Source organism: Ixodes scapularis, unplaced genomic scaffold (genome assembly GCF_016920785.2).
Source record: "Ixodes scapularis isolate PalLabHiFi unplaced genomic scaffold, ASM1692078v2 PGA_scaffold4__175_contigs__length_147842914, whole genome shotgun sequence".
NCBI lineage: Eukaryota > Metazoa > Arthropoda > Arachnida > Ixodida > Ixodidae > Ixodes > Ixodes scapularis.
This window is the reverse complement of record NW_024609879.1, coordinates 69,441,310-69,513,398: the sequence shown is the minus strand read 5'-3', so window position 1 is coordinate 69,513,398 and position 72,089 is coordinate 69,441,310. Positions and strand designations below refer to the sequence as shown.

Sequence of the window (72,089 nt, the reverse complement as noted above, 5' to 3'; positions counted from 1 at the left end):
TAAGACCGCGGTTCGGGCTTGCGCACGCGCAGTGCGGAACAGGCAATGCTAACACGAACGCACAGTGATTGCGGTCGTTCGTATACGCAATACTAAAACCCAGTATTGTGAAGGTTGCGTCACGTCTCGCTTCCCGCTCATGCGCGCGATAAGGAGAGGCAAAGGACTCATGTACCTCCACACGGCGGCCCACGCATGTGCGCGTAAAGGAGAGGAGGTGGATGGCGCGTATGCCTTACTCTCCGGCGCATGTGCACGCCTTTCGATGCAACGACTGCAATTCTTGGGGGTGGAGACCGAATGACAAAACGAAAAACGCTTCCGCGTTTAATAATGTAAAGCAAACAGCTTCCTTGATATTTTTGGGTTCTTGGTTCAAGGTCCATAGCATTACGGGAGGATATCTAGTGTCATTGGTGGTAGCTGCCGATGGCCGCTCGTTACTTGTCTAGGTCTGAATACACTTTTGAATGAGTGGTTTCATTTGATAGTAATAAAATGATATTTTATCTGGCGTAACTTACGTGTTATGTTGTTTGAAGATAACTCTAGTGTCACAAATTATACAGTGCGAACCCCTTTCCGGCTCCGCTACTTCCCATTTTGTTAAAAGTCCATTATCGATAACATTTCTTGATATTTTTATTTTGTTCGGAAAGTATGAGAAAAGCTGTAGGCGAGGGCTTTCTTATTAACTAGTATTTGTACAACACCCCCAAATATGTTCCTAAATCTACATTTTTATCACGAATATATCATTGATTACATCTACTTGGGTTTTAAAATTTACACCACTGCAGCTCTTGGCAATGTCTCTATCTGCGAAAATTTTCGTACGCAGGTAGTTATTGATTAAATATTTTATTTCAAACTTAGTAGTCTTTTCCTAGGTAGCACGCTATATAAACTTTTAACTTGGCGATACAGTGGCGAACCTAGCGGCCTAACTTGGGTTTAGGTTTTGCTCCATGGCGCTTGTTAGTACCGAAGTACGAGTTTGCCTAACTATAGCCCTAGTTGGGTGATCCTAGGCTTGCCAACGTTCGGTTTTTCTCAGTTTCGCCCCAGGAGTTCTAAAGTAAGTGCCATAGTTCAGCCATAACTGCCAAAGCCAAATCTAAATTGGGGATTTGGGGGCATGTCGAAATTTGGCTTTTCTATGGTTAGCCACTGGAGTGCCAAATTTGTTCCAAAATTGACAAAACAAAACAAGTGGCAATCCCTAATTTTGCGTTTCTCTGGTTTGCGGCATGATTGCTCTTCAATGCGCTCCACAACAAAAAAAAACTATATATATGAATTAAAGGTTCAAAACACGACTGTCAGATGGCGTCATCCTTTTGATTTCGCCAGATGCATAAAACATTACACGCAAATAACTCTCCGCCGCCACGATTTGATTTCAGGTCCCCCTATTGTAAAGCGGGCACTGTACCACGGGAGCCACGGCCGCTTTTGCTTTGTTTGTCGCCAAGTTTTTAGAGCGATCCAACACAATGCAAGACATGCACAAAGCTACGCTGGCTTCTGCAACACGTCACCTATTAATGGCATGTGTTGAGAAGAACTGCACACATCAGTCTCCCGCATCGCTCGCTAGATGGCAGTGGTTGCAGTGCCGTCGAATCAGTCTCACAGCGCGTCCTTCAAAGAGCGCGTAACACTCCAACAGGACATTGGTGTGCCGCGTGCGTACCTGCGCGCGATCTCATCAATCCGGCGCATTCTACATTTCCAGTCACCGCTGTCTGGTCCACCGCGGCAAACCATTCCGCTCACCTTTTGCGGAAAAAAGGAGAAGACACCCAAAATAATATTTTTAACCAGTTGCGGCTGGAAGTGAAATGTTTCTTCGTATTTAATTAAAGGGTCAGTCCGTTCAAAAGTGAAAGTACTTAGGTTTTTAGCACTCGTTACGTCGAGGGAGCCTTAATATAAGCAAACATTATTTTTATTTTGATACATGATGTCCCCAAATTAATTAAACCTTTAATGAGCGAGCGTATGAAACTGAACCCCGAACTTCGCCGGAGTCAATGGCTGACATCCGTAGCAACTGCGTGGCGTCACATAACACAAATGATCGTCAGATGGCCGGGATAATAAGTGTTTGTCCATAAAAGTCCTGTACTTTGTTTCGAATTACACAGTCTTCTGGGCTGTACCGTACTGAAATACTTTTCTTGTAGTGCAGTTCTCAAGGATGTGCAAAAGACGTTTTAGCAGAATATTACTTGAAAACAGCCATTAGCTTCGCGAAAACGTAGGCTGTTTCTTGCAAATACAACTACGACAGCCACCGATGGGACACGGAGCGCTTGTAAAGAGAAGGGTGCAGATTTTGCTTCTGCAGCGGCATATTGGTCCACGAAGCGGCATCTGGGTACACATATTGGCGGATTTACTGGGTCGGTGATGCGGCTGGTTGTCGTTCGCTTGGAGGCGATGCCCGGGGGTCGAAGGCAAACGGCGTATCGTTCAAAATGTCATCACTAGATCATCACTTGACTCGGACGAGCCTCGTGAATCGAGGCCACGCTCCATTTTCATAATCGGGGAAAGCCAAGTCTGGCTTCACTCGTGCTAAATATAACATTTCGCATCGTTTCAAGATGGCCTAACTGTTTGTTGGTTTTGGCTTGGCTGCGTAATCAAACCGATTGATCTTAATTGGGCGAAAGAGTGGGTGGACGTGGTAGAATATCGTGAGTACAGCATCACACCTCAAGTTACGAGCCTTCTGTCTTCTTAGAGCTCAGCTCGTAGCTCTCTTCTGAAAAGGGCTGCCGCATAATCAGGATCTCGATCTTTACGGGAACCCTGCGCTCTCTACGCACGGCGAGGACCATTTTGCTCGTCGCTACACTTCTCGCGGAAAAGTGTGAACGTCTCGTCTTGGCTCGCAGGTGCTGCTTAGTTGTTGTGGCAAGTAACCGCGAAAAAAAGAAATTCCCACCCATCCATGAAACAACTCGAGTGCAGGCAAACGACGAGACGGAAATGCACGCTTTGTGTTATGTAAGGTCAGAACTTCAATGTTGCCAACGAAAGCACCGTTTATTCTAGGAGGCGATATGAGCAGTTTAATATCTAATTTTCGATGTAGAGGGGCACATAACATTCAGATGCGAGTCGAGGTACAATGATATCCAATTTTTTTTATTGAACACAATATTTGACCGGACAATGTCTTTAGCTAGTAGACCACCCGTGCCCTACCAATACTTCATCGGTCCTCCTTCCCCAAACAAAAATTAGGCAATGCCAACGTGACACACCCTTATAGTCTAAGTCTGGAATTTGTTTAAGAATTGAGGTCCAAAGATGCTTGATGCTAAACAGACTAAAATACAACACTCTCAGAAAAAAAGAGGGTGTATTCTAACACCCCTTGTCTCATATACGACACCCCAAAACATCAGTTCGAGTGAAAAAAAGTCTAATTCTGACACTTGTTTGGCGATTTGGGATCAAATACATCAGATGACCACTGAACTTTATGGCAGAAAGCCTAACTCTGGCACTTCTTAGGCGATTTAGACCCAGAGTTGCCAAATTACAGCCGAACCTTCAGGAGGTGAAGCTTAACTTTGACACTTCTGGCGAGTTTGGCTGAAAGATGCCAGATGAGAGTCAAACTATCGGTAAGTGAAAGCTAAATCTGGAACATGTCTGGTGATTTTTGCCCAAAGATGCAAGATGAGAGCCGAATTATCCAGCAGTAATCCGAACTCTGCTACTTGTATGGCGATTTAGGCCTAAAAGCGACAGATGACAGCCTATATATTAGGAAGTGAAGCCTGACTCTCGCACATGTCGCACACGTGTGGATGTTTAGGCCCAAAACGCCAGGGGATAGCCACACGACTAGACAGCGAGCCTAACACTGGTACTTATTGGCGATTTGGGCCCAAAGATGCCAGATGACAGCCGAACTACCAGGCAGTAACAGTGATCTCTACTATAGGGGGCTGGATGGCATTTAGCTGCTCTCCAAGCCTGGCTCAAGTGAAGCCACCGGAAGTTCGGTGCTTGTCCCGGAAGTCAGGCGTGCGCTGGGCTTCCTATAGCATTCAGTCTATATTTTGGTCCATGCTTTTTTGTGTCTTTGATTGGGTATTAATACTCCCGTTCTGGATTAAATCTTGAGAATAAGGCATTGGAACGTGGGACATACGCAAACTTGATAAACTAGAATCCCAAAATCTTCACATCCAATGGCTTCCCAGGAGACTTCTCGGGTCCGCATGTACTGTTACTATGGTACCTGGAACCCGTCTCCGACTGGTGCGTTTACCGCGTCCAAAAAACGGTCCCTCGATTTCCTCCTAACTATGCCATGGAAGTGTCATGCTGTCGCCGGTCGCGACCCTGGTGGTGTCCCAGCGGCTGCGGTGGATATGGCAGACCCCTGTTCTAGTCCAGGTCGTTCTCCATTCTGACTGTTGTAGATTATGCCGCCTGGTAGCAGGTAACGAGAGGAAAAGGAGGTAGAGGAGCGCAGAACTACGGGATTATGAACGGCACGAGGGAGAAACCATAAACCGACACCATCAAAACGGACGTGCCCGGGATCTCTTCCTTAACAGTGGTGCCGAAACCCGGGAAATGAGATGGACCGCAACCGAAGAACCCGCGGCATCGTCCGCTCAGCCGTCACCCGAACACTAACACAAAGAGACAATCTTCTGCAAGACGAGAACACGACAGAGCTTGACCTCCGAATACAACTGGACTACCTGCTTCAGAAAGAAAGCAACCTAATCCGCCTTCACCGTGACATCCAGACGTCCACCTCAGATGACGATCTTGAGGGCGAGCTTGAGGGAGCAGAGGAGTACCATCTTCGCATCAGTCATATCCTCACGCGCGTCCGATGCGTGCTCGACTCTCAAGTCTCTACGCCACAACTCACGAATATCACGCCCAACGTCCCTCTCGACAGAACCCAGTCCGGCGGTCTTCCTCCAACTCTGACCTCAAGGAGCCACAAGACGGTCGCCCTACCAAAACTGCAGGTACCGACTTTTGCCGGGAGTCGTCGCGACTGGCAAGGGTTCTGGGATCGTTTCAATTGTACGATACACACCAATTCCGAACTCGCGCCAATCGAGAAGTTTAAATACCTTCTCACGTATCTCACAGATGACGCGAAGCGAGCCGTGGAAGGAATCCGACTCTCAGAACAAAATTATGACCTTGCGGTACAGACGCTACAAGACCGAGTTGGACGACGGGACATTCTAATTGATGATCACATTGATCGGCTTCTGAGCTTGCCTGCGGTCAACAGTTCAACCAACGCAGTACAGCTTCGTAAACTCTGTGATGCGATACGCTTCCGAACAACATCTCTTCAAGGGCTGGATGTCGCGCCTAGCAACTACGCTGTCGTCCTACATCGTGTTCTCGTGCGGTGCCTTCCTGCTGACCTGGCTATACTATAACAACAGAAGTTAAGGGAAGCAGCACTGACACTATCAGCCGACACACCTGACATGCGCCCGGAAGAGCAGGCCCGCGTCATCATGTTATTTCTACAGACTCAAGTGGAGATTCGAGAAGATCTCTAAATGGAACACCCAAGTCACTCTCCCCGGTATGGGTCATCGCCGATACCACGTCAAGAATCCGTACAGGCGAGCCGCCCTTCCGCACTCGCGCTCTCGACTGAGGCTATTGGCTACCGAGCGGCCACGTGCCCTTTGTGTGGTACCACCCAGCACACGTTGCAAAACTGCCAGGCTAGACTTTCAACACAAGAAAAAAGAACCAAGCTTGCGCGAGCACGCTGCTGCTTCAAATGCAGCAAGCGAAATCACATCACTCGTGTTTGCCGTTCGTGCAGGAACTTGACATGCGCAACTTGTAGAGGTCACCAGGTGACTATACTCTGCGATTTATCACGTCCCACATCAGCTGCATCAGAAAACCCAGACCCAGGAGGACTTCATGATGGTAGCGCAACAGTCGTGAGCCAATTTCCGCTCTTCTGCTGTATTGCTGCAAACTACTAGAACGTGGGCCCTAGGGACACCGAGACACCTCCTACTCAGGCTGTTACTGGACAGTGGGAGACAGGGCACGTTTATCCGGCAGGAAATTTCTGAAAAACTGGGCTGTGAAGTCGTTGGCCAGGAGGAGCTTACTATATACACATTTGGAAACACAGCCACCAAACGGTCGTGTCGACGAGTGGTTGTCACCCTCCATAGCCATCAAAGCAACCAGGGCCCGTTTGCTCGAAGCACTAACCGCGGCTAAAGTTAGCCGCAGTACCTAGGAGAGGGATTTTGAGATCACGTGACTGGCTCGGTAGGGATGCGGGGAAACATGGCGGTGCCTTAGTGAGTGAGCGCCGCTCGCTTTGGAACTAATATGTCGTTGTGGTTTGCAATATCGGGCGCGTTAGTCAGCAACGAATGGTGCAGGAAGCTTTCGCTTTGCCTTACCTCACTTAAACTGCAAAGCATGGGCAATGACATCGCCGAATTTTTAGATAGTGTTTCGATTCTGGGCACTCCTAAACCTAAATGAACGCGAATTGTTGATAGCACACAAAAGCAGACGGCTTCCCAACATACCTTTTTTTCTAAATTATCCAAGCACCGAGGTGCATGCTACAACTGTAGTTGCACGCGTCGCACGTGCGGGCGTCTGCAGTAGTAACCGTTCAAAAGCAAAAAGTATGAAACAAATTTTGCCTAGCACGCGCGTTCGTTAAAGCCCTATTATGATTTTTTACTTCAAATATTTTATAAGAGGAAGGCCGCGCGCGTGAACCGTAGAATTACACTTCCAGCGTTCTCCTAGCGATGCTTGGATAATTTAGAAAAAAGTCTGTCGGGACGCTGTCTGCTTTTGTGTGCTATCATCAATCCGCTTTCCAAAGACGTTCCCATGCCGACAATTATCGCGTTCATTTAGTTTTAGGAATGACAAGAATCGAAACACTATCTAAAAATGCGGCGATGTCATTGTCCATGCTTTGCAGTTTAAGTGAGGTAAGGCAAAGCGAAAGGCTCCTGCATTATTCGTTGCTGACTAACGCGCCCGATATTGCAGCTACAACGACATATTAGCTTTAAAGCGACCGGCGCTCACTCACTGTGGCACCGCCATGTTTCCCCGCATCCCTACCGAGCCAGTCACGTTATCTCAAATTCCCTCTCCTAGGTACTGCGGCTAACTTTAGCCGCGGTTAGCGCTTCGAGCAAACGGGCCCTGAAGATATCACTTGAAGCACTGGAGGTCGCAGACCTGTGTACAGTATCACACCAGCAGCTAGATGGCAATCTACTGAGGCAACTTCATTCCAGCGGACTTCAAGCCGCCGATATCATCCCTGCTGGGGCTCAAGGCAGAGTGGACAACGACGTCGGCGTTCTCATAGGCTCGGGCTTTTACTGGCAAGTCGTCACGGGACGGATCCAGCGCATGAACGACGACCTCACCACCGTAGAAACCATATTTGGCTGGATGGTCCAAGGAACCTACTCTGAAGCCATCAACGACCAGCTCCAGGTGCATATCCGCACCATCGGTATCCTGGTGGCCGAGAAGGCGGAGCTTCAGTCGGCGCTCTCTCAGAGCCAACAAACCGCCAAGCAGAAGGCTCTGGAGACGGAAGTGCTGCAAGGAAGACTGAAGGCGGCTAGAGAGAGAAACACAGACTTCGAGCGAAAGCTGAACTCGGTCAGCAACCAGAGCCAGGTTCAGTATAAGAGTTTCCAAGAGTACTTCAAGGAAATCGAGAGGCTCAAGACGGAAGAGTACAAATCAAGCAAATCAATCGAAGAACGGAAGCAAAAACTTTCTGAGTTGAGCAACAAGCTTGACAAGAAGACGAAGGATAATGAAGCCCTGCAAAAGGAGCTTGGCGACGTCAAGAAGGACCTGTTCTTGGCGCAGCTTAATGCTCAGCAGCTCGAAGATGCCCAGGCCTCTGAGGATGTGCACAGCCAGTTGGAGGAGCTCCACCAAGAGAAGTTGGTATGCAGAAGAAAGTCAACAACCTCAAAGATGCGATGGAGCAGATTGCGGCAGAAAAGCGGCAGATGTCCTCTCACTACCAGTCGCACGTTGACCGGCTCTCAGCAGCTGGAAACAAACAAGACAATGCTGGAGAAACGAATACCCATGAGTTCTCCACTCCGCACATACGAGTCAGACAACGACGTCTCTGCGTATTCAACCGGGAGACATTGTTATCGTAAATAACGACACGCCACCGCTCCTATGGGAACTTGGAAGAATAACAGCAACATTTCCTGGAAGAAACGGCATACCAAGAGTGTGCGCTGTTCGCCTTGCAAGCGGACAAGAAATTCGGCGCCCTATGCAAGGTCTTCTCCTTCTTGAAGGCAACATATCAAACTAAGAATTGGCACAGACCGAACATCGAACCCCTTGTTTGCTGCATGCATTGCTTTACCATGACTTCACTCAAACTGTGCGGGGATTCGGCAGAGTGTTTATTCAACTTGTTTTTTTTTTTTTTTTTGTATTTTTGTATCCCCATTGACCTTTCATGAGTTCGTGTTTTCTGCGATGCTCTGTACCGTCTTAAACTTCCTCATATCGCGGTATGGTAATGCATGGTCTCATCTCCAGGCCGGAACGGGAAGTTGTGGATTATGCCACCTGATAGCAGGTAACGAGTGGAAAAGGAGGTAGAGGAGCCCAGAACCACGAGATTATGTACGGCACAAGGGAGAAACCATAAACCGACACCATCGAAAGGGACGTGCCGGGGATCTGTTCCTTAACAGTGACAGTCCACGGAAGCTACAGCAGCCGGAAGTCGCCTGGGACGCCGTGACGACAGCGACGCTCACATTCGCTTGTGCTTTTCGCCAGCATTTATATGTCCAACCGCCAGGATCGTGACATCCGCCAGCACGACACTTCGGCGTCTGTGACGTCATTTGTTGCCACTTCGGGACCACTTTTGATGTATGGGCGAGATTTGCCTCGAGATTGAACCGTGTCGCCACCGTGCGGCCGAAATTGGAAACGCGCGAAAGCGGGGATACCGCCGTGCGTCGTCTGCTACGGGCGCACGCTCAGAAGCATGGATCTCGACGACGCAAGCCCGTTTCCGGCTTAACTTGACATTCCTTACTAAATGTTTTATGCCTTTGTAGCCGTTTCTTCTTATTAAAGGTTGTGTTGTATCGTTTCCCATACGTAGAAATTCTGCAAAGCGATTGTTATGAAGTCGGAAGCTTCCATAATATTAGTGTGTTGGTTTGTATAGAATCGCTGGTCCCACGTATTTTTCTATCTCGCACAAACCGCGGCTTTCATAAAACATTGGATGTTGAGTGGGGCTGTGGTTCGATTAGAAAATTAACCCGACTGATCGCTATCCTTTAATAAAATAATCAATCAATAAATCCGTATGCTGATTTTTCGCCGGTCACATTGCGTGAAAGACGTAAAACCACACATTTGTTTACTGGTTTTACTGTGTCATAAATGGCATATTGCATTCCTATTCTAAACGTCACGTTGTGTGTCCTACAGAAATATGAACACGGGAAGCCTTTTAAAATAAAGTATTTTTTAAGTTATTTTTTAAAAGGTATAATCACCCTCGGTGAAATGACAAGCACGCTGAAGTGGTTTACCGTGCAAGCCTGTGTCACAAAAGAAATAGAGACGTCAAGAATATTAAAGCAGGCATTTTTTTACTTCTTGTTGACTTTCTACAGCTCAAGACTAAAATTGACCGTGAAAAAATTGCAATTGAAGCATTACTTGAATAATCTGAAAGTTAATCGATGAACTGCCCAGTCCCGATATACGTTAGGTGAGGGCGGAGGCTGTTCGGAAAGTCTCGTGAAGGTCGCTAGCCCTCATCAGTAAAATTGTATCACTGCGGCCGATGCTGTCTATGTCGTGGTGCGCGTCGTTTGTTGGGGTCACAGAGTCGACTGTGTTTGAATACAAGATTATTTATCCAGAAATTTATAGTATTAGCCTCTTGATATCCGCGGCCCTCACCAAGAAAATTGAAGCGGGTGAACCCACACTACCGAGAAGAGCATTTAATAACAGAAACACTGCTGCGTTGCTCGGTTACACTCGTTTTTTACAGTCACGGCAGATATATTAGAACAGTTTGTTTCACATATTTCCGTTATCCTGCCAACCGTGCAATTTGCTGATCTTAACTAGAAGAGACACTCTCTCCTCGTCGCAACGCAGTAAATTTGTTCCGACTCCAAAAAACTTACCCACACTATGGCACAGTAAGAGGGCAGTGGAACTCAATAGCGTAGTAATTTCCAATACCAGCGCTAACTTATCTTCATTCCAAATATTTATATTACTGAAAAAGCTAGAAGTTTAAATAAAAGCATAGAAGCTGCGATTTCACAGCCCGCAGTACCAGTATTATGTTATCTGGGTTGGAATTTCTGGTTTTTTCGTTTAATTCCCGCGTTGATGAACCGATACATCCATTTGAAAAGAAAGAAATATTTAACATAAATATTCCAGTTCAGCCGGAAACAGGCATCAGTCGTGGTGATCCATGCTTTCCAACGTCTGCACAGAGCAGACGACGCTCCCACAGAAGCGATTATATAAATTCAGGCCGCACGCTGGCAACACCATTCGACCTTCACTGAAGCACCGAACAGTACCGCAACCTCTACCGCTAGAATAGTTTTCTCACCGATAGTATGTGACAAACTAAACGCAAGAATCTACGCCGTCTCGCGCGCGAACGTGAAAAGCCTATGGGGCGGCCGTTCTCCACTCCCTGCTTTGATGATGATGATGGTGCGACCGTAGCGCCACCTCTAGGTCGATCTCGAGGCCAATAGGACGCTAAACACACCAGTCGAAGACGCGCTCTAGGCACCAGACTGTTACTCCGCAACTAGCAGACGCTCTTGGGATGACAAGAAAAAACCTAGCGCCATTAACGCTGTTTGAACGAGCACTCGGAACAGTGAAAGAGCCTGTCAAGCGCTCCCTTCTTGAACCAGCCGCTTACTTCCGGTGGCTTCATAAATGTTTGCTGAATGCGCCATCAAGCCCCCTATAGTAGAGATCAGTGGGCAGTAAGCATACCTCTAGTATTTGTTTTTTTTTTTTTTGCCAAATTCAAGCCCAGATGATTACGCTTTTACCAAAGAAGGCAAGATGTGGCTTGACTTTGACTTATTCATGCTTCTCAAAGCCCCAAAACTACCAGACAATTGCCAAATGTTTTTTTCAAACCTCTGTACTACCTCGGTTATGTTTTAGATGATTGGAGCTATCATTTTTGTGTTAACGGGTGATTGAACTACAGTAAAATATTTGATAAGACGTAATCCCTTGAGATACGCAAGGAAGTGGACGAACGATTGTGTTACTTTTCGAAGTATTCATGCTGTAGTAGGCTACGAAAATGTATTGTTTTTGATGCATCTGCGTTATGAATGTATACAATTATTGAAATCTAAAGAAGCGGCTTAAATTACGTAACCGTATATTACTAAATAATAGATTTCTGTCATAATTGGCGTCGTTTCCTCAATTAAATAGAGCGTAGGTAATTAAAAAAAATATATAGGTCCAAAATGCATCTTCCGGAACGGTGATTCTCGATGAAATGGGTGAGCATTTTGCACAGTGGTTATATAGAACAATTCATGATAATGCAGCCTCTTAGCACTGCTCCGCGAGGGGAATATTACCGAAACCCCTCTTCTCACCAATCACTGTTAGCAAGTCCAGTGTATTTGGCGAATATTTGGGGTGAAAAACACGCTATTTACACAAATTACCATAAATTTACACGATGAGTAACGGATAATTCGTTCAGAAATCATGCGAGGTTGTAAAAAACGTGTTTTGGTTCGGTCATACACGCATAACCGTGTAGCCGAACTCGATAACACGCATCGCCCCCGGCGACGACCGCGGCATTGCCGGCTATCGAAGCACCGGAATGCTTGGGGACACATCTAGAAAGGACCGTCGAGACAAATGCCGCGAAAAGAAACATGTCTCGGAGACAGATATGCACCACAAGCAATTGCGCCATGTCGCAGGACGTTGGCGAAACCCCCGCTTACCGAGCTCGCCGCCATTTTCTGGTCGATGGCATTGCGGCTTCCCTCATGTCGCCCATGTTTGTATTTAGTTTAGGGGTCGTGATAACAGTTTCTTAGACACCACAAATAAAGTTATGGGTCTAATTATTCGTTCCAAACAGTTAAAAAGGAATATAAAAAGCGTGTCCTCGATGTGAACACGTGACATTGCAGTTGGTTTCGTTTTTGCTTCAACCTTCAACTGCAAGCGATCTGGCCACGGCGGAAGCGCAACACCGATGTACGCTGGAAGCAAGCGCCGGTTGGCTTTCGTTGTTTTTGTTTGACCGGAGAAAATCTGGCAAGTACGCATGGCGCCGCTCCTGTTTTGGTTTGACGGGACGCGAGACGCTTCTCATAAAGCTTCGGAGTTTGCGAGCACATAGTGAAGACGTGACCGGGGAAGTGCCCCTGTGATGTTCCTGGAAGACGGAATGTAGCATTCGTAATCGTCGTGTGTGCTTTGAAAGCGAAGGGAGTCACAGGGTCCACGAGTTCGCAACCACAGGCCAAGGTTCACGACAGCGCGCGTTGACTTCGGCGATCTCGTTCTGTTTGGTGCAACCCGGCGATGCGAAAAAGAGCTGAAACATTCGTCCTGTGTGGTGCGGTGCTGTGTATTCCGGGTCTGTTTGAACCAGGCTTTTAACACGGAGCGCAAATTGTTTGTTGCGTGGTGGAGGTTCAATGGGTACAGTCCCGTCGTCGTCAGCTGATCCGGTCCAGCTGGTCCGGGAGGACGCAGCGAGCGTTTTTAGAAGTAAATCTTCCTTCGTTCCGTTTCAAACTGTGGAAGTATTCCGACACATACCGCGAGTAAGAAGCAGCGGGCGTTTTCAACAAAATTACGTTGTTTTAATTGAATAATGGACTCCGGATTGTTGTCTTAAATCTGCCGTTTTTTATGCTTCGTGTTGGACTGCGTTTGCATAGCGACGCACACCGCTCGAGTAGATGATTCGGTCCTGCAACGAGTTTATTGCGCCAATCATGCGGCGTGAATAAATTAGGGCAAGGTTTCCTACCTGCCCACAGATGCATGTACTGAGACCATTTTTTATGTTGTGAACGTAGTGCTCTTTCTTTATTTTGGAAGACACGTTGGTGCATTTATTATGGTGCAATCACTTGAGAGTTGAGAAATTGGAGAGCGAGCAAGCTTTCTCAACTTTGTCTCTTTCTCTCTGGCACTGCCCTGTTTCAGTTTCAGTAGGCATATCTACTAGCAGGTACAAACTCCTCTAAAGCAGGTAAAAAACGGGAAGCTTAGGACGGTGCGGACTCCGTGTTTCGCGCTTTTCGCAAGGTGACAGGGTAAATGCTTTTGTGAGATATGCGGAATATGCAAGCGATTTTGCTATGCCCGTCGTTTGCGTCTCTCCAGCAAAACGAATAAGATGATCTACTACAAAGGCGCAATCACAAGCCAAGATTTAAGATAGCAGTCGATTGCTTCGGTGATCCGTGTAGCTGTATTTTACCCTGCTCTCTGCAACACCGTGTCAGGACGAAGAGCTGGAACGGTCACGGTTTGTGCTGGCCTCTTGGTTGACAGAAACCCGCGTCGCCTGCATCGGCACCGAGTGCGCTTGGGCTGTTGATGCTCAAGCCTTTCATCCGCGGCTTGTCGCCAGCTCATCCTGCTGCTCAACGGTGAGAAAGCGGCGAGAGTAACCTCGGAAGTGAATGTAAATCCTCGTTCATTCAGTTATCCGGTGTCAAAGTGTGGAAGATGTCCAACGTGTACTGAGGGCAGGAACTACGAGTGTTTTGCCTTGCTTTTATAACCGAAACCAGACCAACGAGATAACTGCCTTGCGTACTCTAAAATGACGGAAGCAATAAGTTTCAACAGGTCGAGTACGTCACCGGGGATGTAGGCGAGACGGTGCACACTGTTTAAACGCTTGCAGTATCCACGAGTGGTACCAGGAAAGCGACGTCAACAGAGAAGGAGCTCGCGATTCAGCATAATGCACTGCTACGGGCCCGTGTATCTTCAAAGTTCGGGGTGGTGGCAGTATAAAAAAAAGCCGCATCAGCGCCCCACACCAGTGTTCACGAATAACACCGGTCACGAACTCCCAAGCCCCACCGCTCTTCTCGACACCGACACGACATACGACAACAAACTGCATCAAAACGCCCCAAAAGTGAAGGCGTCTGCTCCCGTCTGCAACTGCTGCAACTAGCGGAAGTGAAGTGTTGGGCGGATGTCCGGATGTCCTTCACAAAAATATATAAAAAATGCTTTGGGCAAGGATCATTTTCATTTATTATTGTATACGTAATGACAAACTCCCAATAATTTGTTTTCCTATCTGATTCAAGCTAGTCGGACTACTCATAACACTGGTTAAGCAAGAAAATAACAAAAATTTGAACTTTTTCTTAACCGGTTTAAGATTTATTGTTAACATATCGTTATTTATTGCAACGGACTAACATTATAGATTTTGGCTCCATACATTTTAAATGCAAACAGTTCTAACACACGGCTGTCCATTGCGCCCTGTTTTGTGTATTCTTCTATAAATCTGTAATGGTCAGCGACCAAAGAGCTCACCCGCATATGCCAAGCTTATATGCGCCGCGGGGAGAAATGGATATCGAGTAGGAAGTGTCGGGCGTAGTGTCGGTTGTTGTGTTTGTGTACATGTCGGTGCTGTATAGCTCTGTGCTGTGTTGCCTGCGTTGTATGTAGGGTTGCTGTGTAGTCGTGGTCGTTCGCAGTGTTAACAGACTCGTCTTTTTTTAAACAGTACTGCTAGAAATCTCGATAGGTGGCGCAAGTTACCGCCCAGTTCTAAATAGTTTGCTCAAGTTATTTACCCATGTAAATTCGGCATTCGTTTTTTTTTTTTTTTTTTGTTTAGCGGCTTGATGAAGCTACCGACGCCGCCGACCGCCGACAACGCACGTACGTACCTTTGCAAGTAGCTACGTCCGCCGCTTGGAGACTTTACTGTGTATAAAAGACATCGCACGAGAACTAACGCGCCCTGTGTGCTTTCGATTCGGCTAAAAGACGCGCGGCTCGCTGGGCTCGTCTCTCGCCTGTTCTCGGCCGCTGGCCGCCATGTTTCATAAGGAACACGCTCGAAACGGTTTTGCGGAAGGCAGACACGGTGTAGCGTGTTAAGTTTACACAGCACCTCATGTGTAGACGAAAAACACAGATGGCCTCGTGTAAAACGAACACGTTTCGACGTGTCCGCCATGGGACAACGGTTTACACGTCTGGGCGTGTTATTTTTGCCAACAGTGTGAGCATTTTGCGCAGTGGTTATATACAACAATTCATGATAACGCAGCCTCTTAGCACTGCTCCGCGAGGGGAATATTACCGAAACCCCTCTTCTCACGAATGCAAGCAGATCAGGACACCGAGCATGAGCATGAAGGACGGTGGCCGTACAGGATTGGCTGGGTATAGAGAGAAGAGCGATGGCGTGACCTAGCTACCGAGGTGCAGTGGAGGACAGCGAGGCTAGGGCGTACTTGGGTTGACGGGTGGGCACCGCGAGGCGACAAGTATCGGTGGCCCGAGGTGGGTTAATATTTTGTTATCAGCTGTCGCTGCGATGCAGCGTCAGTGGAGGCGGGGGGGGGGGGGGGGGGTTAACACGCACTTTAGTGGTTCACCCGCCGTCCCCCAACTGCGCGGTGCGCAAGTTGGCGAAGGGGGACGTCGCCGGCGATCTTCGGTTGTTAGGTGTTACGTCACGGCGTCGCTCCCTATAGCCAGCCAGTACAGTGCGGCCTCCGTTACTATCCGTCCTATCGCCAAGCCTCTCGAATTATGCACCCCGCCGCCATCTGTCGGCGCTTGCAGAAGGTGTTTCATGGAGAGTTACAACAGCCAGTGGGGCTGTGGCGCCATCTCGTGGCGACGTTGCGAACTTTACATACGTGTGCTCCAAAGCTTCCCAGAGGCGGCACAAGCACCAGGGCACTAAATCTAAGGAATTAAAATCTGGTTTGAGGCTTTTCTGTGGCACCAGGTGGGAGGACGAAAATCTGCAGATTTTTAGTGTTTAGTAAATCATCGAGGCCGGCGTTGACATCTCCATTATCACCATTGTCAATTTGTTTGCTTAACAAGCCCAAAAACGTTTGCATGGTTTGATAAATTAAATCTTCAGGTAGTGCGTTTGATTAATAAATTGAATGTGTTAGTGTTAGTATTTATCAGTATTAGTAAAACTAGTCTCCGAAGAGAAAAATAACACATGCTTTTTGAGCTTATTAAAAATACAAGGGTGTCAACCTACTTTGCTAACAATCAAGATTATGAGCAGATCTGAGCAGATCGTGGGAGCGGTGTGTACGAGCAGACGGCACGAGAGCAAATTAAGGGCAGTCATCGCTTCGCCGGCTTCATTTCCTGGGAGTAGCAAGGGATATTCAATTAGCCAAACCACCAACTGAGCAAACTCACCGAATGCACGTTTTACACTTTAGATTTGGTATGGTAGGCAAGGAAGAGAGGTGTGGTGATCGTTTGCTTCCCCTGGTGGCCGAGAATGGTCGCACGCTTCATGCCTCACGTGCCACTCTCACCACGGTACCAGGTGACAACAACACAGATACAATTCATCTCTTTATTATCAAACGTTGTTGTCGGTTGCTGGATCCCGTACTAGCTCATATTGTTAACCTGTCCTTGCGTGCCAGTGTATTTCCCGCTATCTGGAATGGAGCTCTTTTCATGTCCATGCGTAAATATGGTGTTTACTGTATTGAATAGAACCACCGTCTTCTGTGACTGTGAGCGTGGGGTTATAAAATATTTGAGACATTTATGCAAAAGTATTTCTTCTCTCTCATGTATCAGAGTACGTGACGCAGCAGGGACGTGGTTTCTCGAGGGTGCTGAGTTGAAACTATTTTTTTTATTACATTACGGAGGTCCGGTTATTTAAAAATTGGTTCGAGTTGACTCGATGCCTTTCGGTATTTCAAAGGCTTTCAAGAGGGTTAATAATTTGTTTCTTGTACAGGGTGCAGCAGTAAGAACTAACACATTTGGCACGCCTTGAAAAATTCGAATTTCAAACGTACATTCCTGTAAATGCGCACCAGTACGTGGTTTCGTCAGAAGTTCTTTATCTATTTTGTAGAGCTCAGTTCTGAGGAAATAAAACTTTTTTTTTTAAAATCGGAGGCCGTGCATTTTCTACATTTTACAACAGCCAATTTGTCGTCTGCACATTGGTTTACGATCTTGCTTCCGGTTGGCTTTCTGAACGACAGAACCCTAAAAGCCAATAATAGAGGTTGGCGATGAGGAAATTAATCGCGATATCTATAATACTCCTAACATATATCAGCAATGATAACTTCGGAGCGAGCTCACAAACCAATGTGCAGACAAAGAATGCCCTGTATAGGGCACAGGAAAGCGCGGCCGCCATATCTTTTTCTATTTTTTCATATTTTGCAGCAACTAAATTTAACTCTGAAGACAATATTCATAAAACCTCTGAAACTATATTCGCACGCGCAATTGCAGGTATGTGCGTTTTAAATTTAAAATTGTAAAGGCGTGATAACTGTTAGTCTTTATTGCCGCACCCTGTACATAACTTTAACAATATGGCGTCGCTCCTAAGCTTTGTGAATGTGTTTATAGTTATTTGGAATTTACAAGAAACTATGCTCTAGCTGGCTTAACATATTTTATGAAATACGGTTTCTCTAACTTCAGGAGTTCCCCAGGGGGCAGTATTGAGTTCATTGTTGTTCCTGGTATAACATACGCGTTTGGATCGCGTAGCTTATGTATGGCATTTTCACAGGATACATTATTTCGAATATAATTTTCTAATTAACGTCTTAATCTGGGGCACTTCAAGTGACCGCAGGCATTGACAAGAAATAGTGTTTCTGCCGATGCTCATTCAAGAACATAATGATGTACCTGATCTTTTGGGGAATATAAAGTTACGTGTACAACCTAAATTCACGTGACGTCATGGGAAATTTTATTTCGACAATCTAAGTCAAGGTGAGGGATCACTGACACATCAAATTCAGATATTTCGCAAGGGCTTGTTGAGCGCAGTTTCCTTTGCGCGCCCTATTTTACCTTTAAATATAATTTAGTGTCTTAATATGATTTCTATTTAATACGTTATTTGATGTGGTACTTGTTTATTTCATGTGTTTGCTTGTTTTTTCTTTGCGAAAATGAGATTGCTACAGTTTTTTTGGGGGGAGCCTAAATATTGTGGGAGCCTAATATATTAGAAAAATCGACGCTAGACCTTACTGCGAATTTTTCATTCAAAATATTTGATCCAAGAGCAGTCAACATAAAATTGAACCCAAAGTTTATTGCGGCATACAAATGAGTCTAACGCGTGAATAGATGTCCTCGCATTGCGGTATGTTTATTTTCTTAAAAATTCTCAAGTAGGTATAAAACATTCTAATAGCAGTTAGGTTCGCACTTTGCTTTTGGTCCTGCACTTTCAGGTTTATTTGCTTGTTGCTGTTTCTGTTATTTCGTTCTCGAAGACAGTGTTAAGCTCTGCTTGTTAAGATATTATTTATCCTTAGGATCTTCGTACAGACCTTTCTCATCTGAATTTCCATAACATTCGAGTCCACGTTGCCTGTAACGGAATATATCTTTCATGTAATGTAGTAATATGAGTTCAGCACTATCATGCTATGTGGAAAATTTAAGAAGTCAAGTCGACTTGAGATATTTATTCAGCACATTCAAAATACCTTACTTTCTGGAGAGCAAACATTCCAACATTACTACCTTTGCATGAGCATTGCCGTGCTTGTGTTATTTGGCTATCCTTCTGAAGACTAGGACGGTCATACTAGACTATCTTTTGCAGATTTTTAATTGCTTGCAGCCACTGGCGATATATTAGGCTTCATACGTACTAAAGCTTCACAAGAGCATGATCTTCTCAATACAAAACAGGCGTGAGATAATATGGTCATTAAGTAAACAATGTGCAAAGTCATTTTTATACCCCATTTCATTTGTTCTAGCAGTAAAGTGGAGCCCATTTTCAAACTCATCAAAGCTTATGCTGCTTTCACCAGTTCAACCTAAGTGGGACGCCTGTGCTTTTTTAAACTACGCGCACTAGATATATTTTGTGAATCACCTGCCTTTACCATTTCTGGTATGCTATTTAAAATCCCAAGATTCAATATAGAGTTTGTAAAATCGACAAAAGAAAATTATCTCAAAACCAATATTCAAATATACCCCCACTTTTCAGTGCCGTGACGTCAGTGGCAGGCAGGCTTGCAGGTCGAGCAGGCAGTCTAAAAATGTGACTATGCCCAGCATTCATTTCTGTTACTACACGGGTGCTTGAGTGAGCTACCAAATTATTTATTGGAAACCATAAAACTGCCTGTAATCACTTTTTAACAAATTTTAGAGTCCAACGTGAAACCCTTTCTCCCGTTGGCGTTACTTATTTATTGTTGTCAAAAAATGTATTTCAGTTCCAAAAACACGGTGAGGACCAAGATTTTAAATTATTTAATAACTTAGTGAAAAAATATTTGGACTACTATTTGGGTAACTATTTCACCGACGTTTCTTCGTCTGTTTATCAGAATTTCAGGTAATTCGGGGGCCATGAAGAAAAAGCCGGACTGTTGAAGTTGGACGAAAGACTTGCGGTTGCTCTTATTTAATCTAGTTGGAACCCATCCGGATAAGTGCGGTCGGTATGAGACGACTCTTTCCACGTTTTACTTAGGCCTCAGGTGTGCCCAACTCACTGCCACGTCTCAAACGAGAGTGTACAAATAAAACACTGACCTGTAGCCTAGATATAGGTCCTACGTTAGAAAAATGGAGCAACTTCTATCTAGCATGCTCAACCCAGACAAGACCCGTTGGTAGAGAAGAAAAATAAACGCTAAACTACATGTCCACAAATTAGATAAGCTCGCCTACCAGCACAGTCTACTCACTGGTCGCGCCCTGCATAATGTAAGAGTATGCCCCAACCAATCCTGCGAAGTCCATTTACTCCATGAAAAACCCAGGCGCGTCCCATATGAGAAACAGAAAGGAAAGCTAATCCAAAATTTCCAGCCTGAGCTTTGATGTGATACTGATGTCGGTAAATCGTGAGCTGCCGGTAAGTTTCGGTAATATTTTGAATAATTATTACTTTATAAACGTAGCCTGACATCCGCTACTGTCGTTTAATGGGCACTGAAGTGGTGTCTCAGATCGTCTATTTTTAGTGATAACTCAATCTCCGGACAACAAGCATTCTAAAAGAACAATATTAGGTTGATACGCGTCCGATTTATTTAATCCGAATGGAATCCAAAATCGCAACACGCCATTTCTTTCTTGAGTCTAGACAGAGAAAAAAATACTTGAAGCTTGTCTTCAATTTCGTATGTGATGCGCTGCTCATTGATCGATCAAATTACGTGTCATTTCATGACTCGCGCATCACTCGTAACACGCAGTCGCGTTACTTGCATAAATTTTCGCTTAATAACGATTGCTTCAATTCCCCCCCTCCCCCGTTGCTAGAATGTAATGTTCTACCGGATAACGTTGTTCACTCCGTGATTCCTAGTTGTCTCCATCTTATTTCGACACAGTGTAACTATTGTGCATGTCAATATACATATATATACTCGTTCGTACATTGGATGCCCCTTATAGTTTGTACTCTTTGTATTTTGTGTACCGGCGTTTTTTTGTGCGCTTCGATTGCTGCTTTTATTTGTCTTGCTTATCAAAGTGTCTTTTTTTAATTACTACCCCTATTAAAGTCCTCAACTTGAACTAATTATATTACAAATAAATAAAAATAAATCTCTCGGGCACCATTCGTCATGCGAGAGCCTATCGCGAGCTACCACTTCCTGAGCGCGAATCGCACACATTCAAAAATCAGTCAGCCGTTGATTGGGGCCCCCGCCGCGCGGGAAGCGCTCGCCCTCGAGGGGCTGTCACATCCGACGGCGGCCTTCGGTTTCTGCGCCGAATTAGAGAAAATCTGGCACGTTGTGATCTTGGATCCCATTTTTATTACGGAAATCGGACGCGTATCAATCTATTCTTAGGTTTCTTTAGAATGCTTGGAGCCCGTAAATTGAGTTATTTTATTACCATAAATGTACAATCTCAGAAAACACTTTATTTTACCACCTTTAACGTTGTTCCTCAATGATAAGCTTTTTTATATGTCTCGGGCCTTTCTTTTTATTATTAGCACACCCAATTCCTGGTTAAGTACCGTTTGTATTGATTAACATTGTTCTGGACATCGTTGAGGCTATATGTGAATCAATTCCATCGAAATCAGACGTACCTTAGACCAAGTATGATCTGGTGCGGAGTGCATCTAGATAACGTTGAGCTATTCTTCTCATCCTTGCCCCAATGTCCCATCAGAAATCCGTTTTCAGGGTCGCAGTATCCAGCTCCGTCGCTACCTGGTACGAACTCTCTTCCAGGAGGTCCCTGGCCGTCATACACAGCACCCATGCTAAAAAGTAGAGACACGTATAATTGGTTCTAACAAAACTCCTAAAGTCCCACAGTAAAAAAAAAAAAAAAAATTATAAAGCGTTTCAAGCATCCGAATTACAAACCATGTAAATGCCCTTGTTTAGTGGGCTCGTCGAGGGCATTGAGAGGGAAGGCCTCTGTGGAATCGATTAACTATACTTCGTTTCGCCTTTAAGTCTAGACGCAGCAGACGCTACAAACTGATAGGACCAATCAGACATCGTGAAAAGGTCACCATCATTGTGTTCGTCATATCTCTGTACATGTTCTACCTTGGCTGAAACAATCATAAACAAAAAAGGCCCAGTGACTTGCAGCTTTGACGCTGCTTGATTGCCATCATTAGCTCGCAGCGTCGGCTGCGTCTGGACTTCAGCTGAAACGAAGTAGAGCACTCCTCATGTTGCACGCACACCGAGTGGAATTGCGACCTGATTTGCCAATTCTGTGAAAGTCTTCGATCGGATGGCTTTAAGAACGCCCCCTGAGCAGAGGTATTACAAAGTTAAGTTTTTACCTGTCACGCTTTTAACTATACAATTTTGAACTTACGTTTTAGAAATTCTGGGTTAGCTAAATGTATATTCCTTAGGAAAGAAGGCACCTAACCAACAAACGTTGCAGCAATAACGCGGAGGAAATAAACGGTGAAAACACTTTATATATTCAGCACACTTAAAAAGGATACCAGAAAAGTCTCAGTTCATCGTACTTCTCACATGTTTAAAACATCTTTAATATACTACTATACGAAACAAAAACATGAATGTTACAACATATTTAACACCCAAAACTAAGGAACAAAAGTGTTGACCACATGAACGCAGACCTGTGTGCCTCTGCTGTGCACTTTTTTTTGTTCCTGTCTCTGGTGTTCAAGCTGTTCAATTCCACCAGCTCGCCTGCATGCTCCTTGGGTTTGCTTGAATACAAAAAGTTCTCCTGAAGCATAAAGCCTTTTCATAGGGCTTGCATATATTCCCCCATGGAAGGGCCTAGAAACACTACGCAGTTCGTCAAAGTCACTGGCCTAGCCACTGACTTTGACGAAGTATCCAGCCGAATTATCCAGCTGAGTTATCCCCTCGAATTATCCAGCCGACCCTACAATATACGTATGCATATTGACGCCCCCCCCCTCCCCAACTCCCCCACTCCGTACCCCAAGTCATGAACATCCCAGACACCTCAGCCAAACCCCCCCCCCCCCCCCCCCACCCCCAACTTCCTCGAAAACAATTCCTGGCTACACCACTGATCTGAACTGTGAGACCCAAACAATTGGTGTCACGTACTTTTTTTTCTTCGCCAGAAATGGGAAGGAAGAGGACTCGGGACAGCACCAATAGCTAGGTCCTGTCTCTTAGTGATTAACTCTTCAGCTATTTTATTGGGAATGGTGGGTAAAAACGAAAACGGAGCACGCAGGGTACAAAAAAATGTTTCTTTTATAAAAACAAAACGTAGAATTTTATTACCTCCTATGCAGACCTATACAGTCTAAATCGCATAGTAATTTCTTTTACTAAAAGTCATTTCAAACAGAAGAAAGGACTTCTTCCATTTGATCGATCATTAAATGCAGAAGATTAATTTTATGCAAATTTAATTATATTGTGAGGTATACACATAATAATATATCTTTAACTGAGGAAAAGGTTGAGGAAACAAACGATATACAGATCTGCTCTGAAGACGACCACTTTTTGCTTGTGTTCAGCTTGATATATATTTTGCTTGAATATTTGATTTAAACACGAACCAAATGCATACGGAAAGCATCATATGTTGAAAGCTTGAAACATGTGTTTCAAGCCTTCAAGATAGCTTGAAACATGTGCAATTTGAGGAGATGGGCCGGTGATTGCTCGGTGATAAACGGACCCCCTTTTTAAAAAATAAGTGCGACACGTTGGGCAGAACGCCAATTTTTAAAAGGAAACACGGAAGATTACAAGTTAAAACTTCGCCCAAACTTCAGAGTTTGGACGAAAAAGGATATTCGGGGGTGCGCGGTCCAGGCCGCACGAAGTTTTCCCTTTTAGGTTTAATGGCATTGAAACAACGCCTTGATAATATAAATGTCAGCATTTCAAATATAAAAAACAATATGAACTCTGATGAAACAGAAAGAGAGCCTGACATATTAACGCATAATATGTAATTAAGCTGATTTGTACGTTACGCATAATCAAGAATCGCCCGCTAAATGTAGCGGGAAGATTCCCTACCGGATTTAACTGGGCATTCTCCTGACATAAAAACACACTTTTTGTAATTTTGAATTTATGCATAGAATCAATGTGTTACAATTTTTTTTCTTTTTATAGTCTCTCTTGTCATGTTATGAATATCAAAGCTGACCTGCACACTTCTTTTGCTAAGTTTATATAATATATCTTAGCTGGTTTAAAACGTATAGTTAGTTTACGTAATATATGAACTTACAGAAGCGATAGCTGGATCCCAGGTAGCACACCATGTCGGCCGATACTGGGATTACGTCGGCCAGTACCGGGAGCTGCACGGCGGATCCCGGCCAGGGACGCCGGTAAGAAACCGATCCCGGCCGATATCGGGGACTCGTTGTCTAAACTGGCCAGCGCCAGCCGGAAAGTTCCCGATACCGGCCGACATCGTTTTCTTGCTGTAGTCACCGGCCAGTCTAGCCGTGGAGTTTCCGGTGACTGGCCGATATCGTTTTCTTGCTGTAGTCGCTGGCCAGTCTAGCCATGGAGTTTCCGGTGACTGGCCGACATCGTTTTCTTGCTGTAGTCACCGGCCAGTCTAGCCATGGAGTTTCCGGTGACTGGCCGATATCGTTTTCTTGCTGTAGTCACTGGCCAGTCTAGCCATGGAGTTTCCGGTGACTGGCCGACATCGTTTTCTTGCTGTAGTCAGCGGCCAGTCTAGCCATGGAGTTTCCGGCGACTTGCCGATATCGTTTTCTTTCTGTAATCACCGGCCAGTTCAGCCACGGAGTTTTCGGTGACTGACCGATAACATTTTCTCCCTGCTTTCTCATGCCATTCGAGCCATGCAAGTTTTGATATGTAACCGACATGGCTTTTTCGCTGATATAGAAACTATATGATGGTTACAAATAACCATTATGTTGGACATATGTCTTCAATATGCTAAAAGATGACACCTAATATTATCCTTGGCCTAGTATTAACGCCGCGTCATCCTTAAACCAGTTAACAAAGGCTTATTTCAGTTTTGTTAAAAAAGACGGTATCAAACATGGCTGTGGAATGAAAATTTAATTTGGTTTACATCTATTAATTTTTTAGAGAGCCGCTCTTAGACGCCCGTTTCCGGCTTGAGCGGCATCGCCGTCGCAGTCGCCGTCGGCGTAACCGCGGGTTGCATTATGGGAAACGTCCCATAATGCAACGCGCGGGTCTTACTTGTGACCCGCGCATTGCATTATGGGACGTTTCCCATAATGACGGCGTGTGTGACGTCATGAGGGTCCCACGCGTTGCATTATGGGAAGCGTCCCATGATGCAACGCGCGGTCGGCGACGGCGACGCCAACATCGCCGTCGGCGTAACCGCGCGTTGCGTTATGGAAAACGTCCCATAATGCAACGCACCGTCTCATTTGTGACCCGCGCATTGCATTATGGGAAGCGTCTCATGACGCAACGCGCGGGTCGGCGGCGCCAACGTCGCCGTCGGCGTAACCACGCGTTGAGTTATGGGAAACGTCCTATAATGCAATGTGCAGTCTCATTCGTGACCCGCGCATTGCATTATGGGACATTTCCTATAATGACGTCACAATTGACGTCACGTGGGACGTCACAAGGGTCCCGCACGTTGCATTATGGAAAAAGTCTAATGATACAACGCGCGGGTCACTCGTGACCCGCGCGTTGCATTGTGGCGGCGAAACTTGCTTTCGATGAGTTGGGCATTTTTACTGCGGCACTGCGCTTCCGTAAAAATTTCCACATGTTCTCAACGGCAAGTCTCAGGGCTTACACAGGCGTTTAAAGAGCTTCTTCGACGAATGAGTACGAACGAGTAGAAAACGTGTCTTCAGCATGTTGCCACCAGCCTCCGCAACGCTCCAAAAACGCGATTTTTCAACATGCAAAATCGCCGATCGGTGGCTTCACTCTCGCGCTGCAGCTGCAGCGACCAACCGGGGATGCGCGATCCAGCCCTTTGCCCAGGCAGATGCCGAGCGCTCCGCGCAAGCGGTCGTTGAGCGGTCGGCCTCAGTAAGCGATCCACCCAGTTGCACGCGCTGCCACCGCTTTCATAGCGTCTGCCCTCGCTTTTTAACAGTTTCGGTTCAAAAATGTTGATTGTTACTACTTGATTAACAGTGACCACGACGTTGAGACATAATTTATTTTTCCCTACAGTTATATAAACCCGATGAATCAATGTATTGTACTTTTGAATGTATTGTACATTCGTGAAAAGTCAGATAATCGAAAACTCAAGCGGCGCATTCGGTCACGGCGTGATAGCATGAAAGGAAACTACTCAATCGAAACCGAAACTGAGTGGCCAACTAGTTCCCAGAGGGCACTCCGTCGAAACGTCGCGTATTTCTTCCTGCCCCCGTTTTTTTTTTTGTTTTTTTTTTTTTTTTGTTTTAGAGTAGCATAGTAGCACAATTATATATTTGCGAATTCGTGTTTAGAAAACACCTCATCCAGCATCGAGCCAGCTGTTGATAGACTTTGCTAGAAAGCCGATCCAGCATCCAATCCAAAGCCGGACAAGGTGAGCAAACACAAATGGCGAGCGGGACGTTGGCGTGGTTAAATCTAGTTCACTTTAGCGTGGTTCGCGGCATGGTTCAGGTACGGTGGCTCCAGGGTTGAAAAATTGTATGTGACCGTGGTGGCGAGTGAAAGCGCTGCATGTAAATCTATGCGCGGCAGAAGTCGCTCGAAGTTACCGCCTGTGCTTTGATTTTGATGTTCGTGTTCTGTCGGTTTCGTCGTATGTAGGCCTAGTGAACCAACTTCCGCTCAACAACGCTTGCTGGTGGTTGACTCGACGGTGTTGACGGCCCTTCGCCGTATCCCGACGATCGTTTCGTCTTCATGTCCCGCAAGACGGGGTAGCCGTCAAGTAAGAGAAATTACGAGCAGCAGGAAAGGGATGCGGCCGCGTATTATTTCGTAGTGGCGAGCGGCGGCACTTTTCTGTTTACGTTCGCGCACGTTTTTGCATCGGCTTCTGCCCGTTCGTAGTGTAGATGCCCTTTGCCTTTCGTCGCATCGCGCTGTTTCCACGCTTCGAGCGCACCTTCGGGGCTCCCGGCCGAGTATGGACGAATGTCGCGCCGCTAGCCCGGCGAGACGGTGACCGGTCGCCGGCGGCCTTTGTGTGTTGTTGTAAGCGTTGAAGTGAAATTAAGGGGGGGGGGGGGGGGGGGGGAAATAGAGTCAATCGTGTACGCGCGCTAGGCGCATTTGTCACTGACTTGGGTTAGGGTGAGGGGAGAAGATAGAAGTAGGAGTCGGGCGTCAGGAGCGTCGTCTCACCGTCCACCGTCCCGTGAGCTCGTCATCCCATCGTCGCGCTTAATCCGCGCGCGCGCGTGTGTGTGTGTGTGTGTGTGTGTGGGGGGGGGGGGGGGGGGGGGGTTTAGCACTGGTGCACTGGTGGCTGGCACCGTGCGGTGTCCGTAGAGTTCCTGTATATGCTACCTACGGTAGCAGAGTTGCGCATTCAGCCTCGGCGCGTGGCCGTAAAGCCGACTTTCCCGCACGAAAGGGATGCTTTGCTCCTCACGTGACTAAATTTGGCGAATAGCGGTGCCGCGCGCGCCGCCGCGCATGGAAAACAGGAGAGGATTAAAAGGAGGCGGAAAGCAGGGAAACATACGCCGGGGCGCGAGAAACGTCGGCGGAGCGACCGTAAAGGTGGCTTTCTTGCACGCCACCGGATGCTTTGCTCCTCACGTGATGGATCTCGGCGAATAGCGGCGTGGCGGCGCGGGGAAAACAAATGCGCAACTCTGGCTCCCGTAGGGAGCCTATACAGCAACTCTAGGTGTCCGGTGATCAAGGCGGTCTCCGGGGGCGACCGCGCCGTGTTGGTGGAGGCATGCTAGCTCGCCGAGACGCTGCTGGCGGGGTATCGGTTTGTGCCGTCCGCGAGACGCTTGTCCGTTATTTTATTTATCCTTGCATCAGGTTTTAGATTATGGCGGTAACCTTGCATTGTTTGCCATACTTCGCAAAGTCGTAACAATTTTTCTACAGGCGACTCCTAGAGCCGCTCGTCAAATTTTGCGGCACACAATACAACTTTTTTTTTTTTTTTTTTTCGGCACAACATTTTTTTTGCATTATAACTTAGCGGTATATCGAAACTTTCTGCTCGTAGCGCAATCGCACCAATGCTGAAAAATTCCGCACGTACTGGCTAACTGTCATCTTCGTAAGCTCGGCTCGTTTTTCCGAGTTCACATCAAACAAAACTAGGTTCCTTCTATGAAAATACAGTGTACCGTTAAATACCGGGCAAGCGTGCACTCAAACTTTGGAAATAATCGCAAAAAAATGGGGGATGGGTGCTTGTCCGGTCGTCAATTTTACATATAAATGTACTGTGCGTATTTCCTCAGATCTCACAAATTTGGTAATGGGCGCTTAATGTGGAATGGGCGGATGCACGGTATTCTACGGTATGTCCAGGCAGTTAGCGGCATCCTACGCCTTGGTAAGCACAACCGCACGTTGTGAAGTCCACCACCGGCATGGCACAGGGCCCTGTCCTTACCTAGCGTGCCGTCATATGCAAGGAATGTATACTCCGTTCGCCCCTAAGCTGAGACTAGAATCTCCGCCTTCAGTGCGAGCTCGCTGGCTTCTGCAGTGCTTTGGTTGCGCGTGCCTGCGTGATCGCACTTGTGTTAGCAAGGGCAGAAAGGTTGCGTTGAAGGCGGAGCTTCTAGTCTCAGCTTAAAAATGAACGGAGTATAGTCGAAACGCTATTGCTATTGTTTGAAAAACTGGATGTAAATAAGCTATTTGCACGAAACCTCGGTATCATGAAACCGTTGCAAGTAAAAAGCTACAAAGCATGGTGTAAACAGACCTTTACGCGAAATGAGCACCGTTTTTCTCTTTTACTGCTACTTTTATTACTTGGCGTATACCGGAATGCGACGCCGTCGTGTTTCGTTGTGGCCGTGCATGGGGATATAGCCATGGAGTTATTATAATATATGCTAAAGGTTGCGAAGACCTGACAGTGTGAAGTAACTTGAATGAACATCATGTCTGACCACGCCTTTTATTCTAGTGAGGAGGAGTACTGTTCATCGAAGAGAATGACGAAATAACGGTGGCGTCCGTCCCTCTGTTGTGGTTCAACGTGAGTATGAAACAACGGCGGGTGGCCAAGCAAAATGCCTGGGGCGGACATCTTGTCTCGTGTGCGACCGGGCCAAGCACCATACCCTGACTGGCCTTCGTTCAGAGCATCAAGTTTGCAGAAATGCAGTAAGTATTATTTTGTACTGTTCCTTTTCATCTAAAGTCCTGATAATGTGCTAATACACGTTTTTGATCTTGCCCTCTGTTAGCATGCTTGACCAGATTAGCTTGCGTGCAGTTGCTCAATTTAGTTAGCTCCATAATCTTCGTAGTGACACATTCACAATTACAGTAGTGACCGAGTCCTTCAATACGCTACTGGTCACAAAACTTTCTCGTAATGCTGTGGGAAAGCATTGCATGCTGCCAAGAACGACCGTGGTGCTGTCCTACTCTGGAGAGGTTTTAGACGGACAGCTTAGATGCTTGTTTTTAGGTGCAGCAAGTTCGCTTCGGCGCCGTGCTGTGCAGCTTCTGTTTGTACCTTGAAATGTTGTACCAGTGGCCCGATTTTGTTTTGTGAGATTGAGATCTCGTCAGGCTTGTACTGAGGGAGCTGACCTTTCTTTAACAGACACGTCGCCTGCTAACGTGAGTAAATAGGGAGGGTTTGTCTGCCCTAGAGTGTCATTTGCTGCGGGAAACAAGACGCCGTTGCGTCGTCTGCTACCAGAAACGAAGAAAGGTGGATCATCTGTTACACACTGTGTGCTGCAAGTGAAACGATAGAAAACAAAGTTGTATTGGGAACTTCTGCTATTTAACAAGGGGCGCAATTGATGACCTGTGCTTTACTTGGAAGTGCCAATTCATTCTAAAGCGTCATATGCCTAGGTGCGAGGTATCATGTGACCACAGAGCAGTTGCTTGCAGCCAATTTCATTTTCTATACCAGGGCAAGTGTTCTTAATGGGATTCTCTCCCCTTCTTAGACGGTTGATAGTTAAAAAAGAGGCCGTCCTGAAAGCCCAGAAAATGGCAGTTCCAACAAGGGTACAGGCACCAAGCTAGGCCTAATAGCCACGGACCTATATATCAGATTTTTAAACTGGTGCTTATCGCAGCCAAGCGCAGCGCGTCTCGCGTGCGTCGCCGACGAATCAGTATTTTTATTTCCTTTGATTGTCAAAAAACATCATAAAACTTTGTGGGAGCATTCATTTTGACCATACAAGCCAAAACTGTGAAGTTCTGAAAATTGGGGCCGTGTCTCCTTTTTAGAAAGTTTATTTGATTAACACATTTTTTAAATTAAATTTATGAATATTGCATACAAATTATAACGTCTCTTAAATTTTTACAAAAATTTGAAACACTCACTGTGTCTGGCAACTGTTCCAAAGCTACCCAAACCATCCGAAACACCTGAAGGTTCAAGCGTTCTTCTGAAACTTCCCGAAACCCAAGTTTCTGAAAAAGTTTCTTCGCATCATCAGTGCATAATGTTGATCAGCAAAATGGATAATGCTTTCTTATGCCTTGGTTACCTTGCAGCCTTCGACGCTCAGCTGCTTAGGCCGTGATAGACCTGCACATCCAGAATGGGCACCTACAGCAGGTGCTCGGGCACGTGGTGTCTTTCAAGCACCAGGGAGAGCAGGCGAGGCCCGGGGAACAGGCGACGCCCCAAGAACTGGCCAGGCCTGAACCACCCGAGCTGTTCCTGATGCCTCTCCGCAACATGGAACAGCTTAGTGCTGCAGAAGCGTAGCTGAAGAACTTCACCAACAGGAGACTGCCGGTATTTATGTGTCCTCTTTTTTACAATATTGACGGGTATAAGGCTGCGATTCTTACTTTGTGGTTTAACTTGGGCCTTTTACCGTAATATTTCAAATGGATGCCCACCCAAACTATGTTTTAAGCACAGTCGGTGGCAAATTAAAAATGAGTAAGTTGCGCTACCTTCATTACGGGCCTTCTGTTATTTATAACAGCAGAGTGCATGCACAGCCAATGCACAATGGAAGGCTATTTGTTGTAAGGGGTACCCTTAAACTGAACCCTGCAATAGAATTGTGTCAAGGTGACGCAACGCCAGTTGCACGTTTTGCAAGTCAGCTTTAGTAGCCTGCGTAAAGTTTTTGCAATTGTTAAACTGCGTTTCATAGAGGCTACTGAAGGGAGAAATGATAGACGGTGGCCACCAAAAATTAAATATTTGTGCATCATTACATTTTTGAACAGTTCTTTCCACCTGAAGGTCGTGTAGACGAGAGGCCTTCATATGCATCCTCATTGAATGGCATTTTAAGTCTTTTTCAACTGCCGCTTCTTGAAATATTTTAAAGTAAAACATTTCACAACGGGGGAAGTAAAATCGCCCAACACATTTGCCTTTGGGTGCTTACAATATGTCGGCCTGCAAATAATCATAAATCATGCTGATTTGCTACGACACTTCTGCCCGTTTTATCCTTAGAAGTTAAATTCCGCACCTGCAACAACTCTCGCCGTGAGTATGTGTGCGGAGCACGCACAAACCTGCCTGCGTGCTTTTTGTGTTTAATGCTTGCTTGACAGAAGGATCGAGATGCTGTAGTATATATTGGGCTTCTTTTGGTTTTGTTCCTGTTCTCACTTGAGGCTATAGTCTAGAGATGTAAATATTTAGGGCGATAAATTCATTTGTGCTTTCGGCATCTGCTACAGAAGTAAAGGTACATGCTTGAAAATAACTTTTAGCCTGGTCTAAAATCGCTTTTGAGTGTGCCCACCATATGCATATGCCCAAACAAATTTGTAAGGGGTTGCCAGATAAATCTTAATTAACTCCATCTTTACTTTATATTAGTAGTGCATTTCCAAAATGAGATGTTAACCAGTCCTAACCGAAGGTCACCCTATGAGAGGAAATCAAAATTTCCAAGGTGAAAGAGTAACTGTCATTGCATCTGCCACTTTATTCAGGGGGTGTGAGTGCATGCGCAGCTGTGTCTCCAGGCATAGCATACGGTAGTCGCACAAGCGATTATTACACGAGGCGAGCTTGAGCTGAGTAAGTTGGTTCATTGACCTACAGGGCCACCACTGAGTCAGCACTAAACAAAAATATGGAAAGATAACTACTCATACTGTGCTGCTGTTGCCATTTTTTGCAACTATGATGACGGTTTTGGTCAATTCCTGCCTTTTTATGCCTTTTTCAATTCCAGTCTTCGTAAAGTTGTAAAATGGGTGATAAATTTGCAGGGTGACTAGCCGGCAGCTAGACTAAGCTTTAACAAAGTCAAGATGTGCTGGGTCTTGAATGCATTGTTTTGAGAACCACATACATTATTAAAATTACCGAGTGGATGCTGATGGGCAAAGAGGATCCATCAAAACGTTTGCACAATTTGAATGTTGCAACGAATTTGACTGACTAATGAGATTTAGCGGAGTATGAAGGGAAATATTTTAATCTTTCTGGTTTCGTCTAAGACAGGTAGAGTTGCCATATATTCTAATATTTTTTATTCTCTCTCTAGTAAATATTGTAACCTTTTGATGCATGTATAGTGTGGCTTGCTGCATTTACCTGGGCATTCACATTCTCTTACTTGAGACATGTTCATACCATTGTATCTGCATATAAATAACTTCATTGACATATTGAGAACACATTTTGTCTTTCTAGGAGGAGCAGCTCGTGTCTCTAGGAGACAGCAAGAACCTGCAGAAGGTGGTGCGAGAGGTGGTGGGACGCCTGTTCTCAATGCAAGTCCAGGAGCAGTTCTCCGGCCCTTCTGGGCTACCAAGGAAAGTCAAGGTTCAAGGACGCCGTGATGTGTAAGGTGGTCATCGGTAATGCATATTCTTTACTAGCTATTAAATTGATGGTATCTCTATTGGAGCTCAATAGACAAGCACAATCTTTGAAATATGTTGACAATTAAAGGGAAACTGAAACACTTCTTGACAAAAAAACGAGTTATAGGTGACTTCTGGCACATTTTTGTCCTGTGAATCTGAATATCGCTTTCGTTTTCCCCGAAGGTGTAACTAGACGCGAGAAAACACGAAAAGCCTCAGAGCAGTCGTGACGTCGTACTAGGATCTTTGGGGCGCCAAGCATGTGTCGCTCGTGTGGGCGGCGCGTGCAATTGCAAGCTTGCCAGTTGTATTTTTCCACACTGACGCCAGTTGTGGCGTCTATTTCTGACCTTTTTACAAATTCAAGAGTTCACGTGCATAGGTTTGACAGGAGCTGAAGATGAGCGAGAGCAGAAATTCCGAAAACTCTCAGCATGACGTCACGCCCCGGGAAGGAGGGACTTCAGCTGTACTTTAGAAATTATTTTCTGCAGCCTCCATGCTCCAGATTGAAAAAATAAACTCTATATTCGTGATCCTGGAGGCCATATCAAGACGATTTTTGGTGTTCTTCCTCAAATACAGAACAGCTTCAGTTTCCCGTTAAGTCTTGCGATATGCAAAATTTAAATCGTAAATTCCTGTCGTTTTTTTTTTTTTTTAATTTGATTTGCATTTTTTATTATGAATATCTCCTGTGTTAGCATTCTCGGAACCTTCATACTGAAAAGCAGCGTTTTGAAGGAACTGTGAAAAAAGGTTTTTGTTGGTCTTGTCTTGTTATCCTGTTAGTTTCCAGGTTGAAAATCTAATGACGACCATTTAGAAGCCTTGGTCTGTAGAGTGTCAGTTGGAAGTTTTGCTCTTTTTTTAGCCACTCGTCTCTGCGCCCCACCCCTTCTCGCCCCCCGCCCCGTCTCGCCCCCCATTTCACATTAATAGGATGTTGCGTGAAATAGCCATATGCCTCCATAGAATCTGCACCTTAGCGTGGTAGCCAAACCCACAATCTCCACCTCTGTGGTGCTCTCTTTCTGTCACCTTTGAATTGCAGGCTAGGTGAGGGACCTATATTTACACAAAGGAAACGCTCACAAACTGCAGTGTGTGAACAGCACCTTCTGTGTAGCTAATATGCAAGATATTGGCTTCCCCTATCCCTCAACTAATCTGTGTGATCTGACAATTCTCTTTACAGGTGCCATACAAAGTTGCACTCGTGCAGAAGTGGCTGACGGGCAGGGAGGCGGGCAAGGGCAATAGAGTTAAAAAGACGGACACTCCACTGGTGGTTCCAACCGCCTTTGACGATGAGGGACACTCTGGCTGAGGAGCTAGCTGCTATGGATGCACGAGTCACAATAAAGAATGTCACGGTAAAAAAAATTTTGTATGTTCCCTTCTTGTACTACCCACAATATGCATCTGGGCGACAGATGAATGGGACATGTCGTCTCAACGAGTATACAATAATTGCCATGAGTATACTGTATACATGGAGAAAGTCAATTGTTCACACAGAATTGTTTCTTAAAATCGCACAAATACTAAACCGTTTTTTTTTTTTCAATTCAAGTCCGAAAAAGATGTTAAAAACGGTCAGCACCTATAAAAGATATGGAAACCAATAAAATAGTTCGGACTGAGAAATTTAGCATTTCTCATTTAAGTCAATTTGATCTACTGAGAAGTTAGCTGTTCAAAAATGCAGTAGGATGTCATTCCTGGGCTTTAAAGCCTGACACAGCTAGCATTCTGCTGGTTCTCTGCTGGGTACACTGAATGACGCATACGCTGGTGCTGATCCGCAATTTCTCGGGCACTGACCCGCAATTACGCTGGCACTGATCTGATTTTACGCTGGGACTAATCCGCAATTGGACTGGCTCTGACCCGGAAACACGCTGGCACACTGATGGTTTCCTACCGTACCACCGGTTCCATGCCGGGGATCTGTGTCGGGAGCTCGCTGGGAACATCCCGTATTCCCGGCATCCCGGTTTCCCAATAAGTTCCCGGTACCGGCCGGATTCCGGCATTGGGCCCGGCCGATGTCGCCCCTTGGGGCGTTTCCGGTACTGGCCGGTATCGGTATCCCGGCAGGCCAATACCGCCCCATCCCCAACCCGGCGTGTTGTGCTACTTGGGATAGCCGCGTTCCTGACGCCGCTGTAATTGGCGTCATCCGTTGCTGCAGCTACTTTCTCTCCCGTCAGACAAATTCCTCCGATTCTTCCAGAGATACCTGTAACTATTTTGTTTACACATCAGATATGCACTTACCGGGGAGAATACAGAATAATCTTTAAGATACACGATATCTCTTAAACAAATTTTGAAATTAACCAAAAAGGCAAAGATGTACGTTTCGATAATTCGTTTATTTGTGTTAACCAAAAAGCAGCAAAATGCGTGAACATGGTGTACCAAAAATAAACGTGCGGTAATAAAATCCGTAGCGCAGACAAAGTTTAAAAATGCCTGGCTAAAAGTGCATAAATTGGTACTATAACCACTTTTCAGGCGCCCAAGGTTCAGTTTCCCGTAAAATGTCGGACCCAACCTCCCAGGCAATTTATCTGGTGGCGCTAAACATACGTTGGTCAGAGGCACTAATTTCAGACAGACAGTTGATTAAAGGTTCTTCATTTTCTTACCCCAAGTAATGAGGACCAGGCCTAGTCGAACCTTGCACAGCTGCCTAAAGCTGACACGTCCAATGGGCCTTTTATACCGTTGAAGACTGTACACGTAAGCCTTGGCACATCAGGGTGTTTGATCTTGAACGGATACTGAACCGAAACTTGGAACTCGCAAAGCAAGGCTGGAACGATAGGCGGGACGCTGCCAAACCCAAAATCATAAAATATGTAGCGATATCTCTAAGGGATAGCCGCTGTTTTGGAAGACAAGTGCGGGATTGAACACGGCCGACGAGGCCGACGACACGCGGCACGTCAAGATTTTTATTCCCTCTCCTCTTCACGTCGTCCCTCCGAGCAGGTGAACCGAAGCGAAAAGGAGAGAAACGAGGCCGCTTCCCTTATTCTCAAATTCTTTAAGAGGATCGTGACGTCATAGTCTTCGCTTAATCGCGCCCTTCGTTTCCAAATACACGGCCATCCGTTTGAGATATCGATCTATGAGTGATGTTTTGGAGTTCGTAGCGTCCTCTTAAACGCTACTGCGGCCTTATTTTGCGAAATTCAAATTCCGGTTCCGCATCCCTTTAAATCGAAGTGCTTTTTTTTTAATAGACGGCGAAGTTAGGTTGGACGAGTTCTGTCATTACCATGTATCTATGAGGCTCGGCAGACTTCCAATGAGAGAAGACAGTCACCCTAGCGGACTAATTACCTAAAATTTCCTCATTAACTTTTTTAATTATTGATTCTTGGTATCATGTTGGAATTTCAGTACTGGTGGCAATAACTATAAGAGGCCAGACCAATTTAAAAAATTCGCGAAATGGATTTTTTTATATATTAATCAATCAATTTTCGCGTTTCTTCTCCCCATTTAAAAATTGCGCTAAAAAGGCATCGAGTAGACTTTTCACTATCACGGTTGGAACAGTGACATCTGCATTTAAAAATGTAGTCGCAATCTCGGCAGAATATCCTTTGTGGGTGAACCCACGAGACAAGTGACGACACCAAAACGACTACGTCACACTTCCAAGTGTTATTGTGGGCAGTGTTTATTCCGCTTTCTTGCACGTAATTTTTAAAGGGACACTCACAGGGTATTTATGCTCGCCGAGGTTTTTAGTTCTACGTGACATATGGGAGCCCAACTAGCCACGACGAAATTTGCGGTTCGAAATTCGGTTTCTTTCCGCCCGAAAACCGCCGATCAAGAACTGGCTGCATTGAGTCCCGCTCACTCTCTTTTCCGTAGTCACGGGACGCTTTCTAAGGTTTAGACACAACTACCAGATTTGATCAAAGTCGTACTTCATTGAAGGAACACACTCAATATTCAAAATAGAAAAAAAGACGAAACCCATTTTTGGCGGCTTCTAAAAAGCTGTAATTACGTTGATTAAAAAAATAGTTGGGCAGAGAGCCGGAAGCATTACCATGAAGAGGTCCCCAGTAAGTACAATTAAGAAAAAAAAAATCCCCCGCATTTCAGTGGAAAGATGTCGGCTTTACACGCAGCGGGCTCAGGTTCCATCCCTAACAGAGGCGTACTTGTATTTTTTTTTTACTAACAATTTTGCGGTGTTTATTATTATTTTTTTTTTTTTTTTGCTATCATCACAAAAAAAAAAAAATTGTTGCGGACGATGGGTCCCTGAATTAAATGGCATGAGATTCCCTCTTTGACACCCTCGAACTCAATGTATAGTCACTTTCCACAAAATGCAAGGAGCATATGAGTCGGGTAGCGCCCGCTTTCCGAGGTTCCCAAAACTGTTTTACAGAAATTGCAGCCAGCCATTGGTACCGATCCCGTTGATTTCGGAAACATGTGCAGACTCTGGCACACAATGCCACTTTTTTCGGACGCAGGACATGCGAAGCAGCTCTTCACGCAACATCTTGTGGGTATTCTTTTCGTAGCCGATCACGGGAATTCACCAGGGGCACTCACTCCTCATCTCCAACTCTTTAATGTACGAAACAACTCATCTTGAAGCGCAGAACACCGAGCGGAACAAACATAACTGCAAAGAAATCGCACGGCAAACAGTTCCCGCAATGTATGTCGTCTGCTACGCGCGGCAAAAGAAAAAAAAAAAAAAAAAAAAGAGACGGAAAAGAAAAAGAGCACGGTCGTGTGTAGCCACGTGACTTCCGGCACTCTCTCTCTTGTGTGCGCGGTTTCGGTTTCGGTTTCGGACAGTTGCGTTTTTTGGCTTTATTAAAAATATACGTTACTTTGTGCCAAAATATTAATTGAGTAGTCTTCCGAGACCATAATAAATCGTCCGGCAAACAATTAAAAAAAAAGTTAGGGGGTGCAAGTGTCCGCTCGTGAAGAACAATTACATTTTCGCAAGTTTATTAAATTGTTCTGGCCTGTAATGGTAATAGCCGTCAAAACTGCAATTCCAACAAGATCCCTAAAACCAATAACTAAAAAAGGAATTAGGATGTTTCAGAGAATTATTCAACTAACCGTGACCATCATCCCCTCAACTCATATCCGCAGAGCACGATAAATACATGGCAAAGACAGAACTCGTCTAACTTTCACCCCCTATCATTAAAAAAAACTACTGTTCAAATAAAATCACACACCCTGAATAGTTCTTTGTAACGTTCCAGTTATTTGTGATTATTTTAGTTATTTTTTATGATTAGTTGTTATTTTTTCATTTCATTTAAATATTGCATTTAATTTAATTTAGTATTAGTTTCATCTAATTTAGTTATTTTTTTACGTATTTACAAACATGGAGCTTTCATGCAATGCAAAGTATAATTAGAGCAAAAACAATATTAGTATGACATGTATGGAGCGAAATGCGGAAACAGGCTGAGTGTGCTCAGCAGACTGGTTGACGGCAATATCAAAATTTACAAAACGAATATATCAGGCACAATTTTATCAAATGCCTTCCACTGAATTGTGGACATATTGCTTCGAGAGGTTTGACATTTTAAAATAGAATAAAGCTTTGTATATGATGGTGTCTCAGCTTTATATGTGAAATTTAGCCAGTGCAGTACAACTGATAACCCGGGGACTTTAACGTGAATCATGCAGTAGTGACACACGACCGCACGCCGGTACGATGCTCATCCAGATCTAAGCGGGGAGGGGTAGGGATTGAACCGAGCATCCCTGGGTTCAGCAGCTCGACCTTCCGCTGCACGTGCTCCGAGCTGGAGAGCGCTAGCCGACTCGTCCACCGATCCCCCATTTTTATATTAATCAAATTAGTAAACTATGCAGTAGATCTCAATGTACCCTGAAAGTTTAACCCGTTAAATCTTTCTATGATGTCAGCGCACAAATGCTTCTTGTGATATTGCTTCTTTTGTTAATGTATATAAAATTTTAAATGAAAGGGTAGCTTCGAAGTGGCATTACCTGCTGCTATGTAAATATTCACATCCATATCTATCCGAGTGCTCCCGCGAAGACTTTCACGCAATTCTAAAAACAAGAGGTTGGAGATACAACAAAATCGTTTAGCCTTTCCACTTTGGTGATGAAGGAGGACCAGCGAAGCTGTAATATGGTGGCACGACCTCAAGGACGGCGTCCAGGACGACTTCTCGGACGACCTCGAGGACAACGCCTAAAGGACGACGCCTAAGACGACCTCAAGGACGTCAAGCACGACCTCAAGGACGACGCCAAGTACGACCTCACGGTCGACGCCAAGTACGACCTTACGGTCGACGTCTTGGAGAACCTCGAGAGCGACCTCACGGACGACTTCTAGGACGACCTCGAGAACGACGCCTAAAGGACGACGCCTAAGACGACCTCAAGGACGTCAAGCACGGCCTCAAGGACGACGCCAAGTACGACCTCACGGTCGACGTCTTGGAGAACCTCAAGAGCGACCTCAAGGACGACTTCTAGGACGACCTCGAGGACGACCTCAAGGACGGCGTCTAGGACGACCTCAAGGACGACTTCTAGGACGACACCTAGCGAAATTCACCCTTTCCACTCTGGCTAAAACCAGAGTGGAAAGGCTGGAAAGGTTGCCGCCATCTATGAGCGATGGTAGCAACCAGACACAGGCAAGCGGATATTCTAGTTGGCGCTGTCGCTCATAGATGGCGGTAGCTGTCCAGAGGTTTGCGTCGACATTCATTTGGTGACGGACACAAAACTGGGGAAACTAGCCCTGAACAGCTCGGCTGTAATAAAACGGTCAGGCGTCTGCACGCCTTCTATTGTCGCAGGTTCGTGTAGAAGAGTATAAGCGTGAAGTTCTGGTTCACTGTTCGACCGATGCTGAATTTGTCCCAAACTACAAGGCACGACTGGTATCGGCGAATGACATTAGAACAATAAAAAACACAATAAAATAAAAAGCTGGCGTCATCAAGAAGTGGAAGCCCAGTAATGGGCATTCAAACTGGCGGTTGAGCTGCATTGGCAAAGCGGTTGTCGATGCGGTTCCCGAGTTGCCCCGTTCAGAAACACTGTAACGCGGTGGGCGGTTTATCAGCGATCACGCGTGATATTTCGGGTCTTGCGTTCGGCAACCTTCTTTTATAGTCGAAAATATGGCTTAGTATACAATCCAAAGCCGAATTTAACCTACTCTGATACTGGAACTATTTCTCCGTGCTGTTCGCACGCATCGCGAGTTCAGGCAAAAGAAAATAAAATGCACGGAATCGCCAAACTGCGCCGACGATTGCAGTTTGCTCAAAAGCAAAGCCCAGGCCGGCCCGCCTTGTTGACTCCGAAGGAAATGCCCCAGACCCCCTTTTTTTAACTGGATCCTTCCCGTATTAATAGCTGACCTTGTTTTCGGAATAAGATGAGCAGCTCTTCCCCAGCGTCGTTCGATTTATAATCTCGGGATAGTGGGGGCATTGGTAGTGTGCGGTGATGGGCTCTCGTCACACGGCAATCGAGTATCCTCTTTGACACTGAACTAAAATAAACGCCGTATGGACTATCTACGTATCACATGGTATGTATACCTTGTTTCTTCAGTACGTGCACTTCATTCCTTTCGGTTGTAGGAACGCAACGAATTAGTTCGGTGCCCCGCCAGCTTCCCCATAATTTGTTGACTACGTAATTACGCTCACGACATCTAAACAATTTTCCGTTGTGGTCATGTACGGTGCAGAATGCAGGTGGTTTTCAGCTGTTTTTGTGACTGCCAAATTGCGTACAAAATTTGTCGCTTTGGGTGGTCGTAGGAGGGTTCCGATTTTAATGGGCAAGGATAAATAAGGCAACGCAGTGACAGGCATTCGCACCCCGATTAGCAAACAAGCAAGCTTATTTCATTTATTTCAACCTTAAAGGCCCAGTCGAAACCATCCAAGTGAAGCCAGTTAACATTTTAAAATGACAACGACTGGGCAGGCGAGCTGGCAACAATGAATCATAATGTGACACCTGAAACTGTGGTGCGGAAAAGTTAAGAAACTTTCAAGTCGAACAAATAGACACAAGTAGGGAAACGTGTCAATGACGTCCTGAGTAGAGCATTAAGACTCTTTCCTACTGGTTTTGTTTTCTTCGATTTTAAAATATTGTTATTTTCCCGCACCACATTTTCACGTGTTGAATTATGACTAAAATTATGAGCCGATTGTTTTTGTGGCGGATTCCACTGACGGAGGTAAACATCACGTTTCTTAGCTGATATATCTGCTCAAACAATAGGACTACAACGCTTAGGATGTCTAACCAGCGACCGCTGCCATCTTGAGTCGAAAGTCGGCGTCGTGTTGCGATTGGCTGCCGCTTCGCTGCTCGCGAACGCTTTCGGCAGAAGTCAACGTTTGGCAGAAGGCAGGAGCGGTCGACAAATACGCGCCCCAACCGCGCGATCTGAGGCACTTTGCGATTTAAAACGCAAGGATCCGCTTCCAGTCTGCACTGAGGACAATTTCATAGGGAAGAAAAAAAGGCTTGTTCCACTTGGTTTCAAGAAGTCTCCACACGTCGACCTAAGTAAAGGCTGGAATCATTAACTTGGTGAAGCATAGTAACTGTGCAACAACACTATTTCTACCAAGAGAGTCTGGAAACCTGTATTTGTTTTGCGACTTTAAGACCACCATCAACATTTTGGTCATGACCGACAATTATCTACTTCTATATATGAATTTAGTTTTTAGCATCCACCTATATTGTGTCTCAGACAACCGCGCCAGGAGGTTGTCGTTAGTGACACGATGGAGCAACGGGAGAAGTTACACAATCCATGTGCGAGTAAACCAGAGTCAATTTTAATAAAAGAGAAACTGTTTATAATGATGGATCAAGAGAACAAGCGTTTTATGCCGCATGTTTGATACTGTAGAGGCTTTTGATTTCTAATTCTTACATACTTCTTAAAGAAACGAGATGAGCGCTACTAAAGGAGTGCTGGATTTACCAGGTACTGATCATGCTTGACAGACATTAGATGAGGAAATAACTGTCAGGGTAAATTTACTAATTAAAAAATGTGTTAAATACATTTTTTAAATATTTGTTAGGGTTTTTGTTGCAAAATCAGTATTGAAGGCAATTACTTATCGAGGTCAAACGAATTTAAAGAATTTGCCAAAATCTAGAAGGTTTTTAGACACGATTTCCTCAATTCTAATGTTTTTTGTCCCATTTGAAATGAAAATTGCGCGAAAAAAGAAAGCCGCAAACCCAAAATAACGCTAAGAAGAGAGATATAGTTGTTCGAGTCATGTCGTCATTCGATTTGTCGGCGCAACCAGCTAGGACATGCTGCCAAGATAGTCACGTCATTATTGAAACGAGTGCGTCCCTCTTCCAAGTTTGAAGCGTCGCTGTGATCAAACCTTGCAGCGCTTTCTCTTTGCGCATAATTTTTAAATTGGGTCTAAAATTGAAAATTTCGAATTTTTAATATTAAAAACTATTCAATATTTAAAAATATATTCAAATTTATCTGACGTCTAAAAGTAATTACCCTCAATACTGCAATTGCAACATGACCCCTAAAACCAATCATTTAAAAGTAATTAAAAATTATGGATAATTAGTCAACCTACCATGATTATTATTCGCTTATCTGATGTCCAGCGGACGTGAAAAATACATTGTGACTATAGACTTCATCTAACACTCATCTCCTTTTTTTTCAAAAGCCTGTTTGGTTTAAAAGCAAACACCCTGTATTTACTATCCAATATGAAATCAAGAAACTAAACGCTACGGCTTTACTTTTCCCATCACTAACCGCCTAGTGTTTCCCGTACATGCGTGTGGCAGCAAGTGTGTCCGTTTCCATTTCAACCATAGAGCTGATTTTTAGTACCAGCGCTCGCAAAAACTGCCTGAAACTTTGCTTACCGGCTTGAGAATTTCCTGTTTTGTTTATAATTTGCTGCCTGTGAGAAAAGTCAAGTATTAAAATATTTCAAACGGACTTCTAGCTTTTCCATCTTCGTACGCAGACAATAAAAAAGTAAATGCAATATTATTTTTATTTTCCTAAGCAGAAAAAACAAAAAAAGCGACATCGCGCAATGTTCGCCGTTAATGAAGCTATATAAGATGAAAAAAAATTGCACTAACAACACGTTTTCTAGCCCCTATTCAGTTGTCCAAAAAGCAATGAGTTCAGTCGAGTTTAATTACTTCAAAAGTGCTCAAGAGAGCCCTGTACATGAGGGTCAAGAATCTTCCATAATGTACACAACAATAAAAATAAGAAGAAAACTCGAAAAAATAACACTATACACACTTCACAAAAATAAATCACATTTCACGGATTTTATTATTTTTTCACCTTTGTGGGCAATGTGCGTAGGCAATGAGTTGCAGTTGGCAATGGCAAGAGAGAATAGAGAGTTTTGACATTCTTTAGTTCTGAAGAACTAACGCGGAACTTTGAGGGGATGATCAAAGCGCTTGGAAATGTAAGATGGGTTCTGAAATTGGTGTTGGCTGCTAAACTCAGATGATGAAGAGTTTAAGTCTAGGTGTTTTTATAGCTGTTACACTCAAGGTATACGAGTAGTCATGAGTAACTTAAAGTGATGCTTTATTTTCTATCGATTCAAATGTATGATATGGTATGCTAGAGTGAACACCAGATGATGCTAGTGAATTCTAGTTTTGACCTGACTAAAGTCTTATATGAGGTCAGTTTTACAGTCTATGATGAGCGAAAAAGATTGCGTTTATGATGAGTCAATAACACCGTGTCCATGCATTGGACACGGTGTTATTGACGTGTTCATTCCAAGTGAGGTTCGCCGCAAACGTGAGTCCTAGGTACTTCTAAGTACTAACTTTCTCTCTGTCTCCGTCGTTGAGTGTATATTTCTTTTGTGATGAAGAGGGCCGGCTTGCAAATAATACATATTTAGCTTTATTGTTTTTTTTATGTTTAATTGCCATGTGTGAAATTATATTTAGACCCTGGTGTAATAAGTCTTGATCACCCGGCTTAGTGATAGGACGATAAATAACACAATCACCAGCGAATGTTCTTATGTGGGATGATAACTTGAGTGCGAGGTCGTTAATATATATTATAAATGAAAGTGGTACAAGGAGGCTGACCTGTGAAACCCCCGAATTCACTACTGATTTCGGAGTTTCTCTACCCAATGTACGTAGCTTGATTACGGCTACTGATGAAGTTAGCAATTCGTCGTATGATAACAGGATGAATGTTGACGTGATGTAGCTTATAGGGTAAACGTTTATGGGGCACGGTATTCAAGGATCTAGAACGTAGCGATTCGGTGTTTGATAACGGGTTGAATGTTGAGTTGATTTAGCTTATAGAGTAAACGCTTATGAGGCGCGGTATCAAAGGATCTAGCAAGTACGGATTTGCTGTATGATAACGGGATGAATGTTGAGTTGATTTAGCTTATAGAGTAAACGTCTATGGGGCGCGGTATCGAAGGATCTAGCAACTAGCGATTCGGTGCATGATAACGGGATGAATGTTGAGTTGATCTAGCTTAGAGAGTGAACGCTTATGGGGCGCGGTATCGAAGGATCTAACAAGTAGCGATTCGCTGTATGATGATGGGATGAATGTTGAGTTGAGTTAGCTTATAGAGTAAACGTTTATGGGGCACGTTATCGAAGGATCTAGCAAGTAGTGATTCGCTGTATGATAACGGGATGAATGTTGAGTTGAGTTAGCTTATAGAGTAAACGTTTATGGGGCACGTTATCGAAGGATCTAGCAAGTAGTGATTCGCTGTATGATAACGGGATGAATGTTGAGTTGAGTTAGCTTATAGAGTAAACGTTTATGGGGCACGTTAACGAAGGATCTAGCAAGTGGTGATTCGCTGTACGATAACGGGATGAATGTTGGGTTGATTTAGCTTATAGAGTAAACGTTTATGGGGCACGTTATCGAAGGATCTAGCAAGTAGTCATTCGCTGTACGATAACGGGATGAATATTGAGTTGATTTAGCTTATAGAGTAAACGTTTATGGGGCACGTTATCGAAGGATCTAGCAAGTAGTGATTCGCTGTATGATAACGGGATGAATGTTGAGTTGAGTTAGCTTATAGAGTAAACGTTTATGGGGCACGTTATCGAAGGATCTAGCAAGTAGTCATTCGCTGTACGATAACGGGATGAATGTTGAGTTGATTTAGCTTATAGAGTAAACGTTTATGGGGCACGTTATCGAAGGATCTAGCAAGTAGCGATTCGCTGTTTGATAACGGGATAAATGTTGAGTTGATTTAGCTTATAGAGTAAACGTTTATGGGGCACGTTAACGAAGGATCTAGCAAGTGGTGATTCGCTGTACGATAACGGGATGAATGTTGGGTTGATTTAGCTTATAGAGTAAACGTTTATGGGGCACGTTATCGAAGGATCTAGCAAGGAGTCATTCGCTGTACGATAACGGGATGAATGTTGAGTTGATTTAGCTTATAGAGTAAACGTTTATGGGGCACGTTATCGAAGGATCTAGCAAGTAGCGATTCGCTGTTTGATAACGGGATAAATGTTGAGTTGATTTAGCTTATAGAGTAAACGTTTATGGGGCACGTTAACGAAGGATCTAGCAAGTAGTGATTCGCTGTACGATAACGGGATGAATGTTGAGTTGATTTAGCTTATAGAATAAATGTGTATGGGGCACGTTATCGAAGGATCTAGCAAGTAGTCATTCGCTGTACGATAACAGGATGAATGTTGAGTTGATTTAGCCTATAGAGTAAACGTTTATGGGGAACGTTATCGAAGGATCTAGCAAGTAGCGATTCGCTGTATGATAACGGGATGAATGTTAAGTTCAGTTAGCTTATAGAGTAAACGTTTATGGGGCACGTTATCGAGGGATCTAGCAAGTAGTGATTCGCTGTTTGGTAACGGGATGAATGTTGAGTTGATTTAGCTTATAGAGTAAAAGTTTATGGGGTGCGGTATCAAAGGATCCAGCATGTAGCGATTCCCTGTTTGACAACGGGATGAATGTTGAGTTGATTTAGCTTCTAGTGTAAACGTTCATGGGGCGCGGTATCGAAGGATCTAGCAAGTAGTGATTCGCTGTACGATAACGGGATGAATGTTGAGTTGATTTAGCTTATAGAGTAAACGTTTATGGGGGCACGTTATCGAAGGATCTAGCAAGTAGGGATTCGCTGTATGATAACGGGATGAACGTTTAGTTGAGTTAGCTTATAGAGTGAACGTTTATGGGGCACGTTATCGAAGGATCTAGCAAGTAGTGATTCGCTGTACGATAACGGGATGAATGTTGAGTTGATTTAGCTTATAGAGTAAACGTTAATGGGGCACGTTATCGAAGGATCTAGCAAGTAGCGATTCGCTGTATGATAACGGGATGAATGTTAAGTTCAGTTAGCTTATAGAGTAAACGTTTATGGGGCACGTTATCGAGGGATCCAGCAAGTAGTGATTCGCTGTTTGATAACGGGATGAATGTTGAGTTGGTTTAGCTTATAGAGTAAAAGCTTATAGGGCGCGGTATCGAAGGATCCAGCATGTAGCGATTCCCTGTTTGACAACGGGATAAATGTTGAGTTGATTTAGCTTCTAGTGTAAACGTTCATGGGGCGCGGTATCGAAGGATCTAGCAAGTAGTGATTCGCTGTACGATAACGGGATGAATGTCGAGTTGATTTAGCTTATAGAGTAAACGTTTATGTGGGCAAGTTATCGAAGGATATAGCAAGTAGTGATTCGCTGTACGATAACGGGATGAATGTTGAGTTGATTTAGCTTATAGAGTAAACGTTTACGGGGCACGTTATCGAAGGATCTAGCAAGTAGTGATTCGCTGTACGATAACGGGATGAATGTTGAGTTGATTTAGCTTATAGAGTAAACGTTTATGGGGCACGTTATCGAAGGATCTAGCAAGTGGCGATTCGCTCTATGATAACGGGATGAATGTTGAGTTGATTTAACTTATAGAGTAAAAGTTTATGGGGCGCGGTATCGAAGGATCTAGCATGTAGCGATTCCCTGTTTACAACGGGATGAATGTTGAGTTGATTTAGCTTCTAGAGTAACCGTTCATGAGGTGCGGTATCGAAGGATCTAGCAACTGGGGATCCGCTGTATGATAACGGCATGAATGTTGAGTTGATTTAGCTTATAGAGTAAACGCTTGTAGGGCACGGTATTGAAGGATCTAGCAAGTAGTGATTCGCTGTATGATAACGGGATGAATGTTGAGTTGATTTAGCTTATAGAGTAAACATTTATGGGGCACGGTATCGAAGGATCTAGCATGTAGCATTTCGCTGTACGATAACGGGATGAATGTTGAGTTGATTTAGCTTATAGAGTAAACATTTATGGGGCACGTTATCGAAGGATCTAGCAAGTAGTGATTCGCTGTATGTTAACGGGATGAATGTTGAGTTGAGTTAGCTTATAAAGTAAACATTTATGGGGCACGGTATCGAAGGATATAGGAAGTTTCGATTTGTTGTATTATAACGGGATGAATGTTGAGTTGATTTAGCTTATAGAGTAAACGTTTATGGGGCGCGGTATTGAAGGATCTAGCAAGTAGTCATTCGCTGTACGATAACGGGATGAATGTTGAGTTGATTTAGCTTATAGAGTAAACGTTTATGGGGCACGTTATCGAAGGATGTAGCAAGTAGCGATTCGCTGTTTGATAACGGGATAAATGTTGAGTTGATTTAGCTTATAGAGTAAACGTTTATGGGGCACGTTAACGAAGGATCTAGCAAGTGGTGATTCGCTGTACGATAACGGGATGAATGTTGGGTTGATTTAGCTTATAGAGTAAACGTTTATGGGGCACGTTATTGAAGGATCTAGCAAGGAGTCATTCGCTGTACGATAACGGGATGAATGTTGAGTTGATTTAGCTTATAGAGTAAACGTTTATGGGGCACGTTATCGAAGGATCTAGCAAGTAGCGATTCGCTGTTTGATAACGGGATAAATGTTGAGTTGATTTAGCTTATAGAGTAAACGTTTATGGGGCACGTTAACGAAGGATCTAGCAAGTAGTGATTCGCTGTACGATAACGGGATGAATGTTGAGTTGATTTAGCTTATAGAATGAATGTGTATGGGGCACGTTATCGAAGGATCTAGCAAGTAGTCATTCGCTGTACGATAACGGGATGAATGTTGAGTTGATTTAGCCTATAGAGTAAACGTTTATGGGGAACGTTATCGAAGGATCTAGCAAGTAGCGATTCGCTGTATGATAACGGGATGAATGTTAAGTTCAGTTAGCTTATAGAGTAAACGTTTATGGGGCACGTTATCGAGGGATCTAGCAAGTAGTGATTCGCTGTTTGGTAACGGGATGAATGTTGAGTTGATTTAGCTTATAGAGTAAAAGTTTATGGGGTGCGGTATCAAAGGATCCAGCATGTAGCGATTCCCTGTTTGACAACGGGATGAATGTTGAGTTGATTTAGCTTCTAGTGTAAACGTTCATGGGGCGCGGTATCGAAGGATCTAGCAAGTAGTGATTCGCTGTACGATAACGGGATGAATGTTGAGTTGATTTAGCTTATAGAGTAAACGTTTACGGGGCACGTTATCGAAGGATCTAGCAAGTAGTGATTCGCTGTACGATAACGGGATGAATGTTGAGTTGATTTAGCTTATAGAGTAAACGTTTATGGGGCACGTTATCGAAGGATCTAGCAAGTGGCGATTCGCTCTATGATAACGGGATGAATGTTGAGTTGATTTAACTTATAGAGTAAAAGTTTATGGGGCGCGGTATCGAAGGATCTAGCATGTAGCGATTCCCTGTTTACAACGGGATGAATGTTGAGTTGATTTAGCTTCTAGAGTAACCGTTCATGAGGTGCGGTATCGAAGGATCTAGCAACTGGGGATCCGCTGTATGATAACGGCATGAATGTTGAGTTGATTTAGCTTATAGAGTAAACGCTTGTAGGGCACGGTATTGAAGGATCTAGCAAGTAGTGATTCGCTGTATGATAACGGGATGAATGTTGAGTTGATTTAGCTTATAGAGTAAACATTTATGGGGCACGGTATCGAAGGATCTAGCATGTAGCATTTCGCTGTACGATAACGGGATGAATGTTGAGTTGATTTAGCTTATAGAGTAAACATTTATGGGGCACGTTATCGAAGGATCTAGCAAGTAGTGATTCGCTGTATGTTAACGGGATGAATGTTGAGTTGAGTTAGCTTATAAAGTAAACATTTATGGGGCACGGTATCGAAGGATATAGGAAGTTTCGATTTGTTGTATTATAACGGGATGAATGTTGAGTTGATTTAGCTTATAGAGTAAACGTTTATGGGGCGCGGTATTGAAGGATCTAGCAAGTAGTCATTCGCTGTACGATAACGGGATGAATGTTGAGTTGATTTAGCTTATAGAGTAAACGTTTATGGGGCACGTTATCGAAGGATGTAGCAAGTAGCGACTCGCTGTTTGATAACGGGATAAATGTTGAGTTGATTTAGCTTATAGAGTAAACGTTTATGGGGCACGTTAACGAAGGATCTAGCAAGTGGTGATTCGCTGTACGATAACGGGATGAATGTTGGGTTGATTTAGCTTATAGAGTAAACGTTTATGGGGCACGTTATTGAAGGATCTAGCAAGGAGTCATTCGCTGTACGATAACGGGATGAATGTTGAGTTGATTTAGCTTATAGAGTAAACGTTTATGGGGCACGTTATCGAAGGATCTAGCAAGTAGCGATTCGCTGTTTGATAACGGGATAAATGTTGAGTTGATTTAGCTTATAGAGTAAACGTTTATGGGGCACGTTAACGAAGGATCTAGCAAGTAGTGATTCGCTGTACGATAACGGGATGAATGTTGAGTTGATTTAGCTTATAGAATGAATGTGTATGGGGCACGTTATCGAAGGATCTAGCAAGTAGTCATTCGCTGTACGATAACGGGATGAATGTTGAGTTGATTTAGCCTATAGAGTAAACGTTTATGGGGAACGTTATCGAAGGATCTAGCAAGTAGCGATTCGCTGTATGATAACGGGATGAATGTTAAGTTCAGTTAGCTTATAGAGTAAACGTTTATGGGGCACGTTATCGAGGGATCTAGCAAGTAGTGATTCGCTGTTTGGTAACGGGATGAATGTTGAGTTGATTTAGCTTATAGAGTAAAAGTTTATGGGGTGCGGTATCAAAGGATCCAGCATGTAGCGATTCCCTGTTTGACAACGGGATGAATGTTGAGTTGATTTAGCTTCTAGTGTAAACGTTCATGGGGCGCGGTATCGAAGGATCTAGCAAGTAGTGATTCGCTGTACGATAACGGGATGAATGTTGAGTTGATTTAGCTTATAGAGTAAACGTTTATGGGGGCACGTTATCGAAGGATCTAGCAAGTAGGGATTCGCTGTATGATAACGGGATGAACGTTGAGTTGAGTTAGCTTATAGAGTGAACGTTTATGGGGCACGTTATCGAAGGATCTAGCAAGTAGTGATTCGCTGTACGATAACGGGATGAACGTTGAGTTGATTTAGCTTATAGAGTAAACGTTAATGGGGCACGTTATCGAAGGATCTTGCAAGTAGCGATTCGCTGTATGATAACGGGATGAATGTTAAGTTCAGTTAGCTTATAGAGTAAACGTTTATGGGGCACGTTATCGAGGGATCCAGCAAGTAGTGATTTGCTGTTTGATAACGGGATGAATGTTGAGTTGATTTAGCTTATAGAGTAAAAGTTTATAGGGCGCGGTGTCGAAGGATCCAGCATGTAGCGATTCCCTGTTTGACAACGGGATAAATGTTGAGTTGATTTAGCTTCTAGTGTAAACGTTCATGGGGCGCGGTATCGAAGGATCTAGCAAGTAGTGATTCGCTGTACGATAACGGGATGAATGTTGAGTTGATTTAGCTTATAGAGTAAACGTTTATGTGGGCACGTTATCGAAGGATATAGCAAGTAGGGATTCGCTGTATGATAACGGGATGAACGTTGAGTTGAGTTAGCTTATAGAGTGAACGTTTACGGGGCACGTTATCGAAGGATCTAGCAAGTAGTGATTCGCTGTACGATAACGGGATGAATGTTGAGTGTATTTAGCTTATAGAGTAAACGTTTACGGGGCACGTTATCGAAGGATCTAGCAAGTAGTGATTCGCTGTACGATAACGGGATGAATGTTGAGTTGATTTAGCTTATAGAGTAAACGTTTATGGGGCACGTTATCGATGGATCTAGCAAGTGGCGATTCGCTCTATGATAACGGGATGAATGTTGAGTTGATTTAACTTATAGAGTAAAAGTTTATGGGGCGCGGTATCGAAGATCTAGCATGTAGCGATTCCCTGTTTACAACGGGATGAATGTTGAGTTGATTTAGCTTCTAGAGTAACCGTTCATGAGGTGCGGTATCGAAGGATCTAGCAACTGGGGATCCGCTGTATGATAACGGCATGAATGTTGAGTTGATTTAGCTTATAGAGTAAACGCTTGTAGGGCACGGTATTGAAGGATCTAGCAAGTAGTGATTCGATGTATGATAACGGGATGAATGTTGAGTATCTTTAGCTTATAGAGTAGACGTTTATTGGGAGCGGTATCGAAGGATCTAGCAAGTACTGATTCGGTGTATTCATGACGGGATGAATGTTGAGTTGAGTTAGCTTTTAGAGTAAACGTTTATGGGGCACGTTATCAAAGGATCTAGCAAGTAGTGATTCGCTGTATGATAACGGGATGAATGTTGAGTTGATTTAGCTTATAGAGTAAACATTTATGGGGCACGGTATCGAAGGATCTAGCATGTAGCATTTCGCTGTACGATAACGGGATGAATGTTGAGTTGATTTAGCTTATAGAGTAAACATTTATGGGGCACGTTATCGAAGGATCTAGCAAGTAGTGATTCGCTGTATGTTAACGGGATGAATGTTGAGTTGAGTTAGCTTATAAAGTAAACATTTATGGGGCACGGTATCGAAGGATATAGGAAGTTTCGATTTGTTGTATTATAACGGGATGAATGTTGAGTTGATTTAGCTTATAGAGTAAACGTTTATGGGGCACGTTATCGAAGGATCTAGCAGGTAGTGATTCGCTGTATGATAACGGGATGAATGTTGAGTTGATTTAGCTTATAGAGTAAACGTTTATGGGGCGCGGTATTGAAGGATCTAGCAAGTAGCGGTTCGCTGCATGACAACGGGATGAATGTTGAGTTGATTTAGCTTAGAGAGTGAAGGTTTATGGTCCGCCGTATCGAAGGACCTAGCAAGTAGCGATTCGCTGTATGATAACGGGATGAATGTAGAGTTGATTTAGCTTATAGAGTAAACGTTTATGGGGCGCGGTATGGAAGGATCTAGCAAGTAGCGATTCGCTGCATGATAACGCGATGAATGTAGAGTTGATTTAGCTTAGAGGGTGAACGTTTATGGGGCGCGGTATCGAAGGATCTAACAAGTAGCGATTCGCTGTATGATAACGGGATGAATGTAGAGTTGATTTAGCTTATAGAGTAAACGTTTATGGGGCGCGGTATCGAAGGATCTAGCAAGTAGCGATTCGCTGTATGATAACGGGATGAATGTACAGTTGATTTAGCTTATAAAGTAAACGTTTATGGGGCGCGGTATCGAAGGATCTAGCAAGTAGCGATTCGCTGTATGATAACGGGATGAATGTAGAGTTGATTTAGCTTATAAAGTAAACTTTTATGGGGCGCGGTATCGAAGGATCTAGCAAGTAGCGATTCGCTGTATGATAACGGGATGAATGTAGAGTTGATTTAGCTTATAGAGTAAACGTTTATGGGGCGCGGTATCGAAGGATCTAGCAAGTAGCGATTCGCTGTATGATAACGGGATGAATGTAGAGTTGATTTAGCTTATAGAGTAAACGTTTATGGGGCGCGGTATCGAAGGATCTAGCAGGTAGCGATTCGCGGTATGATAACGGGATGAATGTAGAGTTGATTTAGCTTATAGAGTAAACGTTTATGGGGCGCGGTATGGAAGGATCTAGCAACTAGCGATTCGCTGTATGATAACGGGATGAACGTTGAGTTGAGTTAGCTTATAGAGTAAACGTTTATGGGGCGCGGTATCGAAGGATCTAGCAAGTAGCGATTCGCTGTATGATAACGGGATGAATGTAGAGTTGATTTAGCTTATAGAGTAAACGTTTATGGGGCGCGGTATCGAAGGATCTAGCAACTAGCGATTCGCTGTATGATAACGGGATGAACGTTGAGTTGAGTTAGCTTATAGAGTAAACGTTTATGGGGCGCGGTATCGAAGGATCTAGCAAGTAGCGATTCGCTGTATGATAACGGGATGAATGTAGAGTTGATTTAGCTTATAGAGTAAACGTTTATGGGGCGCGGTATCGAAGGATCTAGCAGGTAGCGATTCGCTGTATGATAACGGGATGAATGTAGAGTTGATTTAGCTTATAGAGTAAACGTTTATGGGGCGCGGTATCGAAGGATCTAGCAGGTAGCGATTCGCGGTATGATAACGGGATGAATGTAGAGTTGATTTAGCTTATAGAGTAAACGTTTATGGGGCGCGGTATGGAAGGATCTAGCAACTAGCGATTCGCTGTATGATAACGGGATGAACGTTGAGTTGAGTTAGCTTATAGAGTAAACGTTTATGGGGCGCGGTATCGAAGGATCTAGCAAGTAGCGATTCGCTGTATGATAACGGGATGAATGTAGAGTTGATTTAGCTTATAGAGTAAACGTTTATGGGGCGCGGTATCGAAGGATCTAGCAAGTAGCGATTCGCTGTATGATAACGGGATGAATGTAGAGTTGATTTAGCTTATAGAGTAAACGTTTATGGGGCGCGGTATCGAAGGATCTAGCAGGTAGCGATTCGCGGTATGATAACGGGATGAATGTAGAGTTGATTTAGCTTATAGAGTAAACGTTTATGGGGCGCGGTATGGAAGGATCTAGCAACTAGCGATTCGCTGTATGATAACGGGATGAACGTTGAGTTGAGTTAGCTTATAGAGTAAACGTTTATGGGGCGCGGTATCGAAGGATCTAGCAAGTAGCGATTCGCTGTATGATAACGGGATGAATGTAGAGTTGATTTAGCTTATAGAGTAAACGTTTATGGGGCGCGGTATGGAAGGATCTAGCAACTAGCGATTCGCTGTATGATAACGGGATGAACGTTGAGTTGAGTTAGCTTATAGAGTAAACGTTTATGGGGCGCGGTATCGAAGGATCTAGCAAGTAGCGATTCGCTGTATGATAACGGGATGAATGTAGAGTTGATTTAGCTTATAGAGTAAACGTTTATGGGGCGCGGTATCGAAGGATCTAGCAACTAGCGATTCGCTGTATGATAACGGGATGAACGTTGAGTTGAGTTAGCTTATAGAGTAAACGTTTATGGGGCACGTTATCGAAGGATATTGCAAGTTTCGATTTGTTCTATGATAACGGGATAAATGTTCAGTTGATTTAGCTTATAGAGTAAACGTTTGTGGGGCACGTTATCGAAGGATCTAGCAAGTAGTGATTCGCTGTATGATAACGGGATGAATGTTGAGTTGATTTAGCTTATAGAATAAACGTTTATGTGGCACGTTATTGAAGGATCTAGCAAGTAGTGATTCGCTGTACGATAACGGGATGAATGTTGAGTTGATTTAGCTTATAGAGTAAACATTTATGGGGCACGGTGTCGAAGGATCTAGCATGTAGCATTTCGCTGTACGATAACGGGATGAATGTTGAGTTGATTTAGCTTATAGAGTAAACATTTATGTTTCACGTTATCGAAGGATCTAGCAAGTAGTGATTCACTGTATAATAACGGGATGAATGTTGAGTTGAGTTAGCTTATACAGTAAACATTTATGGGGCACGGTATCGAAGGATATTGCAAGTTTCGATTTGTTGTATGATAACGGGATGAATGTTCAGTTGATTTAGCTTATAGAGTAAACGTTTTTGGGGCACGTTATCGAAGGATCTGGCAAGTAGTTATTCCCTGTATGATAACGGGATGAATGTTGAGTTGATTTAGCTTATAGAGTAAACGTTTATGGGGCACGTTATCGAAGGATCTAGCAAGTAGTGATTCGCTGTACGATAACGGGATGAATGTTGAGTTGATTTAGCTTATAGAGTAAACATTTATGGGGCACGGTGTCGAAGGATCTTGCATGTAGCATTTCGCTGTACGATAACGGGATGAATGTTGAGTTGATTTAGCTTATAGAGTAAACATTTATGGGGCACGTTATCGAAGGATCTAGCAAGTAGTGATTCGCTGTATGATAACGGGATGAATGTTGAGTTGAGTTAGCTTATAGAGTAAACATTTATGGGGCACGGTATCGAAGGATCTAGCAAGTAGCGATTCGCTGTACGATAACGGGATGAATGTTGAGTTGATTAAGCTTCTAGAGTAAACGTTTATGGGGCACGGTATTTAAGGATCTAGCAAGTAGCGTGTCGCTGTATGAGATAACGGGATGAATGTTGAGTTAATTTAGCTTATAGAGTAAACGTTTATGGGGCACGGTAGCGAAGGATCTAACAAGTAGCAATTCGATGTATGATAACGGGATGAATGTTGAGTTGAGTTAGCTTATAGATTAAACGTTTATGGGGCGCGGTATCGAAGGATCTAGCAAGTAGCGATTCGCTGTATGATAACGGGATGAATGTTGAGCTGATTTATCTTATTGAGTAAACGTTTATGGGGCACGGTTTCGAAGGTTCTAGCAAACTCAAAGAAAATTACGTCAGTAGCTTTAGAAGCATGGAATTTGTCGCGAAAAAAAGTAGCAAATTCAGAAAGGTCGGATTTGTACGAAAAACTTTTCCGAAGGCCATGTTGAATACTACAGGGACAGTGATGGTCATATTTATAGCTAATAACATTTAAATATTTAAATTTAAAGCACTGTTACGCTTCTCTCGAGCTGAAAGTCTTTCTGAAAAAAACGAATTTAGTGGATTTCGATAGCGCCCAGCAAGTTTATTATTAGAACCAACTGTCTATTTTCCCTAATTAAAAGGTTAATTAAAGAATTTTAAATAATTAGGCGACTTATCGCAAGAATTACCAACCTATATAATGTCCCCTAGTTCTATAACTCACTCAGACGAACCGCGTAAGTGTAGCTTTCATGGATTTATTTTAACAAATCTGCTAAGAATAAAACAAAACCTGTGACTTATGCTCTACAATTTTACATTGTATCGTTGGTAAAGATATTAGTCTCTAATTATATATACTATTTTTATCTTCAGATTCAAAAATTGGCAACAGTGTCCCACACCTCCTGTCTGCCAGAAGGTGCATTTGTTTTACTGGGCTTGGTTTAATCATTGCGGGACTCGACCAGTTCAAATCAAAGGCAAATAACATGCCATAAACGGTTTATTGCATTCAGAAAACCTTTTACAGCTCAGCTACTAGGCGCCCGTTTCCGTGTTTCGCGGCGTCGGCGTCAGCTTTGGCGTAACCGCCCCATATTTAGCGGGAAAATTGACGTAACGTCACCTCCACACCAGTTCAATTACACGCAATATTTAGCGGAAAAATTCAGTTTTTGAACTAGATTTAGTTGAAGAGTTAAGTTTTTCCGCTAGATTTAGCCTGAAAACTGACGTCACGTGATCTCAATACCGATTCGATTCCCCGCTAAATGGTAAATTCAATAGGTGTTGAAGGCATGTGACGTCAATTTTCCCACTTAATGTAGCGGAGGAACTGAATTGGAGAAGTAAGGGGGAGGAGGGAATGGGGGAGGAGAGGGGGAGGGGTTAAGGGGAGGGTACGAAGAAGGAGGGTGTACCTTCCCCTCCGTACCCTCCCCTCCTCGTCCTTAAGAGCTGTGCTCTATTTTCGCATTACAGAGATTTGTAAACGACTTTCATTTTTTTTTCGTATAGAACGGGATCGTGATATAAGATATTGTCCCACGAACAGATACTAGAGATAATGTATCGTTTTGTCTCCCCAACTAACAACCAAAACTTCAGTCCGCAGAGAAGCGTATAAAATCAGAGTATGCAATATTACATGTTCTCATAAAAAAAAAAAAAGAAAAGCTGCCCAGCGCTTTTGTTCATTGCCGTCCGAAGTTTATTTTAATGAGCACCTATGGTGCACTGCAAATTTGACGCACCCACAAAAACAAATTTAATTCATTTTTAATTCCTTCTTTGTTTTATTCAAATTTTCTATGAGCTAGAACTTATCAACTTATCTTCAGGGCAAGACTATATTATTTTTACATATGTTTTATGGAATATTAAAAAAAATTGTTATTTCTTGTTTTTTTTTCGTTGGAAAGCTGTTTAGTTTCAGTTCATTAGTATGCGTTGCAAATAAAGTAGAAAGCAAATAATTATCAACTCACGTGGTCAGAAAAAGAAAAGCACTAATGGGTTCACTGGGGTGCTTTTTCTTCCAGGAATTCTCTAATTTCGTGGCATATTTTTTCAGTTTTGTTTTCAGCTGCTCAGCATACAAGGGGGTCATCTTTGGCTGCAGAAAATCAATACTATAAACAAGAACAATATACTAAAACAGAACACACTTACTTCCCACAGGGAGGCACTGAGGAGTGTGAAAGTTACATCGAGTATACGTTTCTGAGTTCGAAATATCTCATTGATCTGAAAAAAAAAAAAAAATCCAGGAAATTTAAAATGCTATTTTTCCCCCATACGTTTTTTATAGATACGCTCAGCTTGAACATATAAAAACTTAACTACGGCAGCAGTTCCGCTGCGGTTGCCCTTCTCGGTGTGCATAAATGCATGTAATTCTTCTAATACACATAAATGCGTCCACAAATCTTGCTCTAGCTGATATCTTTCGAATAATTACTTTCTGAGAACCTTGTAACGAACTCTGAAAGTACCGAATACTTGAATAAATAAAATTCAAAGAAATTTGCAAGCTTGAACTTTCCCGAAGGTTTTCTTTGTTAATAAAATACGCCTGGGTAAAAAATATTAATTATATATAATCTTTAAGTGATAGTCCTTCATGCATGCAACCACCTCCTAAAGCTGTCGATTTTAAGACGTGAATAAAAGACACAGATTGTTTTGCATAAGCAGCGGCTGGGCGGAGGAATAATTCTAAAATGTTGGACTGCCATGGAAACAAAGGCCAATCAGTCAATCACCTTGAGAGCTCTAGGTCGCCTATATGTTAGTAACTCTTTGTGTTTGGCTAGCACGCAGGGAAGGCAATGGTATTACTTTCTCAAGATCCAGCGAATTAAGTTGGAAGAATTCCGGTCCTTTTCGCACTGCCTCGCACACACGCAAAAAAAGAGCAGATTGGAGGCGATATCGCTGAACAGTGGCGGTATGCAGCCCACTAAGGCCCAGCCTGTTCGTTGTGCCAATCGGACGCCCGAAAAGAGAACGGCGTTTTGACAGGGACGGAGAAGCAAGGTGGCGCTCGTTCTGCATCGACCGAGGACCAAATAAGGGCACAAGGTTCGTCTCAAATGAATCATGGGAATACCGCCTACATAGAGGAAACGTAGTCTGACGTAGTCTGCATCGGGGCACTGATGAAACTCAGCTCGCTTTTAGACTCGAAAAAGCTCACATCAAGGTACCGTATCGGGTTATAAACGCGTATCTTGTATACAGGATGTTTCACGAAGCGCGGGCCAAATCCCACTTGCGAAAGGTACGCGTAGCACAGAAAAGAAGTTACTATAATTTGGTTACTGCCAGTGGGCATGTACATAAAATTAACTTTTGGGTTAATCAGTTTTTTTTTTTTTTTTACTTTCGAATAATTATGCTTTTCATGTCTAAATGCAAAGGTATGGTTTTTGTCAAAAACATTGCAGACATAACAGAAAACTTTTAAATCAGCACACTACAAGATGTCAAGCACATGCATCCTTTTATGGCGTTTCGAACAAACAACAACTTCATTTGGACGAGTCTTGAAGTTTCGGTTTCCCATCAAAACGTGTTTTCGTGCCTGCAGTCCTAGTACAAAGGTGCCCAAGCGCGCAACCATTGTGCGCATCCAAGCATTATTCTCAAGAGGGAGGTGAATTCAAGAATCAAATATTATTTTCTCGAGGTTATTTAAACAGCACAGCGTTTTATTTCGCCGGCTCGAGTTACACCTTCTTTCCAGGAAGCGGCAACACGGTGGGTACGCGATATCGACCGCAGAGAGCTAACCGCAGCTCCGGAGATGCAGTTTGATGGGAAACCCATCACTTAAAAACAGTCATGGGTAAGTTACTTTTAAAAAGTAATTCGTTACAGTTACAGTTACTTTCAGAAAAAAGTAGTGAAGTTACCTTTACAGTTACCGGAACAAAAGAGTAACTCGTTACAGTTACAGTCACTTTTAAAAAGTAACGACGTTACTTTTCAGTTACTTTTCTATAACACAAAAAAAAATTTAGAAAAAACTAAAAAACGCCCTTCACAACGTTTTATTGCATAAAATAAAAAAGTACGCTTTTTGCCTCATATTCTAACTTAGCAGCAGTTGCTTCTCGAAGTTATTGTTTGAAAGTTTCCACGCCAGAGTAGTGGCGCAAATCAAAATTCGAAAAATGCGCAGTGCGGAGTAGTGGCGCTAATCAGAATACGAGACATGCGCAGTGCCCTTCACGTGTATTGTTGTTTTATGGTTGATTCACCCGATTAAAAAGCGTTTGCACAGAAAAAAGAAAAAACACAACATAGGTAGTGCTTCAAGACACTAAGATGTAAGTGTTCAGGCACAAAGTACAAGCGCGTGCGTAAAGATAACTAGATATTTTTTCATAAAATCTACACGTGGCTATATTCGGGTCGTGACTCGCGAGAAAGAACGTATTCACAACTTTGTGGAAGGCCAACTTGACACTCGAAATGTCGGAATAGACGATTTGGAAAGTGCAACAAAGAATGGCTAAGTTGCACTCGTTCAGTGATATATTATTCATAAAACACTGCAAAGTAGCGACAAAAGTAACGTCGTTACTTTCATCGTTACCTCAGAAAAAATAATAGAACTACAGTTAAAAGTTACATTTTTAAAAAGTAACTCGTTACAGTTACAAGTTACCAAAAAGTAAGGAAATTACGGTAACGCGTTACTAGTAACGCGTTACTACCTAAGACTGCTTAAAAACGAGTCTATAGTGAGTGTTTATGGAGCAGGGGGGGGGGGGGGGTTGAACATCGAGAAGTATTACGCGTACCTTACATTTTTGTAACGTGCGCGTATTTCACCGTTTTAAATTATGCCCAGATAGTTTTTAACTTAAGCCATGATTTTTCACTTACTAATATACATTGTAATTACGTCAAATAATTGAGAACCTTATTATAACGATTCTATTAACATTCCCAGCTAGGCGCTTTGGTAGAGACCAATGTTGCCCCAAACTTTTTTCTACGCGGTACCGACTCTTTGCACGAGCAATTTGGGCCGTGTCGCGTGAACCCCCCCCCCCCCCCTTTAACGTTGTAAACAATACCTATGCTCCAGAAGTTACACTGAATTGTCTTCAAAATGAATATTAGAAAAAAAAAAAAATTGGACTGGAGGTAATGCGCAGCGCAAGTTTGACTGCTTCTTGCACGTGGCTTTCGACGATGTCAGAAATCTAAGCTCTTATTGGCTTATTGAAAAAAAAAATAGTGGGTAGACTTCAAGGCATCTAGCATTGAGTTCTACCCACTATACTTCCATTCAAAGCCAATCATAACACGACGTCGTTCAGACGTCACTGCAACCCTTGCGCAAGAAGCAGATGCCTTGCTCTCCGCATAGACTTCTTTTAACGATGCCGCGCCATTTAGCGGCACCAAATCAAAATTTCAGACCACCGCCTGGCCTGGTTACGTGCGCCGCTACCGGCGGGTCCGTGGCCACCATGAAGAGGCATACGGTGGCGCGGGCCATTGAGCTGCAGCGCCCTCATTTTACCTTTCGAGAAGTATCCTTATTGTTCTGCAACACGTCAAGCGTAAAAACGCGACGGATAACAAGGAAAACATCGGAAATTTTAGATTTATATCCACCTGTAATATTACAGCTGTCATTGAAAAATCTATTTTAAATATATATAAAGCACAGTCCGTTGAATGCGCACTCCCGATCCCCGAGATGAATGAAGTCCTGTGCGCGCGTGCACGAAGAATCATTATGAGAGCTAGCGCAATAACAGTAACCGAGCTACGGGCACAGGTACGTAAGTTTCTCTTTTAAGACTTTATTCGGGCGTGGCGTATGAGGGAATCTGAACTTTTGGTACTCTCTTTAAGATGTTCCTTTTATTCCTTGCCAAGCTATCCCGTATTTGGAAGCAATTGGGTAATCGCTATGAAATAAAACGACAGAGGGGGAACACTTACGAAAACAAGATATATAAGGCTGGGCTAAAAGCATTTCAGGCAAGCTGGCTGCCTCCCGAACGGTGCTGGTTGCCGCCGCTTCGTGATCTAACAAGCTGTCTTTAGTATTTTTGCTTTAATCGTTGGAAAACGACATCTGAGGAGGGAACCGCGTGTCACAGGATGCCACTGCCGATGAAGAAAACGTTCTCTACTGCTGCTGCTGAAGACGCCGTATGGGACGCAAACTTCGATATGTGCGTCACGACGTCAACAGCGATTGCACGGTCAATCGCTGATAAAACTGCATTGACAACGAAGACGTGACAAACGTCCGCGTCACCGATGTTGCTAGCTTCGCCAACGAAAACGCCGCAACCATCTCAATCTCCTGTGAGAACTAGAGCCACTAAATATTCCCATAGTATAGAAACTTCCAAGCTTCGCCTCAGAACCGAGTCGTGGCGCAACAGTCGCGATCCCCAATATGGCACTGCCCTGTGCGGCCGAAACGAAGCGCGTATAGTGTCGCGTTTGTTGTGGTGCGAGCTTTGCAGTTCACTTTCCTGGTCTGTAGGGACACAGATATGTTTTTATTAAAGTTATTTCCTTCCTTCCGAACAGCGCGTGACTTCATCCTCACTGTCTCGTATCTCTTTTTCGACTCGAAGCAGATCAAAGTCGAGTGTTATAGGCTTAGCCTTTAAGGCGTAGAGTTCGAAACGCAGCGCCAGCGCAACCGGAGCGGCCAAACGATCCGGAAATCTTTTTGGCAAACCAGATTAGCAAATCCTTCATTAGAAAAAAAAAAAATAACTAGAAAAGGACGACGAACTTTTCGTTCTGTCCTAACGCATCGATTCCCTAGAGGTACAGTGAGCGACACTGCTAGCGCGAACAAGCGACCGCCGGTTTTTCCCTTTGTTCTCTTTAAAACCAAGGGCTGTCATCCAAGTTATTATTAATACGGAAAGAGCTCATTTAGTTCTATAATGTAGGCGATACAATTTCGTGCTCGCTAATACTATTTAGAAGTAAAATGCGAAAATGCGCCGATGTCGTGTTCGCGCTAACAGTGTCGCGATGTGTACGACCCGTCGGGGAGGGGGGGGGGGGGCGTTTTTTAGTGGTCGACTGATAAATTCCGCACTTCTGGTAAGCGGACTGGAACGAACTTGTTGGTACTGTGGGAACATTCAGTGACTAGTAAGAATGAACCAACCAAAAAAACTAGCCGTTTTGCGCCAGGACACTTCAACATACCTTTTACTCCCAAACTTGAACTGCGCAGTCAGTCTCGGACGTTCGTCTTGCGGGCGAATCTGTAGTCATTGACTTCATCCGAAGTGTATGTATTTGGAATATCAACCAAACTTCTAGTCTCACAATAGCAAATCGGGACACGCTGCGCTGGTGCTAGCAATCGCGGAGGCAGCACCTTGCCCGATCATAGTGGCCAGCCGCACTTTGGACGACCATCAAGGCAGCGTCACATGGTCTCCAAGAGGAATTTTTTTCGAGCGTAAATTACGCAAGTAAATTTACACCTCTTATTTTAGTCGAGTTTTCAACAATATTATTCGCGAAATTAACAATACTCGTGTCAGAAAACTATTTGCCGTTTATAGCTAATTATACTAGTGTTATTCAGGTAATGACGGAGCGTTAGAAGGTCGACTACATACTGTCAATATTTGAAAAGTCGCTTTCCTTTCTGCAATTTTACCCAAATTTACTTACCTTTTCCACAAACTTGCGTAAATATTTAAGCACACTTTGTTTTTTCGTTAGACGTTCCTTGTGCCCTTTACTATAAAGAATGTAAAGTTCAAGTTCAGCTGAACTTCCAACATATATTTCACCTGGAAAACAGGGCTGGTTTTAAAGAGTGTATCATCTATTCGGTTTAATATTTTAGACAACTTTACAGATAAGAAATTAAAGCCGTTTACAACTCCCTGTAACGCCGAATTAGAGCGCAGCTCTCTCGAGGAGGAGGGGAAGATACGAAGAGGGGGCTATGCCCCTCCTTTTCTCCTGCTGGCCCCCATATAGGGAAAAATATTTAGCTAAAATTAGCGAAAACTATATTCCGCTAAATTTAGCGGGGAAAATTTTCCGCTAGATTTAGCGGGGAAACCGTTCCGCTACATTTAGCTGGGAAAATTTTCCGCTAGATTTTGCGGGGAAATTTTTTCGCTAAATTTAGCGCGGAATTTTTTCCGCTAGATTTAGCGGGGAAATTTACTTATCATGTACCGCGCGGCTACGCCGACGGCGACGGTGACGGGGACGCCGACGGCGACGGTGACGGGGACGCCGTCGCCGCTCAAGCCGGAAACGGGCGCCTAAGAGCTGCGCTCTAAAATGCTTAATATTATTGCTCTTTCAAATACAACAAAGCCAGGAAGGCAACAACTATTCTGTCTCACATTGTCTCTTTTTTTTTACATTCACACTAAGTTTTGGCTTAATTACTTGTGACTAGCTTTTGTTTTGAACTATAAAAGCGTTTTTTTTAAGCTAAAATATTATCTGAAATACGACCGTTTAGAATCCGGGGATTATCTATGTCTGGCAGTTGAAAAAAAAAAAAAAACTGTTTCTGACGTGAAGCGCCAAAGCATCATCTGAAAGAAACACCCAACTTATCTCATTAGAAAACACATAAATTGATTAGACAAGCAAATAATCTCACATTAAACCGAGAGGATCAGTGCGGTGTTAAAGACTACGGAAGTCACATAGGATCAATTCGGTGAAACGGCGCGTCCAAGTTTTCTTTAAATCCCCGTATCCTTGCTCTTTCGGTGTATACAAAAAGGTAATATAATTAGTTTATTCTGTTTTGTTGTTTACCAATATATGCCTGCAACGTCACACACTCCAAAATTTAGATTTCCGTGCCCTTAGCGAAAACTAATACGTTTGAAATATACCACATTCTAGTTTGAGTGTATTTGAAATACAGTTCATAATTTTAAGTACACGAAAAATATACCGAAAATATAAACTTCTTTCTTTTTACTTAGTACCGAAATATACTTCTAAAAATCATTTTAAAATACCTTAAATTCAACTACATTTGAAGTTCCCTTCATGCGTTTTGAAATATGTAAATACTAAATTAATAGGCACAAAATACCTGTCACATATATTTCTTTAAATATTTATTTAATTCATGAAAAATATACTCCAACCATAAAAAATGTAGTAATCAAAAATACGTGCTGAATCCTCTTAAAATACATGAAAATCGTAAATACTGTTGTGTTATACTCTAAGTACCTTTTGACTGCAATACTTTGGTAGTTTGACTTAAGCTACCAAAATATTGAAAAGCTCCCCTTCTAGAAGTTCACTTCAAGCAGATATGGAGTACACTGAAGCGCCTAAATACAACATTTGATTAGTTTGTCAATTGATTTGCGCAGCATCGCACTGATAAATCAGCCCAATTTATGGTATTGTTTCCTTTTTTCTATCAAGAACACACCTGATCAGTTCCTTGCACACCAATCACAAACGAAGTTCGGGAACTACAACCACAACATTTGCTGATGCTGGAAAGCTTCAGCAGGTGCAGTGAACAGATACGTTTCGCGTGGTTTTGTTAACACAATGTTAGTTCACTGAATGTGTATACTCACCATTGTACGTGATGTGAGTAGTGACTTTAATATAGTGATAGTAACTGCCATATTAAATAGTAAACTACTAAAAAGGAAAGGCAAAATAACTACTGTAAAATATTCATTTTTCGCGGGCTCCATATTTCGCGATTTAGGTCAAAGTTGAAGTTTTGGAATAATTCGCAAATTTTAATTTTTGCGGCGCGCTGGGATCGCAATATAGATTTTAATGTTTTTACATTTTTCCGGAATTGTTCACGGGACCTATTTTTCGGAATTGTAGGCGATTCGCGAACTTTGCGAGAATTAGGTCCTCACGAAAATAAAGTCGTTTACAGTATTTTTAAGTGAAGAAACTGCCTTGATTCGCTTCGTCCTGAGTGGTGCTACGCAGAGAAGCAATACCATGTATTTTATGAGCCGTTTGTGTGGATATTGTTTTAGGGACTGCGCCGAATTGTTATTAGTTGTACCAATGCTTTTTAGTGAGAGATATCGTCCACAACTTCAAAACACTGTTTCCCCTTTGACAGACTCCCGAGGAGAAGATCGAATACTTGGAACCTTAATAAGCGCAGAGGTGGTCACCGAAAAAATGATTACCTTCAATATGTAGGCTATATAGGGCTCTAGAGCAGTCAACGGGTCTGTGAATGTGCTGCTCAGTGCGTCATGGTGTTTGTGTTTGTTTCTAATGTAGCTTTGTGAGATGTATTTAGTAGTGCCTTCAAATACCACAGGGACACCATTTCCTGATAAAATCGAAAATAAAAAAAAATTGTGTCACCGGTTTTTAATGCACAAATGCATCTTGAGTGTGAAGGTATAATATTTTTGGTATATCTAAAATATTTGTTGATTCATATTTATAATGTATTTTGAATACCTTCGCGCGTATTTCGAATGCGGCCAAAATAATACAGAATAAATACAGAATGAATATTCGTATTCAATATATTTCAACTTTGTTTGAAGTACGGTCTCTTTTTGCTAAGGGTGATATTATGGCAAGAAAGTGAAAAAAAAGATCAACTAGGTAATTTCTCGACCCCAATGATTTTCGTGCGGAAACAACCCCGATTTGGAGCCTTAGAGCCGTAAACGTACGCGCGTGTACTTTCCTGATAATTTAACCCATGTAAATTGTGTTTCTGAGTAACATTTAGGTACGCAAGCATTCTTTGTCAAGTTCATTTGTTTTAGTTTGTTTAACTCACATTGTGAGTTATGAAATCGTTGTACATTGTGGTATATGAACGCTGGATTTGCTAAATATTCGCCCCCAAAAGCAATTTTCAGTTTAACTCAAGAATAATGGTATTGCATTTAATCTCTAGTAGAAACACCTGGAAGATTTGGCAATTCGGAAATGCTAGGCACAGTGACTAGGTATGTCGTGACTGACTCAGGTAGTGATTAATCCAACTGGGCCACAATTTTGCTTGGAATACATGAAATGTCTCACTAATCGAATAAACTTTTTCTGCGAAACTGCTCAATATCGAACTGTTCACGCGAGAGGGAGCATACTATTAGAATAAATCTTGGCTAGAGAAATTCTTCAGCAGTTGAGCCTGCTCGATAATATTTTTCTCGTCCATCCGTCCCCACAACACTACTCTCAGTAAACTTGAGTGGCCGAATAAAAAGATATGAGCGGCATCGGGTTAAAACAGGATATTTACCCATCCATTGTTTCTGCAGCAAGGTGTTTTAGAGCGCACCTTTTAGGTGCCCATCTCCGGCTTGAGCGGCGTTGCCGTCGGCGTCAGCGTAACCGCGCGGTGCATTATAGGAAATCTCCCATAATGCACCGCGTGGGGAGGAGGAGGGGGAGGAGGAGGACGAGGGGGAAGGAGGGAAGGGAGAGGAGGACGAAAGGGAGGGGAGCAGAAGGGGAGGAGAAGGGGCGGGTGGAGTAGAAGGAGGGGTGGAGCTTGAAGGAGGAGGAGGTGTAGCACGGATGATGAGGAGGAGGGGTATACCCCCTCCAGTACCGTTCCCTCCTCCTCCTCAGGAGCTATGCTCTAATCCGGTGTTACAGGGTGTTGTAAACGTCCTAATTTTTTTTCTTGCTATCATACTTCATGCCTTAATGACGCTAATATTCGGTGTCACTAGACATGTCTTGGATATAAAGTATTAACGCAAAACTTGTGTTGTTTAAGGCAAGATTACAAATTATATCGTAAACTCAGTATATTAAAAAAGCTGCACCTTTTTGTTTTTGCGAAAGAGCTCTAACGTAACCAGTAAGCAAATTAACGCTTAAATAAATACTCACGTTTTATTCTTACTCGCGACATTGCACTATTCATTTTTGCATCGCCATCGAGGTTTGCGTCCAACGACGTCCCTGAAAAAAAAAACAAAAAAACATTAAAGCAAGTGCATTGGTTGAAAAGTAGCAATCTGTTTGAACATAAAATTTGCGTTAAAAAATAAATTACCACCACACACTTCAAAATTTCAATACTGTATCATAGTTTGAAGAAAACTGATTGTATTCTCATTTATAAAATACCATAATATAGATTAAAAGGAATCAGTGCGACATAACTCATGAGCTCTGCTCCCTTTCATGTAGCATAAACAAGCGCTGAAAACGCTGTTGTTATTACATCCCACTCCGTACACTAGGCCTCCTGACCAGTGTGTCGAACCGAAAAAAATACGGGTTCGGTTACGGTTCAGGTTGAGGTAAGTTTATTTTGTTCCGGTTCAGTTCCGGTTCGATTAATTCGATCCGCGAACCGGTTCTCGAACCGGTTCGGGGCGCTGAACCGGTTCGGAAATTATAAATGACAAATTGCAACATCAAAATAAATAACAAATAAAACATCTGAAATCAGCACATACGAAACGGGATACATCGTAGTGTAAGGCTCAGGGATTTCTACCAGGAATGGTTTCTTTATGTGCACTCAAAGGTTACCTCACCGACGTTTACGCATTTGGACTTCATCTAATTGGGTCCGACGCAGTAGCTGTAAAATCCGCGACCTCCTTACAAACCCACTTACAAGTAGAACTCGCTAACTATCCCGCCACCTCGGCGTGTAAGCAATTGAAGGAACAGTGGGGAGAAAATACAGCTTTCTTTATTTGAACTAGCCTTTGGTAACTCAAATTAGACCCTTAAAGAAGTTTTCATTAAACAAGATGCGGAATATGAAAAGCACTTCACCGAACGCAACTCCAGAAGGACGTAATAGGATAAATATTAAAATAGAAGAGTTCGCTGTCTCACAAATATGTTAGCTTCTAAGTGCCTATACGAAACAGGATGCATTATTATCAAACTCCACAGCCTTTTATTTTCTCACTCCGATGGAAGCAAGCCTCAAGAACTCGCGCGTTCTAGTAACGTGTTATGAAATGAGCCCACAGCAGCATTTAGGATTTACGAGATTGTAGAAAAATGAAATCCCGTAACGCGATTTTTTTTTTCCTTCCAATTCTCTTTCTTCCGTGCAAGCCGCGACCAGCGCAATACTGGTTCCTATGTCAAGATTCATAGATGCAGCGTTTGTCAAGATTCATGGATGCAGCGTTTATATTCCTAAGACTGAGTGGAGAAGAAAGATATGTAAGCGAGGTGTGTGTCAGTTGACGGCACTTAAAAACAAATGGCATTGATAGCACATTCATTGTGAACAGCGCGTGGCCGAACCGTTTTGACATGAGCCGGTAACCGTTATTTTTTTTCCGGTTCAGTTCCGGTTCGGGTTCATCGCGATAACAATATAACGGTTCGGGTTCGGGTTCAGTTCCGGAAAAAATACCGGTTCGGTTCCGGTTTTCGGTCCGGTTCCGGTTCGACACCCTGCTCCTGACGCAACTTGTTAGGGAAGTTTTTTTTATAGATGCCTGGGAAGGCATCTATAAAGAAACGTCCCTATTCACACATGTCATAAAACGGTAGCACCAAAAACCAGAGAGGCTTTATGGTTCCTTGTAACTTTCCCTGTCAATGTTTTAAAGTCTAAATTTTTCAGCTGCTGGAGCAGATTATCTGGTAGATATAAGTGGCTACTGCAGTCGAAAATAGGCATGCGTTGTTATTTCCGTGAATAGGCAATCCCATCTAAGTCACAACAAAAATATATTCGCCAGATATTGCCTCAATGCCATGCGTTGAGGCACATACGTTGCCTTTATAAATTAGTGTTTCTAGACATGATGCAGTAACACATCGCGATTTCACAGCTGCCCTGCTTATAGTACATCCTTTTTGCATTTTTACCAACCTCGCTTTCGCACTTGACTGAGCTTCAACGCTCTCCTCCCGTAGAGTAAAAAAACACTAAAATCGTTATGTGATTGATTATCACCGACCACGATTACGAAACTTAAGTTAGGTTTCTGCTACTGTAAGCATCTATGAACAATTTTAAATATGCATATTCCCCGAGTGTTTTTTTTTATTATTTATCCGGCACAAGCGCGTGTTTCTTTTTATTTTTCACCCGTTTCAAAATATAATAAATTTAAGGGTGTCAAGAAGCGAAGGCAAGCAGACGAGCTGGTTAGGGAACAGCGTAACCTAAATCGCAAGACACTCAGAAATATAATAACAAACCAAACGACACAAAATGCGTCGGCTATCTTTAAATCTGTCTCAGTTTAGATTATGAGTTCATATGAATGTCCAAAAATAAAGGACTCCAAGAACATTTAAATATTGGCAAAAGTGCAAAACCACGTAGTTATTCACCGTTAACAAATATGCATGTAATTACACTCGTGTTGTTTACCATGGAGCGTATGTCTGTACAATTATTAACGAAGTAAAACAACAAGTTATTTCAAAATGGCTATGTACCAGATGAAAATCAATTTGAGGTTTATCATGCTCAGTTGGCCCTGAGTACGCTAGAGAACGCTAGGCAAAATGCAGTGAATGGGCTCTCGCGTGCTTTGTGGAAGAGAGTCATCGACGTGATTTTGTTTTACATTTTGCAGTAAACAGTTTAGAAATTACAACTGTGCCTGTCAGATTTTCGTTTTTGAACCAATATTTTGAGGCATTACTTCCACACTTCTTTGTTTAATTTGACGTTTTACCCATCATACAAGAAAAAAACATGTTGGCAATGAACTCTTCTTTTCTTCTTCATTGCGTTCCCAGTTTTATATCTTAAATTTTTGTTCAAAAACTGCAGTCAGCGTCATCACCTTTTGCATGGAAAAGTGCATGGCAAAATGCGTAGGCATTTTTATACTTCTCGAGCCTACGCAGAGGTTAGCAGTGCAATGTGTAAAGTGAACTGCCCTACGTCTCACGCAATTGAATAAGTAATTGTTTACAACATATTTTGAGTACATTTTTACAGTCTACGCCATCGTTCTTGCCGACTCAGTAAATTAGGATATTGCCATCAGGTGATAGCTGGAGATTAATATGCTGGATAAGTATTTCAATTTGTTTTTTTTATTATTATTTTTCAGCAGGTATAATTTAATCGCGTTCTGCTAGCCTTCAACAAAAAGGTTACACCTTCTGTAATGATGTAAAGCAAACACAGTAAAACGCTGTCTGCAACGAAAAGTCCAAGACTTAGCACCCTAGTCTTGTTTGGCGTCGTTCTTCCCGAGCGCCCATGTCTGGCTGTTCGTCTTTGTTACACACCGTCTTTAGTGTGCATTCTCGCCTCTATGATCCTTTGCTTTTCGTCTTCATAATTTTTGCCCTCTCCTTATTTAATCAGTTTAAGTTTAATCAAAAGAAACGCCCCTTAGTGCTCCGCCACACTAGCGACTGATTCGATTACACTAAACATAAAGAAACCTGTGTAAAAATGCTACTCGTGGTCATTAAAGGTCAATAAGGTCTGACTACTGACTCTAGCAGTCTATAAACCGCTTTATGGACGTGAGCATAAAATGACAGATATATGGTTTTTGTTTGTCTATTTGAGAAATTGAAGCAAAGAAACACATCAAGAAAAAAGGTTCGCGTTCCAGCTCGGTCAGAAAACTTACCGTAGGCCACGGCGCAAAGCACGAAGAATACTTTCAGAAGAACCATGGTCAGTGTTCTTTTTTTGAGAGATATAGCAAAGACCGTTCGCCGGCCGTATATATACTATTTCAATGTATGACATTTGAAAAAGACGAAAACCTTTCTCGCTCGTCGTTGATCATTGACAAGGTCTTACGCACTTGCAGATAATCAGAAGTTATGTTTCCTTTGGTATAACCTTTTCTTGATAAGGTTGCAAGTTCTCATGAAAATGTGAAATCCCACGTTCGTTGTAGATATAACGGGCAGTTCATTTTGCTTACAAATGGCAGCTCATGTAGACGGGTGAATGAGGGGGTGGGACTTCGTAAGCCAGCTCGCTACTTTTCTGAATTTTTTGTTTATGGACTTTTATAGAATGACTTTGATATGGGTACCCTAATGCTTTACAGTGTATTCCCGTTGATTCAGTTCCATCCCTTTTACCTATTATCAAAAAAGTCTAGAATTTTAGTATGTTTAATCTTTACTTCAGTCATTTAGGAGTTCACTTAGGAGCAGCAGTCTATGAAAAAAGCAACGCCACAGTCATCCGGTCCACAGAGGAATATCTATAAGGGGAAAAAAAGAAAAGAAAACTTCTTACTTTATATAGATGTCATGTGAACGCCAAAGGAACCGTGTGCGGGGCAATATTCGACTTCTCATGACTTCAAAAAGTTAATTTAGAAGTGCGTAGTTTATTGTTTGGTAGATACGAGACATTATTACAAATAATAAAAAAACAAATAATTCAGTGTACCTACAGAACCGTCTCAGAGGGCACGGCAACTATAAAAGATAAAACATAAGTTCAGAAAAGCAGCTGAAAAAAGCACGTAATCAGGAGCACGACAAAAAACTTCCATGCCATTTAGAACAACGATAAACCACGTGTGCGGAGCTTAATACACAAAAATCGCGGATGTGGTTTTAACAAAGCCATATTTGCGGTTTCCATGAAGTATATACACTTGTTTCTAAACAAGAAGCGTGGAACAAATTTCACTTCAAATATTCTTCAATTTTTAGTTGACTTTTGCAAATGCGCCTTAAAAGAAGAAAAGCGCATAAAACACGACACTTGTTATTTCGATCCGGATAAGCACCGTACCGGCGTGCAGTCGTGTATCACTACTGCAAGGTGCACGTGAAATGTCACAATCCAGCTGTGGAACGGCACTTGCATTGCGTTGAGGCTGACTAACTTCCGGCTGTATAAAAATGC

At 43.4% G+C, this 72,089-nt stretch overlaps 1 protein-coding gene across 1 annotated transcript; it reads right to left on the bottom strand.

The window, feature by feature from the left end:
* Positions 1–18,645: 18,645 nt before the first annotated feature.
* LOC115320239 lies at positions 18,646–70,888 on the bottom strand. The gene is made up of 9 exons (XM_040216674.1): positions 70,843–70,888; positions 67,142–67,213; positions 62,966–63,087; positions 57,449–57,523; positions 57,265–57,392; positions 42,759–42,796; positions 34,931–35,031; positions 21,425–21,618; positions 18,646–18,715 (listed from the first exon to the last, which is right to left on the bottom strand). Exons 1-9 carry the CDS (start codon positions 70,886–70,888, stop codon positions 18,646–18,648), a joined length of 846 nt encoding a protein of 281 aa, XP_040072608.1.
* Between the last annotated feature and the right edge of the window lie 1,201 nt (positions 70,889–72,089).

What these genes read in the sequence shown, in the direction of transcription:
- LOC115320239 (XM_040216674.1), bottom strand. Translation starts at nt 70,888, where the DNA reads ATGGTTCTTCTGAAAGTATTCTTCGTGCTTTGCGCCGTGGCCTACG. An exon ending in TACGCAAGTTTGTGGAAAAG is followed by an intron (nt 57,524 to 62,965) that starts GTAAGTAAATTT and finishes TTTTTTTTTCAG; the next exon opens with ATCAATGAGATATTTCGAAC. An exon ending in TCAGTGCCTCCCTGTGGGAA is followed by an intron (nt 57,393 to 57,448) that starts GTAAGTGTGTTC and finishes GATTTTCTGCAG; the next exon opens with CCAAAGATGACCCCCTTGTA.